Raw genomic sequence first — 71,256 nt, 5'->3', positions numbered from 1 at the left:
AGTAGGCCCTTGTTTGTTACCTGACGATAATATTTTACGGTGTTTGAATACGTTTCACGAACCCTTTCCACGTATTCTTCATCTTTTAAAAGAGTGTTATTAAATTTCCAGAGTCCGGGTCCCCTTAGGGTTTCACAGGACCAAAGTAAAGATATGTAAATTGCATTGTGGTCGGGTGCAATTGATGGATATATTTCTGTTTTCTTCACACTCTTTGTTAGGTTTTTAGCCAAAAGAAAGAAGTCTATCCTAGATTTCATTCCTATTGCTTTTGATTCATACGTGAATTTACGTAATTTTGGGTGGCGTACTCTCTGGATGTCTATTAGATCAAACATATCCATTGTAGTTATTAGCAAATTCCTAAAGTTTGTTGATGCCCATGCCGTGCCTCCACTTTTATCTTTTTTCGACAACGTACAATTCCAATCCCCTCCAACAATTAATGTGGTCAGTTCTGTTTTGTCGATTATGCAGTGGTTCAGCTCCTGCAAAAACTCAAGTTGATTTGTTTGGTTGTTTGGCGCGTAGATGTTACAAAGAGATATTTTTTGCGAGCCAAGTGTAATCGTAATTAGCACTATTCTCCCTGAATTGTTGCTATAACAATAATCCACCTGACATAAAATAGTAGGGTTGATTAGAATACAGACACCTTTGCTGTGGTTGGTGCCATGAGAGAAAAATATATCACCTCCCCATTCATTTTTCCAGATAATTTCATCTTTCAGGTCAGGGTAAGTTTCTTGAAGAAAGTAAATATTTGCTTTAAAATCTTTCAAGAACGAAAAAATACTCCTTCTCTTAATCTGATCCCGTATCCCTCGAACGTTCAACGATAAAATATCTAATTTTACAGACGTCTGCATAGTAAATAAGTAACGTACAAAAAATAATAAAGCAAACACTTAATAACACACAAGCGAATTTGAAAGAAAAAAAGAAAAGCAAACAAAGGAAACAAACCAACAACAAAACAAACGAGTGAGTGAGTGTTCCTTCGCCAGATCCGTTTCCCTACCCGAATTAAATGATAATAGTTAACGAAATTGCAAGTCTGGTCCTTATGTCGTTTAATTTGTAATATACCTTATTATGGAAAATTAACGATACATGTAATTAACGCGAATTTCAAAAATTCGCGTTAATTTCATGTACGTTAATTAACGTTGTAGTTAATTAAAGTCATGCTATTTAACAGCATTATTATTTTAAGACTTCTTCATTTCCGGCAAAGTTATGTTTCCACATCCATCTACGTCTCCGTCAAAACTACAGGAATAACAGAGGCAGTGAAAAGCGCCAGGACGGGATGTATCTCATCCTGGACCCATTCATTGAATATAAATCACTATTTGGTCTGTTTAAACATCTTTGTTGTGTATATGGCTTATCAGAATCAACCCTAAAGCTTTGTTGTTGGACGTTGTTTTTTGTCTTTTGAATAGCGGAGGTTGCTGTAAAAATTACTACGCATGAAATTCGCGTTAATTAACTGCATGCAAGCACACACCACACGAGAATTCGCGTTTATTAAATGCATATCAACATAAATTTTCGACAATTCGCGTTAATTTTATTACGCGTACATTTTATTCGCGTTGTTAAAATGCTTCGTTATATATTTCTATAATAAGGTAGTCGTACATGTACCTTTCTTGGTCCGTTCGGCGTAATTGATGATCGAATGTTTGCATTGTGGAGAATGTTATAAGTTTTCCAGAACTTCCTCTTCATAAATCCTTATGGGGGTGCCTTCCGGCGAGGTTTTTACGAAGATCTTTCCATCCATCGACCAGGCACTGATAATTAGTCCATCCTTGCGCTTTACGTTCGCTTTCCTAAGCAGTTCTTTTCTGAAGCCCGTGAGATTTTCATTTATGAAGATTCGTCCCGTTCCTGCTTCAACACGAGTAGCGGTTGACGCGTCCGGAAATAAATCATTGAACCTTAGGTTCTTCAATTTTGTTCTGGCTTTGTAAAGTCTGGTCTTTTGTTTTATGACTCTGAAATTTGACCAGAATGGTACCTGCACCCTTGCTCTTGATTGTGTGCGAGATGTTTATGTCCTCAGGTGTCATCGGAACATCAAGAACACTGGCAATTTTAAGTATCGCTTGTTCGGTCGAATTATATGCGCTCGCCGGAATACCGCAAACTTCAAGTGATTGTTTCCTCGTGTATTGTTCTAGATTGTCCTGAAGTTGATAGAGCTCAGCGATTTCCTCCTCTTGCCCATCTATTTTGTTCCTAGCGGCAAAAATCTCGTCTTCTAGGGCGGTGTTTTGGGTTTTGGTTTTTATTCAAGACATTTAGCCGACCGACGTTACTAAAAATCTTCAAATTCGGGTCGGGAACAGCTCCCCTTCAAAAGTCGAGCCAACGCACGCCGTCTGCACGCATGACTCCCCCGTCATCCGTTTTGGTAAAAAAAAATCCCTCTTCGAAGCCTGAGAGCACACGCTAACAATGACCCATTTACGCAACTCCCACGAATAAAGAAAACATTCAAAGAGGCAAATAAAATGAGATTGTGACTTTACTAAAAGCAGGTATGAGATACATGCAGTTTCGCTTGCCATATGACGTGATTAAGTAAACGTTTCAGCTCACTGAAAGACAGAAGTTTCATACTGCACGTTTTTGTTTCGCGTCACGTCATCTCTTATAACCGGAATTTTACGGTACTGTAAAATATTAGATTGTTGTGGCGTCCAAATTTTAAACAAGCGTCGCAGTTTTTGTAATAAAGTTAATTATTAACCGGGCAGATATCAGGGTAAGGAAGGTAAAGCCCATACTTGACGGAAGGCAGGAGCCATTGAAACAAATATACTTGTCGATAATTTTTCTAAGCGAACTTTAACTTGATTTTTTATAACCATACACGATACACCACTTTTTACACTGTTTACAATTTTTGTTTTTTTTCAATATCCAACAAATAAAACAAAAAAACCTTTTGTTTCAACAGTCAAGATGGAACAAAAATAACAACAGGTGACGTCAGCAACAAAGATTCTCACACAGTGGAAAGTTTCAGAAGCCGTTGAATGATCAAGAGGAAATAGTAAAAATGCTGTTTACTCCACTAGCTATTAGTGATTACAGTGCGGCTACTGTAACCGGGCACCCTGACAAAGTTAACCAATCACAAAGCAGAACTGAAACAAAAGATTTCTACATTTTTAGCTTCAGCCAATGAAATGTCGAGTACTGAACAGAAATTTCAACTTCTTCGTTCGCCACGAAAACAGATCGATACAAACTTTGGCCGTATGGCGGCTCTGAATTTTCAATTAATTTCAATTGCATTCGTTTTGAACTTGAGTGGTTGTGACAGCAACATTTGGAAGGTAAATATTAGCGATGTTTATGTAAATCAAAGGCTCTTCGAGCAACCTCATGGTAATTCGATGAATGAAGTGCCGACCTCCGCGGCATTTTTTCTAAATAAGTGTCCAATAAAGTAAAGCAATCTCACTTTGCTTTATTTTTCCACGTGAGTTGCGTCATTGATGGCTCGTGCTCGCAGGGGTCGTAGCGCTATTCAGTTTTCACAACCAAAATATTTACCGGTTAGTGTATTACCTTTGATCCTTTTAAGCATTAAGTAAATTTGTTTTGTGAATATGTTTACTTTTCTGTCAGCACGTATAGCGTTATTTTTGAGCAGCGGAAAAAAATTTGAGAGAAAAGATACGCCCGAACACTTCGTGTATCTGCTCGACTCAAAAAGATGAATCAAAGTCTCTTCGAGATACCGACTTTTTTGCATGAAGTATGAGTCGAAGGTTTATCCTGTGCATTGTTCTTCGAACTTATCATTACAGTTGCTTTGTAGTTTAGTTCAACAATTTCCTATCTTCGCGGAGGAAATGCAGCCATATAATTTTGTCAAAAATGGCTTTCCGCGCCGGGTATTTATACACATATTCCTCAACATTACACAAATAAACAGTGCAAATTTGACCGAGATATGACAAAATTTTATACTTTAAAATTGCAAGGACCTTTCGAGGCAGTCGATTACGGCAGCGAAATTAGCAAATGAAACAACAAAATATGCGTTCGACGCTTTGTTTTTGCGACGAAAAAGCACGAAAAAAAATACGGATATTTCCGACTACTGTCGGAGAAAACATTGCGCATATAATTGCGGCGTAAACAAATCGAAACACTCAAGCTGCGTTTTGTCTAGGCTCTGCGAGGGTCGGATATCAAGACAGCTTCTTCGTGGGCTTAAGAAGGATTAAACAAAAGCCATATATACAGTGAATGCTTTCGAATTATATTTGAAGATGAAATACGAAAGAATTTTGCTGTCTTTGACTGAAATTCCACTCGAACTGCGTCGATACGATCGCATGTTGTAAAGCCGATTTATGCAACATTGCTGTCAACGAGAGGTCACGCCCCTAACGACCTAGGCTGATGACGAAATAGAATGGCGCTTGTAGCGACCAAATTTGGCCTAATTTTTAACCGCTCCTAAGCTAAAAGAAGCCCCCATCTCTTGCATTTGTTTTAACTTCAAAAATATCTTTGAAAAGAGCGAGTTTTTTTGGTATGGTTTATTTTTGACGTTTGTAATTTTTTAAACGATGTAAGTGCTAGTGATTATTTATTCGTGTTTTAGCGTTAGTTACGCTATCCATTGTTTGTGCGACGCTTTTTATAGATCGCCTTTCAGACACACGTGCGTTGAGATAAGAAAGCTGACATGTCACTTTTAAAATTGTTATATAACGTTTGTAAATGTGACAAGTCACGTTTTTTCCACGAGATCGCAAGTGATCACCCACAGCTGAAAGTAATCCCTTGAGAAATTAAAACAGTCCCTTGAGAAATTAAAAAAATCCCTTTGAGAGTTTACAAGAATGTGAAATTTTCCCTAACATAACAGTTATTCTCCTACTTTCGCTTGTAAACAAGCAATACGTCGAAAAAACGGATGACGTGACACGAGGTGACGTGACGCGAAACAAAAACGTGCCGTGGATGTTGTGTTGACTAAAACACGTCACAAGGCGAGCGTAATAATTTTTTATAACAGTTTAAGCGTAACTATATGTAGTTCATAGCGCGAATTCCGTATTTTATCACAAAAATATTTAAGTGTAACCTTTGATCCTTTTTAGCATTAAGTAAATTTGTTTTGTGAATATGTTTACTTTTCTGCCAGCACGTATAGCGTTATTTTTAGCAGCGAATAAAATTTGAGAGAGAGATGCGCGTTTCTCCACGACTCAAAAAGATCAAGAACGGATGACGTGACACGAAGATGATGTGACGCGAAACAAAAACGTGCATGAATGTTGTGTTCACTAAAACGCGTCTTTGAATGTTTTCTTACGTAAATGGGTCATTGATAGCCTATGCTCTGAGGCTTCGTTGAGCGAATTCTATTCTCTTTTATCACCAGAGGATAAGTGTAAGTGATCCTCTTTCGATTTGTTTTGTGAAATTCAATTTAGTTCCCTGAAAGAGAGAGACCCTGGAACGAGGTTGAAGAATAATTTGTTTCTGATTGACATGTGCTGAATGCTTTTAAAGGACCTTTCTGTCAGCACGTTTCTCGTTTAATGATGAATTAATTGCGGTTTGATATCAGAATCCAGTGAGTGAGTGAGTGAGTGAGTGAGTGAGTGAGTGAGTGAGTGAGTGAGTGAGTGTTCGAGTGAGAAAATGTGGCCCATAACATAACCTCATCACCATTCGGTAAAAACGGGGAAAGAAACGACCGTATTCGAGACCGTATCGTCTGTGTCAATGGTGCGTGGCGGAGTTCGCTCGTGACAATTTCAAAGCGACGGTCATAGGTTAGGCAGAGTGCGTGGCGTATTTGTAAACAACGAAGCACATTACCAGACGGTGATAAATTTAGTTTTCTGCGATGTCCGATCGTTGAGTTCCACCGAAAGCGTATCGGCCGTATACATCCGAAAGTTTCGGCAATTCAGCTAGCTTGAATAAACACGCAAAAACATAAGCTTCACGAGTGAACAAATTGAAATTTTATTTTTATTTACTCAAACGACAAAAAAATGTTGGCATCGCCACTTTCACTGGTACGTTATACAGCGCAGAATGTCTTCCTTCGCTAGCATCACGTGTATTTATTTTCCAAATGGTACAGCTACCAAAACTCCAGTTGATGCCGTAGAGAAAACTTGAAATTGTCACGAGCAAACTCCGCCACGCACCATTGACACAGACGATACGGTCGTTTCTTTCCCCGTTTTTACACAGTTTCGAACTTCACTTACATAAACATCGCTAATATTTACCTTCCAAATGTTGCTGTCACAACCACTCAAGTTCAAAACGGATGCAATTGAAATTAATTGAAAATTCAGAGCCGCCATACGGCCAAAGTTTGTATCGATCTGTTTTCGTGGCGAACGAAGAAGTTGAAATTTCTTTGTTCTGTACTCGACATTTCATTGGCTGAAGCTAACTTTGTCTGGGTGACCCCGGTTACAGTAGCCGCACTGTAACGGTGCGCTGCCGGTTCATAATCTGGCTGGCATTTTTTTTGAAGTTTTTTTAACCGGGTGGGGCCTGGGCCCGGTTCATAATCTGGGTCAGATTTTTTTGGTCGGTAAATCGTTCCAGACGCACGCGGCCTAGCCTTGGTCACGGTCACGCAAATCTTGATGTTTCGGCTGGCGACCGCTCATATTACGAACACTCTGCTCTCCATTCAGTGTGAAATGTATGTTTGCGTTATTCGAGCGTTTGACTCTTAGCGGGCACTGAATGTTTACAATGCAAAGCCGAAAAATGTTTTGACTTGTCCAAGCTATTTATAAATAAAAACATTACCCACAGCGCCCAAGCGACTCCCTACTCACGCAAGTTTTGATGTTTTCTGGCGATCACTCGCCTGTAGCTATAAATAATCATTCACTAACTTTAAAAATATTTACGAATACTCTCTGCGCTCTGTTTTGTGTGAAATATTTATTTTTATCGACTATTTTGCTTGTATTTTGCTTGTTACAAGCAAAATGGAAAGATATATTGTGGGCAAGCTTGTCACTCTCTTACCGAATTCCGCACATAGTTGTTAACTCTCAAGGGACTGTTTTAATTTCTCAAGGGAATATTTTAATTTCTCAAGGGATTACTTTCCGCTGTGGGTGATCAAAGCGTCACTCAATAGTAGTGCGTCAACACTTGCGATCTCGTAGAAAAAACGTGACTTGTCAAATTTACAAACGTTATATAACAGTTTTAAAACGTGACTAGCCCAAATCTTACATGACATAACCAATTGAGAATGTGAGTGGTTCAGCGCACGGAGGCAACGAAGTTTAAAACGATTAAGAACGCAAATTTGTACTGGTACAAGTCTTCAACACACTAAAGTGGCGCTAATATTTAACCTAAGGCATTTAATTTCGTGACAATTGATTGCGTGACTAGCGCTAAACACGAGTAAATAATCAAAATGTCTGGGACTCGGGGACAATTGCACGTCTTCGTGAATTTTCTGTCGTGCGTAATTCTCTTATCCTGTCAGGCAATGCATTGGGTCATTTCTCAACATATTTTGCGCCCCGTACAGCGGGCTCATAAAAGCCATATCTTTACCAAAAATTAATGAAAATACGCTAAAAATGTCTAACTATAATCGTAAGAATTATATTTGGCTTATTTAACTTCAAACAGTCTTTTTTAGTTCGTTTAAAATGTTTAATTATAAAAATCGGGCGAAAAGCGGCAAGGGACGCCTGACGGATTTTGTTGGTGTGAGCAAGGAACGCCTGACTGTTTTTGCACGTACAAACAGGCTGTTTTGCGGTGGAATATATGGCTCGCACGAGGTTTTCTATTAACTGGGTTTTGTGCCAGCTTGAAAATACAAATGAAAAGCTTGTTTCTCCAGTAAATGATAAACGAAAAGATCGCGGATCTGGATACAAAAGTTTGGCCGAAAATCTCCCAAAGTTTAAAGAAGCTGGTCAATGGCCGATTCAAGTGCCTTTTTCTCTTCTCGACGATGTAATAGGAATTGAAGAAACCCTGAGAATTAACAATGCTTCTTGGCACAAGACATGTTTTAATAAATTTTTTATTTTTTTTTTTATTAAAGAAAATTAGACTTTACAATATTAATTATTAAAAACGGAGACGAACAAAAAACAAATACAATATCGATAATACAAAGAAAAATTACACAATTTCACTACATATAAGTACAAGTACAAAGTTGGTTTACAACAGAATGTTTTAAATACAATTTTTAGCAGAAACAAGGGAAAAAAAGGAAGAAAGTAGGAAAAAGTGGAAACATTTTGAGGCGGTAGAGCGCATAATGTTGTCCATTTTGATCTAAATTTAGACAAAGTGTTGTTTTTAAAAGCGATTCTGCTTTCACAAAGGATCTCTCGTCTAAATTCACTCAATATAATCCACCCGTGCGCAATAGTACAAAACAAAAAAAACCATAAACACCACTTAATTGCTATTGTGTGCTCACTGGAGGCCGCACGGTTTATTACTGACTGCAGACGTACAAGGAGTCAAATATCTTGAAAATAACGAAAAAACCTGATTGACCTAAAGAACCTAGAAAAACAAACTAGGAAAGTACCAACGAGCATCCATAGGATGAAAAAACCTCACCGCGCTCGTAGCGGTAACGCAGAGGAAAAACCCCAGCCCTATGGATAGTACTCTCCGACCTGCTGGGCTTGGTCTTATTAAATACCTAATAATTTCGAAACTGAGATCAAAGATTCAAAATTATCTTTAACGGATCCATCTTTAGCATTTTCACTTTGCTAACGACCGTGTCTCTTAAAGAGTCTATCAACAATCCCTGCATTAGCGGCAGTAGTGGCTCCTCCGGCCCTAATACTGTGAAGACTTATGCAGGAAACGTCAGTGATGTCCTTGAAAGCGTCCTTAATGATTTCCCTGGCTCTAGTGTAGCTTAAGGACCTTAAGCCTTGGTGCCGAACTTTCGAAGTGGACCGAGGAGACGAGAGGGCTCTGAACAAGGGTAAATCCTCACAAAGATCAATTTTTGCGGCAGCGATGTATTTTTCTAAGGCCTTCACAGGACAAGTTTCCCGGTCTGATCTCACGATTGCAATCCAAGCCCCATCACGGAATTCATCTGTCTTGGACGATTCTAGAAATATGGACACAAAAGTAGGAACGAACTTTAAGTCACAAGCTCTTATGGCGCAAAGCTCACTGAAACGAAAAAATTCAGCATAACCTATAAGACTTGGAGCTACTGCTCTCAGATCCCACAAAGAAGGACACTTATCTGAAATCTTGGAATTAACAAGCGCCTTTATCATTTCCGGAGCGATGGGTTGCTTCTTTGTTTTCGGTTTCCCCAGGATCCTTTGGGAAGCGCTGACCAAAGAAGCAACCATGGGATGTACTGAGACGTCCGGCAAACCGGCCAACTGTAAACTGCATTGAGAACTGGCGAAGGAGAATTCGCATCGAGGATAAGGCATTGAAGGTAGACCGCAGCAAGGAAAGAGTTGGCTGGCATGTGGATAAAACAATTGGACGAAGCCCAATGTTTCCATCGTTTGAAACCGGCCAAGTAACTGCTGATAGTACCATCTGCTTTAGACGCCAGAACGGTTTCCTGGACGCGGCTAGCCAACGGCTGCAGGTGATCAGGAATTGAGAAATATAATTCACGCCACATCTTCGACTTGAACACATCTAAAATGATAAAAGAACTAACAACCAACCAAAAAATGAAACTAATAAATGATCAAACACCACGCAAAAAGTAACCAGAATAAAAACAGACTACGTTACAAAAGAACAAAAAACATAAACAGGCAAAATAACCCAACTTTCTGGGCGCAAAAAATAGCCAAAAAATTTCATGCACAGATGGTCCAAAACTCATCAGACGCAGATATGACTTACGTCCCGGACGGACACAGAAGGTCCTATACCTCTGACCTCTTGGGCGCTAGAGGCCTCTTACCTTCAGGAAACATGATCATGGAACTTCTTAGGCCCACCCTGTCGGGCACAGAAGGCCCCAATCTCCTCGGGGCAGAAAAAAAAAAGACCGCTCATTTTTCTAAACATTTGAACAAAGATAGTCCCAAAATCTACGGGCGCACAAAAAACCCCTAAAATATTTGGGCAAAGATGGTCCCATTCTACACGGGCCCGCAAAAAGGCCCTTGAAAGATTTTGGCACAGATGGTCCCATAATCCTCGGGCGCACAAAAAAGCCCCTGCAATATTTGGGCACAGATGGTCTCATTCTTCTCGGGCGCAAAAAAGGCCCCTAACATATTCAGGCACAGATGGTCCCATAATCCTCAGGCGCACAAAAAGGCCCTAAAAAATTTGGCAACAGATGGTCCCATTCTTCTCGGGCGCAAAAATGCCCCGAAAATAAATAAATAAATAATTGGTCACAGACGAACATAACCTCCTAAAAACAAAAACAAAAACAAACAAAAAAAACAAAGGCACATCGTCCTAATATCATAAATTATCGCATCTGAAAAAGGAAAGAAACAATTCTAGTCATAAGAAGATAAAAATAAAATTCAGTCGCCTCCAGAGAAGAACACCAAGATGAAGAAATTAGCATACAACTACTCCTTTAATACTCTTCCAAATCCCTAGATTGTTCATACCGACGAGAGAATATTTTTTCGCTAATTTTTCAAAAACGCGGAAAAATTCGACTCTCGTCTAAATTCACTCAATATAATCCACCCGTGCGCAATAGTACAAAACAAAACAAAACCATAAACACCACTTAATTGCTATTGTGTGCTCACTGGAGGACGCACGGCCCACGAGTACAAAGAAAGAAATGGAAGGCAAAAAACCTGCCAAAAAACAAAATACTAAATGGAAAAGAACCTAGCAGGCAAATTGAATTCTCAAAGCAAGCATTCTGAAATTCAAATTCTCATTACCAAACATACAATACATCTGCCAGGAATCAAGGCTTCTTTAGCAGTTGGTAGGTCCTTCCAGTCAAAAACAAAATCAGAAAAATTATCCCCACCGGCACTAATCATCGGCCAGAATGGAGCAGAATGCCACAAAGGAACAATAAGTGTCCCAGACGCTTGCAATTGGCAGTTACGCATATGAAGCAACACTCGCGGAATAAGGCAAATAGAGGGACACGCATAATTGTTCTCCCCCGCCGAGATCATTACAAATGGATTAATACCTTCTGAACCCGTATTCCAAAACCTAGAATAAAATCTAGAAAGCTTAGCATTTTAATAATTAGCAAAACGATCGATAGAATGCGGGCCCCAAACTAAGTCAATGTTTTGAAATGTATTCCACGAAAAAACACCAGTCATCGGAATCATAAATGCGGCTGAGAAAATCAGCTTTGTCATTCTGAGATCTTGGGATCTATTCCATCTCGATCGAGATACCGCGAGAACAGCAAATGTTAAAAATAGACAAAGCTTCGGACTGCAAGTGACCTTTGCTGCTGCCAGATGAAATGATCCTAGGAACGTTCTGATTGTCCGTGAACCATTTTACAGTCAAGCTCGACAACTGGTCCGAAACTAAATCCTGACCGCATTGAACGAAATAGCCACCAAAACCAGTGACACTGCATCAGAATAAACAACGCCAACAGCAATGGACTTAGGTGACATACGCTTCCATTAATAAAGTCGATATTGTTTTGCCAAAATAAAAGTTCATAGCAAATCTCAGGGGACACGTACAAAAGTTGATCCCAGGAGGTTCTTTGCTCAATGGCGGCATAACAATTTCTGGTCAACAATCTCGTAATCTTACCAACAGCACACGACATCGATAGAACTTTCCCTGTTAAGCTGTTATAGAAGCAAGACCTCTGGCTGAAATATTACAACTTTGAAGGCAAACATCAATGGAAGATTTCAGTTTGTGTATTCGCTCTTCAGGAATAAGAATCAAACCCGTTTCAAATTTTAGCACCGACTGACCCAGAAAAACTAACTTCTGAACGGGCTCCCAATTCGATTTATCATCATTGGGTGTAAAACCAGCCGAAGAAAGATCGTTGCGGACTTGAACACTGATGTTTTTGGCACTTTGAAAAGACAAATTTCAACAAAGGTGTCCCGACGAAGGGCTGATAATCTGTTTTCAATCGAATATGGCAAAGGAGATTCCTTGAAAATAATCTAGAACAAAGTCAGGCTAGAGGCCTTGACTGAATCACGCCAAAATGAAAAGTTAGCATGCAACTTTCCCTGTGAAAAGCTGGATCTTCGACGCCCTGTTCAAATTCTGACTGCTCCAATAAATCAAGATTTTGCTCCTGAAGACGAAGGTTTATGCATCAATACCAACGTTTACCGCATCGATAACACAAATGAGTTAAAGGAGTATCGACCTTGGGGACGAAAATAACTAGAAGCTGAAGGAAAAGAGCCAGACGAACCGCCAAATCAGGGAGCGCTAAAAGTTGAAGGCGCAGTAGAGGAAACTTTTGGGCTGATTTATCTCTTCTTTTCTTGCAATGATTTAATCCTAACACCAGGTCTTTTTTCCCTTTTTTAATCTCTGAGGCGTCGGCCTCGTCGTCAGCCAAATCATCCGTCGTTGACATGTTCTTGGACTGTCGCCCAACCGAATTCAGATTTATCCGCCAATTTAATTATCTTCTGTCTATTATTAATCAAAGAAATACCTCTATTCAGCTCTTCCTTGATATTAGGAATATTTCCACATTCAAGGGCTTTCAAGGCTGGATTGCTTGTCTTGACAACTTTCTCTTTCTTCTTAAGTTGCAGATCCGACGCAATCTGGGCCGCTAAATCTGACTGAGCCTGAAGCAAATTGCTCTGAAGACCTTGAATTTGAGTGTTAACTGCCGTTAATATCGCATTTCTCTGTGCATCTAAAATGGCACTTAGTTCCGGCGAAATAGAGGCACTAGCTCCTTCTTGTTCTCCCATACGATCAACGATGACTAAAGCTAACTAACAACACGAATAAAATTCAGTCGCCTCCAGAGAAGAACACCAAGATGAAGAAATTAGCATACAACTACTCCTTTAATACTCTTCCAAATCCCTAGATTGTTCATACCGACGAGAGAATATTTGTCTTTGAGAACGAGATAAAAAATTTTAAAGCTAGGGGGCTGTTATCTAACCAAGCTTGGAAGATGTGATATTTTCCGATGATTAGAAGATACCGTGAGAATTAACAATGCTTCTTGGCACAAGACATGTTTTAATAAATGCAGTAGTGCGAAGCTGACCAGAGCTTAGAAAAGAAAGCATGCTGAGGCCAGCAAGGAATCTGACGAGGAGACTTCGGAACAACCAAGTCCGGTCAAAACTAGACGTACATCCTTTGGCCACGGGGAAACATCCAATCCTTTGACAAAAGATGGCACAAGGCGATGTTTCTTTTGTAATGAATTGGGTAAGGAACACATGATAATTAATTTTAGATATCTACACATAACAGAAAAGCGACAACTTGGATGGGTGAAATGTCTGGAAAAATTTATAATTACAGAAGATTTGTAAATTGTTATTTATTGCAATAAGTCAATATTCGTTTCTTTTCATTTTGCATGATATCACAGAAAAAACAATTGAAAACATTTACGAAAGCTGCGTTGATTTTCAGATAAAATCAATGATAGTCCTGGTGTAAATAAGACATGTGACTTGATTCAATTTATATCTCTATTAAACTTAAAACTGAATAAGAGTGAGATCAAAAAAAAAGCAAGACTGATAAAATCAAGTGAATTCACAATTTTGATAATTTCAAATTTTTATGTCGTAACAGGTACGAATCTTCGTAGAGCAGCGACGTTTGCTATTGATAGCAAGGTCAGAGCAGCAGTCACACTGCTTAACCTAAGCTGTTGTCAAAGTTGGCAGATGGTGATATGCATGCACAGGATGCATACTACCATGCACCATGTCTCACAGCTCTTTACAATCGAGTTAGAAACAGTTCCTCAAAAGAGGAAGAAAACAATGGAAACACATCTCAAAGTTCTTTGGAAGCTATTGCTTTAGCTGAACTTGTTATGTATTTAGAGGAAGCTCCGAGACCAATGGTTTTTCTGTTATCAGATTTGGCAAAAACGTACTCGCGTTTACTTGAACAGCTCGGGGCAAATGTTCCTAGCCGTGTAAACAGCACGAGGTTGAAGGATCGCCAAACCAAGCTTGGCGCATATAGGAAGGAAAGGAGGTAAAGCTAGCATTTACAACCGACATTGGTGCGGCTTTACAGTTTGCCCAAATTCATGACTACGACACTGAGGCCACGTATCTTGCCAAAGCCGCAATGCTTGTTAGGAAAGAGCTTTTTGCAAAAAAGCAATCCTTTAATGGTACATTCGATACCGACTGTCAGCGCTCTGCAGTACCTGACTTACTCCTTGTGAAAAGGGGCCGAGCGTCAGAACAAAAATGAGCAAGATACAGTGATGGGCACCAATACAGGTGTAGCGCTTTCACAGCTGCTGATCTTCAACGCTGTGAAACGTCACAGGGTCCCGCAGTCTGATGGCACAGCAGTCAGGCATGATCCGAATAGAGAGCCTCCAATACCAGTCTATCTGGGACTGGTGGTCCACGCAGAAACTAGGAAGAAAACTTTAGTAGATAAGTTCTACAGATTAGGAATGTCTATTTCGTACGACCGAGTGATGCAAATTTCAGCTGATCTAGGAAATAGTGTCTGTGCGCAGTTTGATGACGGCGTAGTTTCCCCTTCAAAGTTAAAAGTCACTGTTTACTACTGGAAGTGTTGACAACATAGACCACAACCCGAGTTCACGTACAGCAAAGGACTCATTTCACGGAACCGCAATTTCCCTTACCGAGCACCCTACTAATGACTTCGGTGGCATTGACAGAAATCGAGTTCTTATAAATCCTGACCTTCCAAAAAGGAAAACAGTGTGTAATCTACCCGAAGCCTACACTGCTATTCAACCTTACGGGGAACGAGAATCAAAGAAAGATTATTTTGTTCCAGCAGGATGTAATACTAACAAGCCACAGTCAGATGTCGTCGCTGAAAATATGAAAAGCGAGTACCAGTGGCTCACCAAGGTCGAGGAACTGATGGAAAAGGAAAAGCTAGAGGAGAGAGAATATCGGTCCTGGTCTGCTCACTTTGCTTCTTTGCAAACCGCACCTCCCTCACCTATTGCCATTACATCGCTTTTACCCCTCTTTGAAGACAACGCATACAGTAAAGCAATGATCCAACATTCTATGAAACTAGTAAAGGAGGCAATCGCATACCTTAATCCGGGACAGACACCAGTCATTGGAATGGACCAACCCCTTTTCGCTCTCGCAAAACAGATCCAGTGGGAGAGGGCAGAAACGTATGAGGAGAGCAGCTATGTAGTGATGATCGGTGGGCTTCACATTGAGAAGGCCTCACTAAAGATGGTCGGATATTAGTTAACTAACAGTGGGTGGGATAGCGCATTGGTCCAGGCAGACGTCACATCCCGTGGAAGGGCAGTTGCTATACTAAAGGCGGTGCACTGATAACCAGATCTCGCTATGTACATCAAGTGAGTGCATGCGCACTTTACATTTTACAGCGACGGGCTTACATGGCTAGTATCGAGACCATCAGGGAACCAGACGATTTTAATACCTGGATGCAGAAGCAGTGTGAGGCACATCCCCATGTCCTTTTCTGGTCAACAGCACTTGAATTGGAACTGTTAGTTCTAGGGTTTGTCAGGTCTATTAGAGAAGGCAACTTTTCCATGTACGTAGAGATTTTTGTAAAGCTTGTTCCTTGGATGTTTGCTCTCGATCAAATACATTATGCAAGATGGCTTCCCATCCACATCAGAGATTTGGTCAACTTGAAGGAGAGGCACCCATCAGTATTCGCCGAGTTCGAACAAGGGAAGTTCGTTGTTCAGAAATCTCAGCACCTATTCTCCAAAATTGCTCTAGACCACAACCATGACCAGGAGAACGAGATGATTAAAGGGGATGGTGGAGCAGTAGGATAAACAGAAAGTCCTGCAGGCCTTCGACGCTGGATGGTAGCAGGACCAGAAATAGCAAGAGCAGTGAATGAATTCGAAAGTGCATATGAAGTACAGAAACGTGCTAACACGTGTCACCACGAACAGGTATCATCTGTTCAGAAAGCCTTTGCCAAAGACGTTCAAAACCTGATTGAAGTAATTGACGAGATGGGAAACCCTTTCAGAGAAGATAGTACTGATCTCATAGTACTAGACACTAAAGAAATTGTTCCTAAATCTGTCGTGGAAGCTGTTTCAGCCGCCAGGAGAAGGGACAGTCAATGTATGACACGTATGTCGAGAAGCGACTTACTAAGCGGTCCAAAAGCAATCACTGACACAATACAACTTTGCAACTTACCTTTGTTTGGCACACAAGAGAAAAAGGCCATCAAGTAAGACCAGTAATGTACTTGCCAATCTCAAGAGCGACTGTCGACTCTTTTCTAGACTGTATATTGCTTGCCAAGCAAGAGAGGGAAATCTCGAAGAATTCTTCAAGCACGAAAACAGTCCACCTGCACTTTCTTGTAATGGCAAGATGCGAACAGGACAAAAATCGGAGCTTATCGCATGCGTGGAAGTTAACACAACGTTGGAACGTCCTGCGGTTGATGTTGTAGTTCTAGATGGTGCGGCTATTGTAAATATGCTGTCGCCTGGTAAGTGCAAGACCTTCAAGGAGTATGCAGACACTGTTTTTATCTCCTATGTCATCAGTTATCGTGCACAGAATGTAAAGAGAATCGACTTGGTGTGGGATCGCTACCTGAAGAACAGTCTCAAGCAAGGCACTCGAGAGGCCAGAGGCACAGGAGATCGCCGACGTGTGTGCGACAATGCGGCGATTCCTTTAAACTGGAAGTCGTTTTTGAGGCTCGATGACAACAAGAAGGACTTATTCTAGTATCTCGCAGCAAGCGTTCAATCTCTCGAAGCAAGTGATGTAGTGGTATTAAGCACGGCGGATGTGGATGTAATCAGTTCCACCACGATAGACAAGACGGGCCTGGCACCTTGTAATCACGAGGAAGCAGATACCCGTATCTTCATTCATATAAAGCATGCCTCTGAGAATGGTATGAAGAAGATTCTTGTACGAACCGTTGATACAGACGTGGTTGAATTGGCGATCGCACTTGCGCGCAAGTTGGAATTAGACGAGCTGTGGGTTGTCTTTGGCGTCGGCAAGCACTTACGCTACCTGCCAATCCACAAGATAGCCAGTTCTCTTACCGAACAGCAATGCAAGGGGCTACCGTTCTTTCATGCCCTTACCGGATGTATTTTTTTTTTGGAAAGGGTATGAAGACCGCATTTCAGGCATGGAAGTGCTATCCCGAGGCGACCGAAGTTTTTTGCACTTTATCATCGCCACAGTCAATGCTTTCCGAGGAGCAATCTAAGGTGCTGAAACGGTTCGTGGTTATAATGTATAGCCGAACAGCCCCCCACCAGGATGTCAACACGTCACGACAGCCCATGTTTTCTCAAGGCACCAGAAGCATAGAGAGTATTCCGCCAACCCAAGCGGCCCTGGCGCAACATGTTAGAAGAGCAGCATTTCAAGCTGGTCATGTCTGGGGTCGTTCACTTGATTCCATCCAGGAACTTCCAAGCACATCTGATTGGGGCTGGTTTCGATTCTCAGACGGATGGGTGCCGAACTGGACATCCCTCCCTGAAGCCTCAAAAGCATGCAGCGAGCTGATCAGATGCGGCTGCAAGCAGGCATGCTGGGGGCTTTGTAAATATACAAGGGCAAACCTACCTTGCACAGCACTGTGTAAATATAATGGCAGTTGCTACCAAGAGTAAACAAAACTTTGAGAGAAACATACTTTTCCCTTCAAAAACCGAATAGAACAGTAGCTAAGACTGAGGTGTTAAAAAATGTTACCTATAAATATCATAGGACAATATAGCGTAAATGGCTCGTTTATTTTTCAATGAAGAGGAAAAATTTTTAAGGCTTAAAAATTTAAGTGAGACAGTGTGACGGTGTGGTTTTTTAAAAGATTGTGGACACTTTTAGGCGAATGCGCCGTAAGCGAGATTGCGATAAAAAATATTACCTGCAAAAAGTAACAGAATAGTATAGCTTAATGCCTCTATATTTATTCTGTTTTATCACGGGTTGGGTACCCTGTGGTTTTATAAATTCGACTTTGCAGCCTCAAAATACGTGAAATTGCACGGAGCTACATGCTAGATTATGAGGAAAGGTTTTAAAATGAAAAAAACTACAGGAAAACATAGCTTAGATGGCTTTTTATAAAGATTTCATCTCTGTTAGAATTGGGTGTCCTGTGGTGCCTTATAGGAAACATATGGGAACTTATTAACCGCAAATAACTAGTGAACAAGTTAAGTTCATAAGTGGATCCTTATCGCTTATTATTTCCTACCTAAAAAGGATTAAATATGCAAAATTTGGTACTTATATCACCTATTTCAACAATTTTACGCTTATCTTCCGGACTAATAGACCATAGCAAAATAGTCATAGTCTCATAGAGACCTTTGATTATTAATGTTATTCAAGCGTTCGTCTCGGAGCAAGTACTGAATATTCACGTTGCGATTTGACATGTCCAAACTATTTATAAATGAAAAATGTATTGTTTTTTGTGTGTTATGCAAGTGTTTTGAGTTTATTTTTGAAATCAAAACGAAAATTGCAAACACAGCAAAACTGTTTCAAGGCACGGAAAACACGTCATCACGAAAAGCGGAATTACCTCTCGAATCTCGCCGGCAGTTAGGTATGCTCTAGTCACGCGACTTGTCAAATGCCACTGAAAGCTGTGTTTTTTTATTTTTAAGCTTCTTTCAATTTAACCGAAATCGAATTATGCCATTCATTGGTTTGAGTGTATTTTATTTGAGATTCGAAACAAGATAAATATTTGCTAGCCTGCGAAAGCAGACGTATTTGTCGTTTCTCTCCGCCGAAAAATAGCGTCTGTCTGAGCGTCTGCGAACCCGAGCCAGTTAACGATTTCCGTGACGTAGCTTCTTTTGTTCGCTCTTTGCCCAATCAGATAACCCGATAAAATGAAACTCGTATGCACACCGGGCGGCTCCCTCGCGCCTTGAATGCAACACGAAAGACACAAACTTCGGTCACCAAAGGCCAAAGGTTTGTCACGGCGGTGAAAGTTACAATCTTTGCAGAATAACATTTTCAGATTCAAAGAAAAAGGTTAATTTATTTGGTAAAAGTGTTTTAGGTATACCTTCGTTTACGTGGACTTTGAAAAGCTGTAGTCGTATCGCGTCCAACAAACTGAAGTGCTGCAGTCAACTTCTGCACGATTAGAGAACGCCTTGCAATATTTGGACGCAATTGGGCAAGCAATTCGAAGAGTTTTTGTCGGTGATGCCCACTTTCTGTCAAAGGATTTGCAAAAAAATTAGCAGCACGCCGAAGGTAACAATCTTCCAGTTCACCTTTCGAGAAATTACACAATAAAGATCAATAAAGTTGTGACTAGCGTTGCAAGCTCTGGAATTTGTTCAAGTTCGATCCCTTTGTAAGTTCTAAACCCTTGGGCGTTTCTTGGCTGTTCTAAATTGTAAGGCGTTTGATCGGCACCATTGAGTCCCAAAAGTTTGTCTCAAAGGAATAAAAACTGAAACATTCGCCGATTTCTGACAGCTCAAATTATTATTTCAAATACATGTATCTACAGCGTTGCGAAGAGGAATCTGCCCGGCTGAAGATCATTGAGGTGGTCTTGCGAGGTGTCCGGTTCGCCGTTGCGTTCTTCCATTGCACCGGCCGCTTCGTCCGTCTCTTCTAGCGAATCATCTCCACAGCTCTTCTCCAAGAGTGACAGCGAGAGCATCCTTCTGTCCGGCTTTAAGGACGCCATTGCCGATTTTTGGCTCTTGTTCGTTATCACTGTTGTCCGAGCTTTCTTCTTGGTCGCTAGATGGACGCGCCTTCGTCGCCGCCCACGCAACACACTCCATGAAGTGTCTCCTAAGCCACTCTGTCGCTTTCTTTCTCGGGTTAGGCACACTCCTGAAGGTATAGTTCTTTAACCTACGATCCATGGCGGGCTGGTCCTCGGACTTAAATTCAAGCTTCGTCTGGGCTGTCAACAGCATTGGACAACGGTTAATGAAGGTCTTTGCCGTTTGGTACTTGATGTCGCTCGCCGTAAATCCGCCCTGGGTAAGGATTTTCCCTAGCCTCGTCAATAAAAATCACTTCTGTAAAGCGATTAATCATGGCCTTATTGAAGACTCGCTGTTTAGTGATAATCACTATGTTGCTGTGATGTACCAGCCCTAAAATCGGTTGAAATAAACTCGTTTTACCGCTGTTCGCAGCACCGATCAGACATGGTACTTTGTCTTTGTGTCGTTTCTGGTTGTGATGTAAAAGCCTGATGAAATCCTCGCAAAACTCCTCAACTTCGGCTTCCGTTAAGATTTCTTTGAAATATTTTGGATCAGGAACTTTGGTTGGATCGAGAAGAAGAAACATCGCTCCTTGATTGACCAGCACTGGCCTTCGTTCGCCTCAATCAAATTATAGTCCACGCAAAGGGGTCGAATGACTTCGCAATGTGGGTTGGCTAGGATTTCGACGACTTTCTTCATGTCCTTTAGTAGTCTGGCTATATATGAAAGACTGATTTGCCGCCAAGCTATTTACAAACGCCTCCACTTCGCACTTATACCAATAGGTGTACCTTGCCTTGTCGCACTTCTTGTATACCTTTCCAGCATAGAGAGCGTACCCGAGCTTTTTTATGGCGATGCCAATGTCATTCACAAGCACTGTGAGTTTATCAGATAATCTTGCCTGTTCAACGACGGTTTTGTTTCCTGTCAGAATATCCGAGCCGTCTACTTGGAAACCGAAGTGCTCGATGACCAACTTTGCAGACTTTGCATCTTGGAGTTTTCCCAAAGCGAACGAAAGACTGGAATGGAACGAGGGATCGACTAGACAAATTCTGACAACGTTCTCGATACTACATTCGTCAACATCTATTGAATCAGCCTCACCCAAGACACTTTCAAATTCATCTCGAAAGCAGTATTTGTCAGGGACGGCGGAGCATTTTTCCAGGTGGGGGGGGGGGGGCTGACTAGTGACTTAAAGTGGGGGGGGGGGGGCTTAAGAGACTCTTCTCTTAGTAAGTCTTTATTTTTTCGGAAAAAGTGGGGGGATAAAGCCCCCCCCCAGCCCCCCGGCTCCGCCGTCCCTGTTTGTAAGACGAATTCACCAACTCCACCATGAAGGTGTTGTTGTGGTCTTTAAGGGCTTTGAACAGCTCTTTCATTGCGCCACTTTCTTTCCCCTCGTGACAAGCGACCTAAAATTCAGAACAGTTGCCAGTTAATTGAAGTCTAGTCTAAGGCGGTGAGCAACTTTGACCTAGTCCTAACAAGTGATCCGTCGTTCCGAGTACTGTCAAGTTTTAAGGGAGCCCGACGTAGCGTAAATTCAAGGCAAAACTAATTTTGATGACTGGAATGGTCCTTTGAATTGTCACATTTTCACTGCTTGATTCACTGCCTTCTTATAAGCTAGTTACTACTTATTATTATCCGGCTACCTGATTTATAAATACGTCGACGTTGTACTCCAAGAGAACACGATGGATACCAAGGGAACTGCGTGGAGCACCATTGACTGTTGTCGACACAATCCAGTAGCTCACAGCTGAGCAAAGCTTGTGGTTTATAATTGATGCGTGACTCTCGGCCCATTGTTGGCTCGTCGAACTCGTTAACTGACTTAATTCTGGATATTCGTCCTCATCATCGCTATCTTCATTCTCGTCATGATCATTTATAAATTTCTTCTTATCTCGCTGTTTTTTCAACTTTTGCGTACTACTGGCAATAAAAAAGAACGCTACATTCTTCATGCCTGCGAAATAGACAAAGCATAAGATTATTACTGCATGATCTGCTTCTGGTTTTTACACCCAAGAGACGCTGAACAAGTTTGAAATCGCAATATCAGAAACTTACCTCGTAGTGCGCTATCACAGGCATCTCTAGTTCGGCACACGCTATTCCAGCGTTCTGAAAACCACTGGGCTTAAATAGCACAACGCCGCGCTCTTTATTGTTCGACTGTTTAGTTGTCTCGCAGGGAAACGTGCTCTCGAGCACTGCATCTTGGACTGATTTATGCCTTAAAACATGTTATGCTTTTATAGAGAGCTGACTTGCTAATTCCCTGGGAATAATTATAGCCAAAAAAATGAACTCAGTAGGGACCAGATTACTTGAGAGAATTTAATGTCGCTATTATTTCCACTGATCATCGCCTAACCTGGTAATTTACAGCTATTTGTACACTAAAAATCAAGTCGATGACGAACCTTAAATGACCAATAGTATCACTCTATCAGTTCCCAAATGTTTTCTCGACTGTTTTTCTAGACGAATTTTTTTCGCCACAGTAGTTCCATGAATTCAATATCGCGATTATTCGCATTGATCAGCAGATCAGTACTTAACCTGGTAATTAACAGCTATTTTTACACTAAAAATCAAGCCGATGACGAAGCCATAGCGACATTTTTTAATAGGCAAGTGTCACTTTATCAATTCCAAAATGCTTTCCAGAGAGTTTCTTGATAAATTTTTTCGCCACAGCAGTTCCATGAATTTAATGTCGCGATTATGATTTACACTGATCAGCCAGTCGTTGGCTAACCTGACAATCGACAGCCATTTCGCACCAGTTGACTTGATAACGAAGTCGCAATAAGAATGAAAAATGTTTGAGTCAAAGATCATCTACTACGGTGCATATATTCCAGATGTATCACAACATTTTCACGACTTATGTTAAAAATACAACATGCATAAAACTATAAAAACAATTTTCATTTTCGCATTGAAGGAGAAAAGATAGTTACAAAACTGCTTTGCACCACTGAAAGTTTTCTTCTCTTTAAAACTGTAAATATTGTAGTTAATTAATTTATCTTAAAAAATAAATAAAAATAAAACAATATTTTTATTTTTTTATTTTTAATATTGATATATTTAACTATTGTACGTACAGTTTTAAGGAGAATAATTAAATTGAATCTAAACATTTCCCTCGAAATCCGCCGTTTCCGCCATTATAGGGAAACTCTTCCAGTCATAGCTTTGTAGCACTGCCAGTTTCAATGTGGTAGTTCCACAGTGGTCATTTTTTCTTAAACACGGCGCATATCACTGATTTGATGGTAACAAGACAGTTCTGATTATGGGAAACGACCACCTTCTCCTTCTCCCTTCTTCTTCTTCTCCTTCTTCTTCTTAAAAATGTGGACTTTCGCTAAATCGAATCATTACTGTACACATTGATCGGTAGTAGAAAAAGTACGAAACAATAATAATTGCTAACAGACACCTGAAACAAGCCGCCAGTGGCACAGTTATCTGTGTTCAAGGATTTATTCCAACTAAACTTATATCTGGCTTTCTAAGCTCCAACGACCCTTGGGCCGTTCGCAAAGCCTCTTAAGTGGGGCCGTTTAACAAAGCCCTCTTAAGTGAATGCGTTTTCGTTGAAACGTTTTCGTTCATCGTACTCACTGACATCGTTTTCGTTTATTCATTTTTCTTCTATTTCGCTTTAGACCTTTAACTTCCTAGTGGTGTAGAAGCCATCAGAACCATCATGTTGTGATGTCGTGTAACTTAACGAAACAGATATTTTAATTCCCATTCAGGTACTGTTCCGCATGCACTGATCATTGTGTGCCAAATATTCGACGTTAACTGCTTGTCCAGCTCAAATGCATGGCACCCTCAAGCTCGCATTTTAGCCAACTGATCCATTTTAGCCAAAATCATTTGGAATTGTTTCAACTTGATTTCTCTTGTACGGGTGAAGTATATAAATTCTCTTCATAGGGGGGTGGAGGACTGTGCTCTGCATTTCCTGTCATAAAAAAAAACTCAACTTAATTTCTTACAGTAAGAAATACCAAGCAAATATGAAAGAACAAGGTAATTTTTGAAACATGCCTGACTACCTATAATACAAAAATATATTTTGAATATAATACGAGTTGAACTGTAACTCACATCTATGTTGTCATTGTCTTAGTTGTCGGATCTCTCGCACCCTCATCAGGACATCATGCTGGCAACAATCAATAAAATACCTCATTTATGTGCTTAAGGACATGGGATCGCGGAAAATGTTCTTTCAAGGTGACAGGGTAGGGGAAGCCTATAACTCCGTATAAAACCCACATTAAGATCAAGTTAATGATGCACGACCGAAGTGAATTTAGTGGATGACAAGGGAGGATCCACAAGGCACACAGACTACTACACAGACATGGAAGCGTTTTGGAATCCATTCATTACAGACGAAACTTTAGAAACCCAAATCGGTAAATTTGAGAGAAGCGGGGGGGGGGGGGGGGGGATTGAAAAGATAAAAAAAAAAAACACAAAACAATCAAAAGACTGTGACCAGTCGGACGACTGCCTTCCTTGCCAGGATCATTGGAGGAAGACGCAACATTTTGGCACTATAACGAGAAGTTCTAATCTTTTTTAATTGATTTTCGTCTTGCTTTTCATCCTTGTCGTGGCGCCCGCGGCAATCAGAACTAGCGGATAAAAAAGCATGCGCATTTGTCAGAAAGCAAATTGAAGGAAAACAGCATCCCACCTCAGAAATGATGTCTGCGCTCAAAAATACCTCCCAAAAAATAAACGAGCCACCCTCAACAGCATCCACCCTACGGGCCTAACCAACAAAGGCTTAACCTTCAGAAGAATGGCGAGAGAATTTACACACGCAGATGAAAAAATCAACGACATTTCTCACCACCCAGTGGAGGTTTATCAGAGAAAATGGTGCAAGACTCCCCACATTAGTTCTTTTACTAGTAGCGGGGACAAGAATATTGTAAACCATATTTATCAAAAACACAAAAAAATAAAGTTCAAGTTCAAGTTAATCTTGACTCTTCACAGAGGGAGTTGGCATTACTATGGAACTTTAGACGGGAGTATTGGATACTCCCTCTCCAGCAGCTAGCGAAGAATGGAATCAACAATCAACCACTGTTATTGGTGTAAAAAAATTCCATGCCACAAGATTCCATTATCCACTAGCTGGAGACGTACCGGTGGATCATACGAGAGGTCATATCCTTTTCAAGCAGCAGGTGTGGATTACGCGGGTCAAGAGGATTTCTAAGAAGAAGGAAGGCAAGGTATACATACCACTGCTTGCGTGAATTTTGACAAGAGCAGTTTATTTATAGTAACTAACTGACCAGACCACTGAGGGTTTCACCAAGTATTTGAAATAGTTCATTGCGAGACGGGGGTGACCTACGAAGACATATTCTATTATGGAGTTTTGTAGCAGCATCCAAGTGGTTCAAGGGATGAGACGACACAAGACTATCTCGCTCATCATAACATCCTTGACAGTTTCAACCATGGTGAGGTAGTTAGTTTGAATGCTTAGTTGGAGTTGATAAAACAAGATTTCTGCACAGCCATCAGATAGGCCAGCCTTACTTTTGATAAGCTTGAAGAAGTGGTTCTTGATGTGGAAGCGGCCGTCAATAATTGTCCATTATCCTAAGTATACCGCCGACCGATTAGCTCAGTTGGTAGAGCGCCGGACTGCCGTGCGGGAGGTCTCGGGTTCGACTCCCAGACCGGACCAACACTCAGGGTCTTAAAATAATTGAGGAGAACGTGCTGCCTTTGTAATTACATCTGCAAATGGTTAGGCGTTCTAGTCTTCTCGGATAAGGACGATAAACCGTAGGCCCCGTCTCCTGCATCTTCAGTGTTACAATCAGCAGGGGACGTTAAAGAACCCACACACTCATCGTAAAGAGTAGGGCATGGAGTTTCCGGTGTTGTGGTCTGTTCTATTCTATGGGTTGGGTGGTGGGTGAGATCATACACATGGACGGATAGCGGCTGCCAAAGGTCCGGTCTCATCCAATAAAATTCTAACTGTGAAGCGCATTGAGCTTTGTAAATGCGCTTCATAAGCACCTATATCATTCATTCATGTGGAAGATGATGTTGAGCTTCATGTGGTTACTGTATGGTCAGTCTAATCTTCTCCCAGAGAAATAAGGATGTAAATTCAGTGGAGGATGTGAACCTACATAAGAGAACGAAATATATATGTCGTCTGTGGGCCCGGGGGACCACAGAACACATAAAGAGTCTGACGGAAAGAAACAACCTTAACCGGAGTGAGGAGTGCAACCGTAGAAAGTGAAATTGATCCAACATCTATATATGTGCAATACAGCTGTCATGCGACATGCAAGACATACAGTTGAGTCATCGAGTACAGCTCAATCCTCAAGCCAGAGAGCTCACTCCAGGAAAAGTGGCACTAGCTGCTGCACAGCAGATCAGAGAAATCCCTGACCGTCCCAATGAGTAGTGGGTTTATGAACTGTTAGAACTGTTAATCTTGTTATTTGCATGAGCCTTACTGTTCATGATTGCTTGAAATGGTGGAGGTGCGTGATTATATTTACTCCACTTGTGTGCATCAAACGGGGGAGAGTGTCCGATTGGAAATTGAAGTGTACGTGACATTTGCATCTTTCAGTGACGTCAGTTCAAAACCGGTTTACACTGGTTAAACCCACGAGGGAGAGAGGAATGTGAGTTGCAGCAAAACGTTGAGTGAGAATAAATCTGTCAGAAAAAACCTGAGAAAATGGTTGTGACAGTAAAAGGAAAGTTATATATGGTGATCCAAGAATTATGTGGCAATTAGTTGTACTGAATTCTCCCTTCCCATACTCAAGTCTGTATATCTACATATATTATACTTAATAATTATTCCATAAGCGTGCATTGCATATGAGATGGTAGATAGCCAACATGGCGCATAGCGCTGAGTTGGCTATAAGCATCTTATATCCAACAAGCACGAGTGGAATAATTGTTTTATTAAAAAACGCCCAAAGAGTTGTAATATTTGAGCTCCCCAGCTCTTTTTGTTGACATGTATCAGATACCATTTTTCTGGTCAATGGTATATGAGCTCATATACCATTGTCTGTTAACCAATCAAAACTCAGGAATTGCAATATACCATTGCTAGTTTCTAATAAGTAGATCCTATACATTGTATAAAACTAGAAAATTATATTGGACCAAAAATAGGGGGCTAATTGCATTTTTGATGGAAGCACTGTAAAGTCAGAGATAGTCACATTTCAGGAAAGTTCTTACCATGTACACTAGGATCATGTAGGGGGGCTCCAGGGCTGTACAGATTGGGGTAAATATGAGGCAGTGGTCCGTTATAAGGTCCCTGCTGAGGATTCAAAACAGCATGTGGAGGTGCTGTTGGCTCTACTGGTTGAGAAACCTGAAATGTTCAAAACCTCAAACGGTTATTTCCTAGTACTAGATAATAATAATAATAATAATAATATGATGATGATGATTGTATTTAAGACATACATAATGCTTAGCTTTTCAATAAAATTGATGTCAAATTTACACCAGTTATTACTGTGATTGAGGTTTGGTATGATGTACATTACATTGTTGCAATGAAATCAATCATGACAAGGATATACAGACAACTCTGAAATCAGTGAAACTTAACTTTGCACTATCCAGACTTGATCACAAAAAGCCAACACTTTAAATCAGTAAAAAAAGTTAAACTATGTTTAAACATACTTAGCAGCAGGTCTAACTTACTACTGTTCGTTAATCCATAGATGACCTTTATCTGGACATGGCTTATTTCCGAATGAATTGCAACCCACTCTCTGATTTGTATCAATGGTGGCACATTCAACAATCAATAAGTCTTATAAATTTTACAAGATGAACAAGCTTATTCTACCCTTAGGCTCTACTCTTGCACCACAAACTCATCAATTTTATCATGAAAGAAGCAAGAGAAATACAAAATTTAAACATTAAAAAAAGTTCCAGGCTTGTTAATTTTTTTAACATTTTATTTTAAATTGTAGCTTTTGTTTGAGGCACAGGGCTCAAAATAACGGCCGGTCAACGGACAGTCCGGCCAAGCGTTCACGTCACACTTTCAAAAAACAAGTTTAATACTTGCAGTCACATGTGTCGGGAGGTCGCTCCGGTGGCGGTTGCTTAAAAAAAGGAAAATCACGTCTGTAAGAAGAACGAAAACCGCACAGTCTCAGGTGGGCCGCGCCCATGGACAACACCTGATCGCGCATCTACGGTGGTACACGGCGGCCCGCCGGAAGGTGCATGGTGACGGAACGGCCTGAGCATTGTGGGAACGAAAGAAATGGAAAAGCGATAAAAAGCTTAGCATACGCTTTGGGCTTTTTTGGCAGAATAGGCTTCAAAGTAAATACTCAATATTTTGACCTGTCAAAAGGACATGACGAGCAAAATATTTGGCGGTCAAAACCGCCAGTATTCAAAAATTATTTTGCCCTGGAGGCAGGCCAAACATTTTTCATAAATCTAATTGTTTTAGTAGAATTCTCACTAAAGCACCTCCAATTGAATAATTTCATATCATTTTTGCATAAATAATCTGCACACATTAGAACTGAGCTTGCACAAACTTGTATACTTATGGCTGATATATTTTTATGAGAAGCTCAACCAATAAGATTGTCACATTTATTTAATTTTTTGCATCAGCATACTAGAATTCTACTGTGTGTGTGTACTGTCAGACACATGTAATACCTGCTGATGCTGCTCATCTACAGTGTACTGATCTGTATAACTTGGCATTAAAGCTCTCATCCAAGACACCATCTCTTCCTGTTGAGAAAAGCCTGCATTGCTCAACTGCACTTTTAAAGACACAATGAATAGTACACTGGCAAAAAATTGAGAATTGGGTTTATTTTAAATAGTTCTCACAAAATTTCCCCCGCCACAATGATAAGGAGCAACTCAACAGATTAGAACATTTTACACAGGCAGAACAAAACTGACAGTGGCAGATCTAGTGTAGTGGAATTATGGGATACAAACATGGTCAGGGGACACGAGAGCACATGGAGCGAGCGTGTCGAGAGTCGAGCAAACCAAGATCTTCATTTATAGTTGTGTCTTGTCAGCTTTTCTTTGTTTACAGTTATATAAAGTTGTGTTAGCTCATTCTGCTGTGGTCACTCTTTTTCCCCCTGCAAATACGTCTACAAGTGGTGGAAAATCCAAATGCCGTCGAACTCATCATGCCAGCAACAATAGAATAACTACAAGGCATCGTGGCTGGACTTGTCAGTGTTGAAAAGGATTTGACTACAAATGTTACTCAAATCACTCAAACAGTCGGTAACATGGCCAAAGCTGTTTCAGCACCCGTTCATCGCATTAATACACAAGGCTTCGCATGCATTCCATGCAGTTTCCTTCATTTCGTCGAGATAGTGTGATACAAGATGACATCTCTGAATTCCTTGAGCGATTCAATCAGCAGACATTGCATCTTTCTGCTGGAACACCCTTCTTGCTTCTGGAACAACAGTGTGCTGGCGACTGGCCAAGATCTGTGTTGTCAATAGCTAAAACTACAGAGGGCTACGCAGAAAAAGCAGTAGAAGACCAACTTAACATTTGTACGAAAGATTACATGCAGAATTTGGCAAATCGAAAGAAGACAAGTGCCACCGATTAGCAGCTGAGTTGAGCACCATTCAACAAGAGCGTGGTGAGTCAGTGGAACAGTTTGCGTTCAAATACAAGAAACTACTGCATCAATTGGAGAAACTTGGCGAAAAGATTGCGAAAGATTGTCCTACCTTTGTTATTTCACAGTTTATTTCTAAAGTCAAGTCTAGTATTGCTCAGCAGCTTGTTGTTAAAACATCAGAATTTAAGGCAGTCGAAAGCCGCTAGTCGTGTTGATTACCTAATCATTTCAAACTCCACACACTGCCTCAACGATCAACATCTACTCCATTATTTAGATTGCCTGCTGTTACCATCCCTGCACATTCAGCAAAGCCAGAAACTCAGTTATGTCAGCATAATATTCTGTGGACCTCCGTTACATCTGCAGGTGAACGACTGCCCTTGCCATTGGATAGTTGCTGTTCTGTATCTCTTGTGAGTAAAGTACAAGCTGATCTTGTTGCATCCAAACGACCTGACCTCAAGTATTGTGCCCTTAAAGAACCCATTTCTGTTAACTCTGCGAAATCAAAGTCTAATCTTAAAGCAGTTGCCACTATGCAAATGTCCATCACATGGGAAAATAAAACAGAAACTGTCTTTACTATGCTCGTAGTTCCAGGTCTCGTCTCGCCAATGCTCTTTGGAGAGAACCACCTTCATGCGACTCAAGCATTGGTTGATCATTATGCTCCGTCCATCACCTTTCACCATCCAAGTATGCAGTTTGGGGTCCACTGCTCTCTCGACAGTCCACTTCAAGGCTTCGCAAACATCTCTGTACCCAATAGCTCCTCATCATGTGAAAGTCGATCAACAGCACAGAAGCCACATGTCAGTATTACATGCCTTCTTACTGGAACACCACCACTGGGTGTTCACAAGCATTCACAGTCCCTTCACCATGGTCTTAATTTTGTTACAGTCTGTGTCACCCTTTTGGCAGCTTTAATGGTATACCAAGTAATGCGTCAACTGCTTTGGATTGAGGTTAAAGACATTCAACCAGGTGTTAAGGTTCTCAGTGCATGGTCCCTTTGATGTCAGCCAAATCTCAAGTCATGTGATACCTGAAACAGCACGCCCTAGCAGTGATCCGTGCTGCAATGCTCAGCTCATAGACCTTGCTGAAACACCAGATTGAATTCTAACAGAAGAAACTCTTGACATGCACATCACATACTGCTCAACACTGGCAGTAGAATCTAAGTTGAAGAAGACAAGTATCCCTGAGAATATCCTTCTAGGAGATGTTAGAGACATGACAAAGGATGCTGATGCTGTTCTTGAAGAAGCAGCTGACACTACTGCAAAACAACTTGCAAATAGATGGCTTACTTGGGCAAATACTCAGCAGCCACCTGCTTCGTGCAACCTCCACTGAACATTAACATTGAAAACTGAACATAAACATTGTGACTTAGACTTTTGTGCTCCAAAGCAATGGCAACTTTCAGTCCAAGTGAAAGAAATGGAAGATTCTGGTCTCAAATCATCCATATTGTCTCCTTTCTGTGATGCCCTACCAGAATTTGACTGTTTCCTCCAGCAGAAGCAGCTGACCTGTGACCCGTACTCATCTGCCTACAGTGATGCTATATTCCATGCCTTAGATTTAGATGGCACAGAGTATTCTAATGTTGATGAAGATATCATGAAGAGATTTAAGAAACTTATCAGTCAGTATCCTACTGCATTTGTCCTCCCTGGTAGTCCACTTGGAGCTGTTAAGGGGTTCCGGCACAGAATTGACACAGCTGATGCCCCCTTCCATCTATCGTCACCCATACAAGAAAAGCCCAGAGGAACTGAAATTGAGCAAATGCTTAAGCTCAAGATAATACAGCCAAGTCATGCACAATGGGGTTCCCCTTGCATCCTGGTCTGCAAAGCCCCAGAAATGGGTAAACTGCAACCTCCAAGATTTGTGGTGGACTTTCATCCGCAGTTTGTTGTACGAGATCTGCTCGCCTGGCGGCTCGCGAATCTACAACACTTTGACAATGTTATGACGCAATTTATCATCAATAACAGGACAGACGCATAAAAAACTGATGTCAATTTGTTAACTGTTTGCTGTTTTCCAACTAAAAATATTCATAATAATTGTTTTGTCCAGGGTAGTATATTACCTGAGTGTCTTTTTCTCAAGTTGTCATGTTAAGGGGGTCCTTCTTAACTACAGATCTAGAGCAGTTGCTTAGGAATTGCTAAAGGTGGTTTTTGGTGGCAAGCCATTTTGGAGCATTTGGTAATTTCTGTTGGAGAAGACCACTTCTCCACTTATTTTCACTTTATCCAAGTCACCATTTCGCTTATCATTTATCGACAAGGTAACTATACTGAAATAAGGAAACATACAAGATAACCTCTCATAGGAAATGCTCAGCTGACAAAAAACATTAAATGGGGCTTCTGTCAGCTGTAGCACTTAGTAGTTGTATAGTAGTTAAATCAATTTTAACATCCATAAGTACTGTAAAGAAAACCTGCGGTAAACAAACTGTGAGGTTTCTTTACTGCACAATCATTTAATGCAACTCCTTGCATGAAAATTACTATGCCATATGTTTATGTATTTGATAAAAGTTAAAATGTTGTCATTTACTGATTCATAATTTATTTATTGCCAAACATACTGTAACAAAAGAACGAAACTTGGGAACAGACTGTGCAACTTACTGCTGATGTGGCTTGTAAGTACCAGACAACCCCTGACTTTGTATGAACCTCAAAAACATTTTGTCTATCTGGGAATGATGTAGATAACTTAACAGCATTAATATCTCCTCTGGTGACTGTATTTACAGGGGTTGGGGCCTGTGGAATAAATAAAAGGGCTTTATAAATGAAAGGGTTAACAATTTTCTTTAAGCTTAATTCAGAGTTCTCCCTGGTTTTCTGAGTTCTTTAAAGCTAAAGGGAGTTACAGGAGGTTAGCAGCACTCTTTTAATTCCATGTTAACTGGCTCTTAAATTATACAAGCACAAGAATTTTGAAAAAAATTTCATTTTTACAATAATAATGGAGTATGTTTTGATAGAATGAGATATTCAACATTTATTACATTCCTAATTAACTACACTGTAAAGTTAATTAAATCTTTGAAAGGTAAATATTTATTGTTGTCTCAGGTGGATGCTGGGTTCAGGGGTAGAGTTTAAATGTCAGTGTAAAATATTCTTCACCTTCATTTATGGTAATTATTTGAATTGAGTCCCTGGTACTGATTTAGATTGTATATATACCAATTTTTACAGCTTCGACAAGGAAAAGTGATTAATAGATGATATAGAAGCCTTATTATAATTTAATATCTAAATATGACTTAGGATATAGTACTCACATCTTTGGACTCAAAGTAATGTAGGTACATTCTTTCCAGCTTAAAGTACCTTGTTCCCCAGCCAGACCATAAATTCTTGTATTTTCTAAGCTCTCCTTCTTTCTGCATGGTTGAAACAATAAACATGTTACAAAGAGCACAACTGTAATATTCATCTATGGAACTGTTTTACTGCTAGAAAACTTGTCAATCTTGTTCAATGGGAGGAAAATCCACTGACAAGACAAACCTGCCTTTGGTTGGAAATATTTTTTTGCAAAAGTAACCCCAACAAAGGTATAGTGTGACTGTAGAAGCATGGGAGAAAGACTTCCAGCCGCCTTCTTTTAACGTTTTCCAGAAACACTGGCATAGGCTTTACTCATCAACTTCCATTCATGAATCGATGTTCGGTGTACATTCAGTGGTTGTCAGGCATAGGTATTATGGCATGTTTTGAAATACCCACTTTTTAAGCTAGGTTTAAAGAGATCAATATGGAGGGCTATTTAGCGAGTTTCAATGGGTAGTCATTCATGTTCGAAAAAAGGAAAAGAAATTGGTAGTGGGTCTTTTGGTGTAGCGTTTAAAGCTTACAAGTTTAAATGTCATTGAGACGTGGAAGACAAGCCGATATTTAGCCTAGTCCCAACGAGTCCGGATAATCAAGGTTTGACTGTATAGAGCACTCAATCATTTTTGCAACACAGGAAGCCATTTTGACTTTGACTGACTTTGCCAGTCACCTCTGAGTTAACCAATCAGAGCATGCACAATCAAATTCAGTATATAAAGGCATGCACCATTTACCTACTAGAAGATGGTTTTCCATGTTCTATAAGAAAATAATGCACGCTTGAGGTCTATAAAAGCTGCTAGTGGATGCCCGAGCCGTCAGGCGAGGGCATTCAGCTGCTTTTCTAGACCTCAAAAGTGCATTATTTTCTTATAGGACATAGGAAAACATCTTCTTGTGGGTTTAGAATATAGCATTAAAAAGAGCACAGAACTTACAAGACTTGCGGCCGCTCGCGGTATTTTACAAACGCACGCAACATTGGTAAAAGTGAAAGTTTAGTTTATTCTTTTCTTTGGCGGCTTCTTTATAAATAAACCAAGATACCATTTCATTCATATTTCCTATTTATATAGTCCTTTCTCCAACTACCAAAAATTCTTACAAAGCCGACAAATCTAGTTGAAATATTTACGCATTCAATTTGGTTAAGCCTACTTCAATTTCTTTCAAATGAAAAATTTTCATGCGTTCGTTTCGCAGCAAGTTTTTCAAATCGCCTCTTATTTTGATTTAAAAAAAACAAAAGTGGATATTCTGTCTTCAGATTGTGGCTTAAAAAGGTTTCTTACCTCAAAGCGTTTCTAGAGTCCGGCTTGTTTTGCTAAATAATTTCCAATCAATTTCGGGCAGTTCACGGCAAAATAGTGGCGTATACAACTCCAAAGAAAAACAAAAATTTCAAAATTCTTTCTTCATCTGTCGCTTCCTTTGGCACTGTCTTACTTCCATTTAAGCAGGTAAAACGTTTCTGATAAAAACTCGCTGCTTTAAAGCATCATTTAAACAACAAAACAAGAGAATAGATGCGAAGTCGACGAAGTCGTTCAGCGAAATTCGACAAACAATTCGCACATCCGGGGTACCGGGCTTCTATAGTTTTCAGCTATGTTCTATTAAAAATAATGCCCGCTAGAATTCCATCGCGCGTATACAGCGGCTATATTCTAAAATCCAATAGAGCATGCTGATAGCTTGCATGAGCAAATCGCTAAACCAGAAAATTGCCACTGGCAATGCTATAAAACAATTACCGGTAGTTTACGCTTTTAGCTGTGCACTAGTACAATCAAAATACTCAGCATGTGCCACCTAGCTAGTATTTGAGGACAGTTGTGATTAAGGTGAACAGACAACAGTATTTGTTTCAAACTTTCAAATTTGATTTGAATATTGCAATTATATCCAACCGAAGCCCAAGTGTGACCTCCTTTGAAATATGGACCATTGCCAAATGTTGAACTAGACAATTCTTTGAGTGATGGCACAGGTACCCCAAGCTCCATTTACTTAGTCTTTTCTTTATCTACTCATTTTGTGAGTGTTGTAATTTGAGCGTTATAATGACGGCCATTGCGTAACAGGGAAATTATAAGGAATTGTATAGGAAATAATGATTCCTATTTTAATTTAATAATGTTAACACATTTTTAATGAAAAAAAAAACATACCTGAAGTGCTCTGTCTGTTGTTATAACCACATAGGCAAAATGACAACAGACAGAGGACTTCAGGTATTTTTATTAAAAACATGTTAACATTTTTAATTAAAGTAGGAAATATCATTATTTCCCATACAAATCCTAATAATTTCCCTGTTACGGAACAGCCGCCATCACGCTCAAATTACAACACTCACACAATGCTGAGCAAAGGTCACATGGTCTATATCTCCCATAGAGCTTGGGGTACCCGTGGTGACAGAGCACATATTTGAACTATGTATTTGGATATTTTCTGGTAGTCATCCTCCTTTTGAATTTCCATGGCACACTTCTTCAACTTGATGGCGTAAACAGATTCTTGTATGATTGTGTGTTCGAGCACAGACTTCTTCAAAAAATGGCAATTGGTAAGTTAAGGCTGGTTTACATGCTATGTTTTCTTGGCCCGATTTGGCCCAGATTTGACAGGAAAATGAGTGCACAGTTAAAACTTGGCCCGATTTTTAAAAAATGGTTGAAGTGCCACAGATTTAAGAAATCGGGCCGATTTTGAGAAAAGAATTAGGCCGACCAATCATAGCGTGAAAACCAGCCTTACCAAAATAATAATAATAATAATAATAATAATAATACTAATAATAACGGCTTTATTGGAAGAGCTTCCACAGAGTGGCTCTTCGTCTTCCAAATAAACTAAATTTACAAAGAGTTATTAAAATATATAAAAGATTATTATTTACAATATTTACAATAAAAAATAAAAACTATGAAATCTGAAACTTCTCATAAAATTACACGAATACTATAAAAATGGATCACTAAAAAGTCATTCGATTTGTAAAAAGAAAAAAAAGAAAACTGAGGGAAAAAATCTGAGATGATTTCCTTCCTGCAATCTGAACATGCCAGTTCCAGTATGTTTTCACCCTTTTCAAGAAGAGCTAGCTTCTGTTAATCAACAAATAATTTGGATAAAAAATATGCTGAACATTCTGGTCCCCAGAGGCCGTGATCCTTCTCGTCAGCACTGGCCATGGACAGCTGACCAGAAGGATCACAGCCTCAGGGGATGAGGATGTACGCTGAAATGACTGAAGAAATGACAACATAGTGAATGATGTCAAACTTTGCACGCGAACTCTTTAAAAATAAATGATATTTTGAATGAGGTCACTCTCAGGCTATGGTAGCCTGAATTTCAGACATCCCTCTGTGCTCGCCTGCTTGCCAGAAGGGACGTCTGAACACATTTGGGCCTAATGCCGTCTGGTGACGTCACTACACTTTGGTTTTAATTCATGCGGAAAAGTTTCTGTTGAGGCCATGAAATTGTGAAAGAAAAATCGCTTCAATAAAGGATTACAGGGTATAAAATTGTTCTAATAGTAAACTATTGAAAACTTGAGACAAATGAATGAGATTTTAATCGACTGCAGGCTATATTCATTTAGGGAACCGATTTAATCTGAACTGATTTGCTTTATCTAGCGATCAATTTATTATGATATGTTACGCAGCGGACAAATACAACACACTCGTGAGTACTTAAATGAATCAATTTAGACGGTTACAGAGGCATCAAGAAACGGAATTCAATACAAAAATATCCATATCCTACTTGACTGTGGGCACTGAGTTCAGAAATCACTGGCTCGTCGAGGCTGCAGGACATAAGCGTCGAGCGGCTTTGTTGACAAAACAAGAATACTATAAATTTGGCAAAACACTGCATGTCGAAGCGAAGAATGCCGCCAACTTAAAACCCACCGATTTCCATTACTATTCTTCATCCGTAGGTAAACTAATAAAGTACATAAACTCAAGGTAAATGACTAATAAATTCATTTCTGGGAAGGTGAACTCTTTCAAACTCTTTCCAAACGTTTTCAAATTACAATCCTCGTGCTGTAAAATTCAGTCATATTTTCACATAATTATGCAAATAATTTTTAAATCAACCAATCAAAATCACTACCCGGTTTTCGGGTAGTGACGTCACCGGACGGCATTAGGCCCAAATGTGTTCAGACGTCCCTTCTGCATCTGGAAAGCAGGCGAGCACAGAGGGGTGTCTGAAATTCAGGCTAGGGCTATGGTCGGATGATTACAATATTCAAATTAAATTTGAAAGTTTGAAATGAATAATGCAGTCCGTTCACCGTTTATCAAAACTATTCTCGAATACGAGGCAGCACGCGCTGAGCTCAAGAAGCAAGAACTGCTCTCGGCTATCGCCTTGAGCAACTCTTCCGCTTCTTTTGTGCTCTCCAAACTTCCCGCGTGCATCTATAACTCCATATATGTAGCACGCTAGAGCTGAACCAATTGTTAAATATTTAGAAAGTAAGACTTAGGATGTAAGTTGCTCTTTCTAGGTAAGTGACTTATAAGCATGTAAGTTTATCAGATCGAGTCGTCTACATCTGTAGTTCAACTTCATTTTCAATGGGATGCAAATGATCCCAAATTTCTTAACATCAACATCGACACTAGCTCAAACATACCGTTGGCTTTGAAGTATTCATGCTTTATAATCAACTTTTGGCGATATAATTCTGTTATTCCTTCACATATTAAACAAGGCTGACATGTATCACGCGGCCTAGAGGTTGATTGCGGCCACTTTTTACGCTCGACATGACGGGAGTGATGAACTCGTTCCCAGTGCAAGACAACGCACAGTGTCACAGCGTCGGTGTCACAGCAGTTGTCACGGTTGCACGTTCTTTCGGCAGTAGAACCCCAGCGGGGGTACTCCCAAAAATAAGTCTTCCGACATTATCCAAAAAAATCCCTGGACCAAAAATAACCCCGTAAAAAAATCTCTTATCAAATTACCCCTAAATTGCCAGGAGGGGCAATAATGTTCGAGTTTCCCAGGGGGGTACTTGGGATTTAATTTTAAGTGACGGGGATGTTCGAATGAGGGCAAAAATCCAGACCCCAAAAAATCCCTAGGGCTCACAACATAACCCCCCAAAAGATCCCTAGATCAAAACTTGACCCTTATTTGAATAAAGTCACCCCCCAAAAAATACTTGCCAAATTTTCCAACCCAAAAAAATCCCGGAATCGAAAGTTTCAAACCCCAAAAACTCCTTCGATCATCCCCGTCATTTACAAGCCGGAGTACCCCCCTGGGAGTGGAACGAGGGGCGGTGGCGGATCTATTATAAACTGGATCTATTTTTCTAAAACCAAACAAAAAGACAAACAAGTGTTCCTGTCGCACTAGGCGACAAAATTTGGGTTGCTCAAGCGAATAACGGGACAATTTTTGCTTCACAAAATTTTAAATCGGATGCACGGCCCTGACTAAAAACGTGACAACATTTTTGCTCACTGGTAACCACAGGTGCCCCAAGCTTTATGGGAGAAATCGACCGTGTAACCTTCAGCACTGTGTGAGTGTTGTAATTTGAGTGTCATGGCGACCGTTGCGTTACGCCGAAACAAGAAGCTACTGAGTAGCTTGAAACCGGTGGTTAATGTTTAACCATTATTTTGGATAACAACTGAAAGCCTGCTTTTAGACGAACCCAGTAGCATTTAATTCCTTTATTGTTGTTCAACAAGAAGTGCGTTATGCTGAAGCATGACATGCGATATAGGATACTCAGCCGTCAGTATTAAAGGTCAAAGGCACTTTGATCACTTTTGAAGACTTTGAATTTGAAGGTGGAGATATCAGAGTTGTTTACGTTGCTCTTTCATTTATATCTCATACTGGTTATTTCTAACTTAGCAGCAATTCTAATTTGCACTGTGGTCTAAGCGATGATTTATTGTTGAGTTAAACTGACGTAATTTCAATCCCTCAAGTGGCAAGTAATTTTAAACATTTCCTCCGTCCCATTCCCCTTCCCCCATTGACGCAATTTCAAGTGGGTGATGAAAATGAGCAGTTTTAAGCCAATCAACATTCGTGACCTTCAATGCCCTACCGACAAAAAAAAACTACAAACAAGAAGCTACTTAGTAGCTCGAAACCGGGTGGTTAATGTTTAACCACTCTTTTAGCTAACAAGAAAGCCTAAGGCTTTTAGACGTATACCCAGTAGCGTTTTATTTCCTTTTGCTGCTGTTCAACAAGAAGTGTGTTATGTTTAAGCGTGACATGCGATATACGATACTCGGCCGTCAGTATTAAAGGTCAAAGGCACTTTAACTGCTTTTGAAGACTTTAAAGGTAGACATATCAGAGTTGTTTTCGTTTTGCTTTTAAAACGCATAATATAAAACTTGACTCTTTCAATTATATGTCGTACTGGTCATTACTGAGCAGCAATTCTATTTTGCTCTGTGGTCTAAACGATGATTTATTGTTGAGTTAAACACATGGAAAACGCGTATAACGCACGTAATTTTAATCCCTCAAGTGGCAAGTAATTTAAAACATTTCCTCCGTCCCATTCTCCTTCCTCCATTGAGACAATTTCAAGTGGGTGATGAAAGATGACCTGTTTTAGGCCAATCAACATGCGTGACCTTCAATGCCCTACCGACAAAAAAAAACGCCAAAAAAAAAAAAAAAAAAAAAAAACGCCGGGTAGATTATGAACCGGGGGGCACCAGACTCCACCCGGTTAAAAAACGCCGGGTAGTTGCCGGTTAGATTATGAACCGGGGGCACCAGACCCCCACCCGGTTAATTATAAGGATTTGTATGGGAAAAACGATTCCTACTTCAGTCCAATAAATGGCACGCAATGCATGCAGAAGCGTTGACGTTTCACAAGGGGTGTTTACATAATTTTGATGAACTTTGTCAATAACTTATCGTAAATAAAAGTAGCTGACACCTTATGCATGGAAAAGATTGTTAGCCAACTGCAGCTTACATTTTTCAAACATAAGAAGCAATTTTAGTGATTGTATAAATATAGTTAGGATCTGATTGAATTTAAATAAATACAGTACTTATAAATTCTCAGGCAAAGGATGCAATTAATACATTTTCTTTGTAGATTTGCTTCAGATTTGCTTAATTGAACAACAGTTATATTTAATTTTTTTAGATTACCTATGTTGTTTCAACAGAGATTGCGTTATATTATAGTGTGTCATCTGACGAAAGACATACGATATGCGCGAGCAAGCTTTTAAAGAAAGGTCAAATGGTCTCTTGCTCTCAGCGGCCCTTTATATTATAAGAATTAGAAATTTCTGTCTACTAAATCTAATAGATCCCATCATTTTCACTTAATTTCTTTCGCTTATACATTGTAGTGTTTAATTCTAACTGCACGGGAGTATTTTGCTTTTGTGTTCTACACGGCGATTTCTTGTTAAGTTAAACTTGATTTCTGTTCGATTGCCTTAACAGAGTAAAAGAGCCCATCGTGCGATGGCAATGAGTCACGCGGTCTATTTTTCCCGTAGAGCTTGGGGATACTGTGAGGAAACGTCGATAAAATTGTTTGCTTTTCATGTCCGTGCAAAACCGCGTTCAAATAATGAAATCTCCATGTACATGTAAATATTTTACCAAGCGTGACTGAAAATTGCGTAAAAAGGTTGCATTTCCAAGGAACATTCTAGTAATACTTGCAGTTGACCTCACGTTAAATGTCTCGAACTTTGACAACCAGTTCGGTCTGCCGCATAGGTCTGCGGTCGTCTTTAAAACACCAATTATGACGTCACAAACTCGTTCCATTCATTCCATTTCAGTGGGCAGTCATTCAAAAACGTTTTCGTGAAGCCTTCAGAAATCTTCGTATTTTTGCTGTAATTCCGGCTTTAAGGCTCGGAAAGCAAAAATGTCTTTTATCTTCACTCAACAATGGTTAGTTATAGTACGGTGTACGATGAGTATCATGCGTTAAAATCTTGAAAAAATACATAAAATCTTGAAAAGTTACATGAAATCTTGAAAAAATACATAAAATCTTGAAAAGTGACATGAAATCTTGAAAAACACGAAAAAAATCTTGAAAACAAAGTGAAGAATCTTGAAAAACGCGAAAAAATCTTGAAAAACGCGAAAAAATCTTGAAAACGCGAAAAAAATCTTGAAAAACGCGAAAAATCTTGAAAAACACGAAAAATGTTGAAAACGCGAAAAAATCTTGAAAACGCAAAAAAATCTTTAAAAACGCGAAAAAATCTTGAAAAACGCGAAAAATCTTGAAAAACGCGAGAAAACTTGAAAAACGCCAAACAATCTTGAAAATCTTGATATAAACGCTGGAAGCTTGAAAATTATCATGAAAAGGTCAAATGAGATCTTGATCTCACGTGACACGACGTGCTTGTTGAATACATGTCTGTTAGGCCAAACACGACTCCCGTTGGCCGCTTAAAGTTAACCTTCAGTCTGTTTAATTATGGATTTTACGTTCTCTAGATCTCTAGAGCTGTTTCAGTAAAAATATTAATGCCATTTTGTTTTCTTGTTCTGTGGCATGTTTAGTTAAAAGTCGTTTATCAGTCCTTTAAAAGAATATTGTTGTCTCACTGTCTGGAACGTGTATCGAATCAGTAGACCTCTCGAACATAGCCTGCAGAACAGGCGGTTTATTTTGCGGGTCGAGGCGCGAAGTGCTAGGTTTTTATTTAGCGGGTCACGCGAGGGCGAGCGCGAAGCGCGAATGAAAAATATAAACACCGCCTGTTCTGCAGGCTATCTCGAACAATGATTTTGTTTATCATAAGCGTGCGGTCAGCTCGCAGGATTGTGTCTTTTCAACGGATGCAAAGATTTAAGATCCGAGTCCTTTCAAGGGTAATGCAGTCTCAAAGCATTGTGAGTTATTTCAGTTTTTCAAGCTCCCCTTAGCTTGGGTGTTGAGATTTGTACAAAAACGGCAAATCGAATGATTTCAAATAATTGGACGAGACTTTAGGAGCAACTGATGAGTTCCACTGAAGAACCGAAACTCGAGTCTTGCTTAAGAATAAAAAAATTGCCAGAAGAGATCATCGTTACCGCATCCTGGAGACTTCAAATGCAGTAATCAAACTGTAATAGAATTTATTTGTTGGATGCAAGTAACGAGACAAAACGAATAAAAAAATGGAGGCAGTTAGTTGAGTTCCAAAACGCAAATCTCAACCAATACTTTTACCGAAACAGCTCAAAGGGAGTAGTATTTGGCCTAACAGACATGTATTCAACATGCAAGCACGTCGTCTCACGTGAGATCAATATCTCATTTGACCTTTATTAATCTTCAAGCTTTTTCGCGTTTTCAAGATTTTTTTCGCGTTTTTCAAGATTTTTTTCGCGTTTTTCAAGATTTTTTTGCGTTTTTCAAGATTTTTTTACCGTTTTTCAAGATTTTTCGTGTTTTTCAAGATTTTTTTCGCGTTTTCAAGATTTTTTCGCGTTTTCAAGATTTTTTTCGCGTTTTCAAGATTTTTTCGCGTTTTTCAAGATTTTTCACTTTGTTTTCAAGATTTGTTCGTGTTTTTCAAGATTTCATGTATTTTTTCAAGATTTCATGTAACTTTTCAAGATTTTATGTATTTTTTTGAAGATTTCATGTAACTTTTCAAGATTTTAACGCATGATACTCATCGTACACCGTATTATAGTGTTTGGTTGGTTGAAATGGCATTTTGAAATTTATGTTCATTTGACCTTTAAATAAATTTAAAAAAAACCTTGAGCAGTTTAGAGGAGAGCAGATTTCTGATCTTGTGGAAAATAAAAAGGAATCTCTCCCTAGAGAACCCTGATCAAGAATATAATTCCAGCTTCCATGCTTCAAATATTTTATTTATTATTTCTCCTGCACATTGGAAATTATGTGATATAAAAATTATTTAGAATACAATAAGAATCAAAGATCTCTTCGAGATATCGCCTTTTTTGCATGAAGTTACACCCATGTCCAATACACCCAAACTGGATCGATTCGTCAAAAGTACTTGTCGATTCGACACGCGTCGCATGGCGTCGATCCGCATTACCGGAAGTCAAGGGGGACCACAAAATGAAAATATGAACCTTCCTCGTTCTTAAAACGTGCCATCGAACTGGATCGATTCGTCAAGAGTACTTGTCGATTCGACACGAGTCGCACGGCGTCGATCTGTCATTTAGAAAACTAACAGCATTCTGGCCAACAGGGTGGGTTGAAGATGTTGTCGATTCCACTCGATTCGTGTCGATTCGTCGGCCTTGATGTCGACCGGAAATACCGGAAGTCGATTTGCGCGACACTTAGAAACTAACATCATCTTAGCCAACAGGGTGGGCTGAAAATGTTGACGATTCGACTCGATTCGTTCGATTCGTGTCGATTCGACTGCCTGGATGTCGATTCGTCGTACCGGATGTCGTTCTGCACAACACTTAAAAAATAACATGCACATTGCACATGCACATTGCACAGCGTGGCTTGAAAATTTCGTCGATTCGACTCGATTCGAGACGATTCGTCGATCCGAAATACCGGAAGTCGATTTGCGCGACACTTAAAAACAAACATCATCTTGGCTAACAAGGTGGGGTGAAAATTTCGTTGATTCGATCGATTCAAGACAATTCGTCGGCCATGATGTCGACCCGACATACCGGAAGTCTCGCGGAAATCGACATCCCGTATGACCAATCGACATCCAGGTAGTCTAATCGACTCGAACAGATCGAATCGAGTCGAATCGTCAACATTTTCAACCCTCCCTGTTGGGAAAGATGCTGTTTTTTATTTGTCAGTTGCGACGGCTGGGTGCTTTGCGACTTAAATACTTTGGCTTGGTTAAAAATGGTAAACTTTGACGTTTGCCTTTAATCGAAATAATTGTTTCCTTTCGAGTTAGAAAGATTTTTTACTTGGCTTAATGCAGGGTTCTTGATAAAGGTTACGCACGACAGAGTAACCTTTTGTCTCGTCACGCAATCTTAACCCCACATTGAGAAGTAAATTTCCGTTTGGATATTACCAAAATCCGCTTCTCCTCTCGTTATTCTTTACCTTACGGCTACACATACTATTTCTAATGACTACATTTCCAGTAAAACAGTTGCTGTTTATTTTTCTAATGGCGATGCATTATTTTCTGAACGGAAGCAAAACCGTTTAGCGTTTACTGCTCCTCCGGAAGTAATTTCACAGCAGGCTACAAAAACACTTGTAAATATCACTTAACACATTTAATGATGTTGCAATTGTAAATTGTGCAACTCAGCAGAAATAATCAATTGTCACGAAATGAGTTCCCTTTGGTTAACTATTCTGTTCTTAATCATTTTAGGTTAAATATTAGCGCCCCTTCAGTGTGTGAGACGCTTGTACCAGTACAACGCTTTAGACTGTGAAAGACTTAAACGTTTCCTTCATGGGCTGAACCACTCATATTCTCGATTAGTTGTGTCATATCTCATTTGAGATACTCACGCATAAAAATAATTGTTATATAACGTTTATACATGTGACAAGTCACGTTTTTAACACGAGATCGCAAGTGTTGGCGTAATACTAATGAGAGACCCTTTCATCACCCACAGCGGAATATGTGACAAGTCACGTCTTTAACACGAGATCGCGAGTGTTGACGCAATACTAATAAAAGACCCGGCCTTTCATCACCCACAGTGGAAAGAAATCCCTTGAGAAATTAATACAGTCCCTTGAGAAATTAAAAAAGTCCCATGAGAGTTAACAAGAATGTGGAATTTTGCCCAACATAACTGCTATTCTCCTACTTTCGCTTGTAAATAAGCAAAAAAAGTCGAAAAAGAAGACATTGCTGATTTGCAGATCATGTATTTCTCACATTTTGTTAGGGAGCGATTTTAGAATGCCGGGCCACTTACACACATCTGAACGCTATGGTTTAGCCGATCTTAAATTGACCAAAGCAAATCAAGCCCAAATAAATGGTATTTATGCATCGTTTAGTGAATGTATTACTTTTAAAAAATTACTCTTGTCTTGGGCAAATTATGAGGAAAATATATCATAGATCATATAAAGAAATGTTCCTTTTTATTAAATCAATTATTCGCTTTATAAAATAATTGACCCATTGACCCATTGCGGGAGGATAAACGTTGTCAGGGCCCAGTTGTTCAAAGCACGATTAAGCTAATCCAGGATTAGCGTGAAATTTAATTTCAATTTTATATAATATCGTTGAGGTTTTCTGTTAATATTTTTTGTCCCACAGTTTTGACATGGACCAATCTCAAACTTAACAAAATATTAGCTTTGGGAAACCCTTTAAAACAAGAGAAATTAAAATCTTGATCATCTTTTAATCCTCGGTTAGCGTTAATCGTCTTTCGAACAACCCGGCCCAGGTTATCCGAAGAGTTTCCCCCATGATACGGAATGCAAATACAACTTATTTCTTTGGTTTAACTTAAGAGAAGTAGCGCGTGGGTTCTCATTGGTTGAAACGAGATTCTCGGTTGTCCTAATATATTAGGACAATCTGGACTGGTACAACATGTACACAGTTCAGTGCAAATTAAACTTTATATCTCGTCAGAAACTCTAACTTGATAATAAATTCTTATGATATGAGTGGGGAATGGCTGTCAAATACGTGATCTGTCCGTTAATCAATGGGCATCCGAACCGGACAATTCGAGTTATCGTGGTAAATTTGACCCAAATTTTGATCAAGGGAAACGGCATTTAGTTCCAGTTAGTAGGGTTTTTGAGTTATCCGAGTTCGAGAGTGGAGTCAAATCCAAGGGAAATCAGTGGAAGTTAGTTCGAGTTAGCGGTGTGTTCGAGTTATCCGAGCTCGAGTAACCACAGGGCACAGAGGAGTCAAGTTTGTCCGCAATTCAAAATCTCTACCGTGCAAAACGACCTTCAAAAGCTTTTCAAAGCGATCATGTGAGCCGTACGTGATACAACGCCGTCATGCGATACTTGTTTACAGATTGTCTGGTCTTGTGATATATCGTATTCATACCCTCATGCGACATCCGCAGACATCAATGTTTGTGGGCGTTACCAGAGAGACTAGCAGTAAGAAAAAGAGCAAGGGACGAAAGCGATTTGAGGCGAAATTCCGATCCCTCGTTACTCGCTAAAAATCAAACGAAACGATCTCATTTTTATCATGTGGTTTAATACTAGGATTGTCTCCCCATACGCTGTAAGAAAATCTTCAAACAAGTCGTTTAAGCTGTATTTCGGGGGACGAGTTTTAGGCAGTTAAAAATTCGTTTTCGTACAATGTGGACCGGAGGATACTGGTGGCGGAAATGCGTCACGCTTACAATGGAATGACTCCCAGCAGAATTCCATTTTTCAGCGGGAAGTTCCCAGTTGTCAAGGATTGATAAAATATTACAATGAGAGGTTCAGCAAGTAAGTCACGACATTTCCTAAATAGTCTCGCCGAAATATTATCTAGTCCGGTTCCCTTTAATTTTCAAACTGATGTCCGTCCTTTTTCGTGTTGTCAAAACAATTTGGTTGACAAATGATACATCTCAATATTCAGATTCCCCCCCCCCCGGATTCAGACATGGTCAGTGCTTGTGTTGTGACTGCTTTTCTTCTTTGACTTGGCTACGTATTGTCATTCAACCTTGGATATTATTAAACTATGCGATTTTCCAAAAATTAAAAATAACAGTAAAAGTGAGTCCGCTATGCGAACATGTGTGGACTTTCATCTGAATAAAAGTTGACATTATGAATTAATCAATGAGTTACTGTAGCAGTCAACAACTTCAAGTTTCGAATCGAGTAAGTTGGAAGAACAAAGTGTACTATTACTTGTCTTATGTACTACTCTTCAAGAAACACACGTTACCATTGCCGCTTGGGATGTCACACAATGTGAATGAGCGTGGTGTGATCACGTCGTTCACGACAAATGCCTTTTTTCATGCAAATAAAAACCTAGAATCCTACAAGAACAGCAGTTATTAGACCAAAAGCCTTTCCTTACCGCTAGCAAGATAGGATACTATTTTCATTTAAAAAAAAGAAATGTTGCGTGGAGCACGTGAACTGTCTCGCATCGCTTGTTTACACAACCCTTACTTTTTGTGTAAAGCTTGTGTAAACAAACAACTCATCGAAAAACTTATTTTCTTTCAATGAGTTATTTTTTTAACCTTCGTAGTAGCTTGCGTAGAAAGGCGGAGAAATATATTTTTCTGTTCACGAAATATTCACTTGGAGTCGGTGTTTTGAGAGGCGGCGAAGGACGTTATTTGAACTGACAATTAAATTATTTTGTTGCACGGTTTGGATATATGCATATTCTACGGTTCGATGTTATTTTTATTCTTTTCACGACAATTTTTAGTTCAGTTCTAAATTCGACATCGGTCTTTTGTTAAATATACCTGATTGAAGAAACGTTGACCCGTAAAAAGCTCAAACTATGAACGATAAGACCGAATGGGATTAAGGGTAGACAGCATTGGTAAGCTTAGTAGTATTCCATTTATTTATAATCAAGGTAATATTTTCAATTTTTCTATAAAAGCATGATTTATGCAACCTGTCGTATGGTTATGTTCATTCTGTCACAGAAGACGATTACTTTTTCCGATTTCCCAGTAAACATTTGGGTCGCATCGTTTATCGTTTAGGCTTTTCACGGGTCAACGTTTCTTCAATCAGGTGTATACTACTTGAGAGAAATGGAGCAGGTGAATTATATCCCGGAGTCCAAGACAAGTAAAACAACATGATCAGCGAACTTGTTTTGATACAACTCGTTGTGCATTCATTGTGTGTGGCAAAGCTGAAAGAAATAAAAAAACCAGACATTTGTTTCGTTTTAATATGCGAATCAAAAATGCTCAAGCCGCACAGAAAAACAAACACTGCGGAAAGTGAGTCAAAAGTGTGAAAAAAAAAAGAAACGTGGCCAACGACCGCAGTTGTTCAGCTCATTAGATATGCAGATTTCAGCCGTCGCGATTGTTATTTCACTTTTCATCTACGCCACCGCTGCCTTTGAACAGTTTGAAGTTGTTCCTTGATGTATATTTTCCAGCCACCACACGCTCTTCGAAAGATGTGTCAAAAAAGGCTTCTAGATTTAAGAATAAAGTGCGACTTACTCGATACTGATCGAATTTCTGGGTTTACTGCCTTGGCTGCCCATCTCACCGAAACTTCGGATTCTCCGATCACTGTCGAAAACTTCCGAAAGCACTAGCCTGAGTTATCACGGAAAGTGACCCCCCAATCGGAAAAAACTGCATCACAACAATGTGTAGACTTTAAAGTCCACACAAAAATGAGGGCTATCCTAAGAGGGGGGGGGGGGGGGGAACCTTAATTTAACTTGAAACCATTATTTCTCGCATCATGAAATTTTTTTGGTTGATCAATAATCGTTTCGTTTGTAGCTGCTTTAAATAGCTCGAACAAGTGGACAAGACAAGTTAAAACTGGGATCACGGCGTTATTACTGCTCAGAATTCTAAGAGGATTCAGTGTTCAAATATTCTAGGGGAGCATGCCCCCCAGACCCCCCCCCCCATAAAAGGCACACGGCTTTTGCTTCATTCCAAAGTTCACCCTTAACGCCGATTTCAACTAGAGAGCTCTTGTGTCGCGTTCACCAGTAGCATAAATCATACAAAATAAACAGAAGACGAGAAAGAGAAATACAAATGAACTCCAAAAAATGGTTTCCACAACACCAAGGAGCAACTTACGATGCGAGCGTCATAATTTTTTGAACTCTGATTTGGGGAGGGTCACATTTTATTGGCTCTAATTTGGGGAAGGGTCACAATCTTCCAGTCCACTTCTGGTAAATAATGACCGGTCCCTTAGACTGGAGACAGCCATGAAGGTCTTCAAGCAAAGGTGACCAGCTAAAGTAGAATGCGCGTAATTTTGAAATCAGTGCTCGACACTAACTTTTTTGGATACTAGGCAATTGGCTAGTAGGTACAAATAATCACTAGCCCACAAGGACAAGTCACTAGCCCCCCCCCCCTTTAAAAAAACAAAAAAAAAACCAGCCAAGTTTGAAAACCTTCAAGGCGGTTTTCTTGTAGGTAAAGTGTTACAAAAGCTTGAAATCATGCCCCGGGAATCATGCTCGCGCGGTCGCTCGCGCGAAAACCCCAAGATGGCCGACTAATTATGGCTCTCTCCCAGGTCCCTTTTGGGTATGGAAGCGAGGACAGAGGGTCTTTTCCAAGATGGCGTCAGGTTTGCGAGTTGATCGTACGATATATACTAGTTAAGCAACGCTTTCGAGTGGTATACTACGGAATATCCCACGAGTCACTTGTATTTTCTCGGTATACACACGAGCCTTTAGGCGAGTGTGTATACCTAGAAAATACAAGTGACAAGTGGGATATTCCATAGTATACCACGAGAAAGTGTTGTGTAACTATTTTATACCATGCCATAGAAAATACGCTTACTAAATTTCGTCGAGAATAAGATCGCAGTGCACGTTGGGAAGGTTGGGTTGAATACCGTCGAATATACAACGGCTTTCCTGTATTCTGATTGGCTGTATTTTCTATGGCATGGTATAAAAATCCGTATGCGATGTGGGTCGCAAGCGCTCTGGTTTAAATTACTCAAGCTATGGAAACTAGATCCTGATGAAGGTTTCTGGGAGAAAAACTTCCCAAGTTATAGAGTTGTAGTTGATTTATTTTTTCACAAATTTACTAGTCTATGGGCTCGTAGGAACTTTTACTAGCCAAGCATTAAATTTTACTAGTCCTGGGCTAGTGTACTAGCGTTAGTGTCGAGCACTGGAAATCCCTAACAAACAAATCGGAACAAGCCACACGCACCAAGGAACCCTACAAACTACATCTTCTCATGGGACGTTTTAGCCACTGTTCACTCTTGGATGAAACGTAGAATCACAGAAGCATTTTACATCGCACGCTTTAATTAACAAATAAGTTTAGTTCGATCAACTCACGTTGGTATTACGTAATTTTTATGCCAGCCTAAGGAGTTTGTTTGCAGAAAGGTCCAGAACTGAAACTCTAATGATGATCACAGTGATTGAAAACGAACAATGTACATAGTTTTTAAGCTTTTTTACCGGACATTTTTATATTTTTACCCGGTGAAATGTCCAACTTACTTTTTGTTTTACTTTTTAAATGATCTATCAGGGTAAGGAAGCCAAATATACACCACCACTACAATTCTGAAATAAAAATACAGGACACAACATTGAATAATACATTTATTTCACATCTGAACATCATCAAAATATTACATATAACATGTTATAATATATAACTTACATTTTTTCTCTCTAAATATAATTTATATTATCAGTATGTTCTTGAAATCCTCCATTTAAGTCCCCAACGGGCTTTCCTCCTATTTATTACTTTTTGTGTGGTCAAGAAAACTTATAGCACAATTTAAGTAATTATGATTTTAAATTGGTGCAAACATCAGTAACTCTCACTTTTGAGTGAGAAACAGTGTTGACATCATGCAGGGATTATGGTCATACACAAAAAATATAACTGAAATACACAAAATAGCACACTGTAACAGGTCAAGGAACTAGAATAGGGGACTTAATAGAGGATTGACAATATCCCCATAAATAAATTATACGCCTTATGGCAAATAAATACTCTGTGTAATAATCACGCAATCATTAAAAATACAAGCACCGATAAAAAGGATTAATAATAATAATAATAATAATAATAATAATAATAATAAATAGTATATTGTATTTAGTTTTAATAAATAATTGGATTTTTTTAAATTAAATTAATTGCAATGCTCAGGATCAACATTTCATTTGGGTATAAATTTCATTTGGGTATAAATAAAGGTTAAGATCGTTTCACGGAAAATTCTGAAAATTTGAGCTTTAAATTAACATAAAGTTACCACACGAAGAAGAAAAAACTCTTAGCATGGTAACATTTTGAATACTGTTAAGAAGAACTTTAGCTCTTGAGAGAAAATTGAATTTGAAGTTTATCCTTATTTTAAATAAAGCCCATGTTTCACGTCAATTTAAAACAAAATAACGCATTTTGAGCATTTTAACGGGTTGGACATCTCTCAAGAATGCTTCAATATTTAACCGCGGGGTCACTTAGGGAAAAGAATAAAAGTTTGAAGTTTCAAACAGTATTCAAGGATGTTTCCGTGCTATGAGAAGATTTTCATTCATTAATCCCTACACTTATTGACTGACCTTTAAAAGGAAAGCTATATATATTACTTTTTGTTATTTTCCCAATAAAGTTGTTTCCAATAAAAAGCGTTTGTGTTTTCCAAGTCAAAGTCAAAACTGAAGAACAAACAATAGAAACAGAACACCTCTCTTAAAAGATAAAAAACTGATTGGAAACTAATTTATTATCCAGGATTAGCTTAATGCTGCTTAAACAACTGAGCCCAGATATTTGTGATCATAACAGTGTTGAAGATTATTCAACACCATGCTCATGTGCAATGAACTTACATCAAGGAAAAATTACAAGAAGAAACTTAATCATGTATGTATATCAATTGATATACAACATGTAGTAATCACTAAGCATACACATATTTTAGTTTTTTTTGTTAGTTCCACTATTGTATTTGTTTTTAAGCTGCATTTATTCACTGTTGTAGCATTTATATAACATGCACAGACAGTTCTTTTCCTTTTTAACTGATGATGGACAAGGTTTCATCCAAAAACGAAGTGGGTTTATTTAATCACACAAATGCAGTGGCATAATTTTTAGTTCAATTTGATTGAGTTTTTTTCTTCCAATACAAGAAATAAATATTCCAACACACATAATGATCCAATATTCAGTTAAACAGTTCTTTGTGAGTGTTTTGAATAACACATTTAAAGGACTGAGGAGACATTGGGGTTTGCAGTGTTGGCCATTTTTTTTCATGTAGTATTTCAGTCATTTTAATCCTGAACTACAGTATTGCAGTACTCTTTAATTTTGTGGGATGCGTTTTCAAAGCAAGCTATGGTTGATGATTGCCATTATAAAAACTTATTGTTGACGTTTTTACTAAGTTTCTTGTTGTTTTGAAACAACCTGAAGCTGCCTAATCTTCTGTGACACCAGCTGAGTTATTCTGCAACGTAACAGTAAATGATTGTAGCTTGTTCTAGTAATGTTAATCTACAATCTGAACGTTAAACAACCAGTTAAGAAACTGTTAAAACTGTTTTCACTGTTCAGTGCTACTTGTTTTGCCACTTTTTTTCCCGAGTGACAAGGAAACTGCCAGTTGTGCATGCTAACTGATACTGCAGTATTTTATGGATTCTTCTGTCGTGGTATTGTTGTTTTTGCCAAATTTCGTCTTGCAGTATTGCAGTGTTCAGACCCCCCAATATTCCCCTCATTAAATAAATTAATGATTAGATTCAAGACCTTTGCTTTTACAATTGTCAAACATTTGTTCACATTTTCTTATAAGACATGGTACTTGGTGGATTAAGGTTTTCTCTGTGTTAAACTCTGAGTGCATACAGAATCTAAACTGTAGTATAAATATAAATATTTTAATATTTTTCTTTCCCCAAATAATTTATATTTCTTTTCTTAATTCCTTACTGATATTTCTTTTCATTTCCAATTTGTATACAAAAATTGTCCAGAACAAGAAGCACAAAATACGAGAGCTACCAAATTTAATAACTTCAAGAGGTTTTAAATGGTCGATGGCTTGCTTGCTATATTACTGAATTAAGATTTATGGATCTAATACTGTAACAACAGACGCTTAACAAAATAATGTTAAATAATAAATAACAATAAATAGTGTGCTCCTACTTACATTGGAAGGGTAAGGATACTATATACCGGTAAATACATATATTTTACTTTCTTAATTCTCTAACGAGTGGAGACAATATACTTCCTCATTTTAAAAGTATGAAGCTGTTGAAAATTATTTTCTTTTTCTTCTTCTTTCGATGAGAACATTCTGGAAGTGATATTTATATGTCTATAATTAGATTTTGCAAAAGTTCCAAGAAGAAGACCACACATTTTGTAAAAGTTGTTGATGATCATGACACAGTAACTAAGAAAACAAAACAGGTCAATGGACCTATAATTAACCCATGGCCTCAAGCACTGAAGTGTAACATGCCATTTGTAAAGTAAAGAGCAATTAGACAAATATAATTAGCAATAAATGAGCAAACTACACAGTCAATTATAAATAAGTTTTTGGAAGCTCTTTCAAGGAAGTTGATATCTTTGGTGGGCAGTATTGCATATAGATGATAAAGGAAATTATTTTAATTTTATTTTTTTGATGGGATTTAGGATTTTCCAAAGACTGAAAAATGGCTGTGTCTACAATCTGTATCTCTGACTGTATCTATGTTTTGAATGTGCCAACTTTGCAACATCAACTAGTGATGTGCTTTGGTATTAGCATAACAGTTTTAAAATAAAGCTTTCAGAACAGATCATTGTAAACATATTTTCTATGCTTATTAATGCAAGAAATAGCAAATTGAAGCCCACAGCATTGAGGTTATATTTATCCATTCTCCTTTTAGTTTGATAGTCTCGAAAAAAGCAGCAAAGTTAGACAACTAAAGAACTTGTATGTTCAGCTTCACCTGTTTTGCACCACCCCACCCCCCACCACATGTTTGTGTGGTGACCAAGGGCCACCTGGTCCTAAGACTTTTTTCCTGAGAATCAAGCCCTGACTGGAAATCTGCATTATTTATTCCCCTATTCATTGGCCATTTTGGCCATATAATCGGGAGGACATGCAAGCCAAGCCCACAGATTCAAAGGTGAGTGCCTACACCATTTTGCCACAAGTGGGTCATCATGAAGACATCATTTCTTGGATCTCTTCAGTTCACACAGTCACCAGAAACAAGTGAAGGCCATCCAATAAAATGTTTCATTTCCTGTTGTCTAAGCACGTTTTTTTTTTAAAGTAAAATTAAAAGAAAAAAATTCATGTTTCTTACTAAAGTTATCATTCTCTTTATTGTAATTAATATCTTAAAGTGACATTGACATCTAGGTCAACCATGTCAATGTCTTGAATGAAAAACCTTTTGAAATCACATGGAGTTGTTGTGCTGATCCATGATGCTTCTCCTCAAGTACCTTTTTTTCTTCTTTTTGCCTGAATGACTGACTGGCTGCCCCCCTTTCATGAGTGAGAGGGTGATGGAAACAAAACATTTAATTGGGTAGGCCAAAGATATGAATAAAGAAAATCACTGCAGGTTGTACTGTGCAAATGAACACAACAGTTTTGGCACCACATTGCCCAACAAAGTTGGGCAAATGTTGTGTGACATTGGGCAATGCTTTGTTAACCTTATACTGCAAGAGAATCTGGTATCAACATTCCACGGTTACCAAGCATTTAGTGCACAAGTACAAGTCCAAAAATGTGGCACGAGCCATGCAAACAAATGCAACTATTGCAGCATGCTTCACTGACCACAAAACAAAATGTTGGGTCAAAAATTTGACTGATTTCAAACATGCCCCAACATCATGCAATATTGCATAGTTATAAAAAACATGGTGTACAAACAATGGCAACATGTTGCACCCCACAATGTTGGGCAATGTTGTGCCAACATGTTGCGTTCATTTGCATGGGGCTTTACTATTGAAATTTCTGTTACCAACTATTGAATTTATTATGATAGCTCTGTCAAAACATCTCTTGAAAACTTCAAATTGGTTTCTTTAGTTTGAAGTTTATAGGAGGAAAAAGGAGAAGCCACGCGCGGCCCACAAGGAAGGAGTGACAGAAAAGACTGTGTTTGATCCGACTCCGTTCTTGTGCGTCCTCCCAGTCAGCTCCAGTTCCCCGATCAGCTTCTGCTCTGGGAGAGTGCTGGCAATGACATGTAAACAACTCAGTTCAGCACCTCACTGTAAATGGCCTAACTGATCCAAGGGAGACATCTTGGCTCTTTGAAAAAACAAAGCACAACAAGAACATTATTAAAAGTTTAAACCTAGTGGTAAAAGTTAGTTCAATTGCTTTCGATTCCTGGCAATAACCCACAGAAAGAGGGAAAACTTGGGCAAGTAGCCAGCCAGGAGAGTCGCATAAATATCTAGGGCAGTCAAACACATGCTTATTATCATGCATCTTGACATGATTCAGTTGCCACTAAGCTAAATGATGATCTTTTTGTTTCTTGGCAAATTTAACAGGCAAACAAAATCCATGGATTTCAGGGCTCAAAATAACAGCTGGTCAACGGACAATGTCCGGACTGATTGGGGACTTGACCAGTCAAACGTTCGCCTACCCGGACATGTTGTCCGGTGACAAGTCAATAATATAATAATATTAAAATAAACTGTCTACTTTCTTTCACCTCGCTGTATTGCGGAATTCAAACTTCCAACCAAAAAATGTTTATTACAGTCTCAAATTTAAAATATTTCCTCATGTACTGAAACAAACAATTTACTTAGTTCCAAAACCAAGAATATAAAAGTACAATTAAAAAAAACTATGATTAAAACATTCTTTTGACTTCTTTTCATTACCTATTCAGGGCTAAAAATTGCGACCAATACGATCGCATTTGCAACTAAATTTTCTTCCTTGGCGACTACAAAACTTTCTTTGCAAAACATAGAGGCGCAATCAGCAAAAAATAGATTCCAAACGGCAATCTTACTTCAACAGTCAACAGCATTGTTACTTGCAGTAAAATAACTTACTAAGGGAATGTTATTTCTTTAAGGTGGGGGTGTTGTATTTTTACCACATATATTTATAATTATTGGAAAATTATATGTTGCAATTTTGTTTGAGCAGAAACGAGGTATAATTCATGTTGTGTTGCTTCTGCTGCAACGAAAGCTAAAGTAATGCTTGTCAGCGAGTGTTCAGTGTTTTCAATGTCAGTGTAGAAAAACTTGTCAGCCTTTCAAGCCGTGTTAGCGTTCCGTGTAAAAGAATTCGGCAGCCGTTCGAGCCGTGTGACCGTTCCGTGCAGAAAAATTTGTGAGCCGTGCTAGAGTTTCGTGCAAAATATTCGGCAGCCGTTCGAACAGCTCAAGCTCATTTCTTTCAAAAATGTTGTCAGTCGTTTAAGAGGCCGATAGCTCTTTTGCTCATTTTCTGGTGGTCACGGTAGTAAGTATCATTATGCACTGTTTACAAACACTTCGTGAATAATCGCGATCCTCTTTCTGCTCCTGGGCTTATAATCCGAGCTTTCATGACATACGTTTTATTCAAACGAGTTACTTAATACTAGAAAAATGTTTCGATGTTTGACAGTATGCAAATGTTGATTGGCCACTGTTAATTTGAGGTCGAAGATATTACCTTTTACACTGTCGACTCATTCCTGCGAACAAGCTCTCTTGTTGGAAAGACTATTAAGTCCTCAACTTCATTCAACCTTTTTATTTTTTCCAAGGAAAAACGTTTGATAGGCTTCAAAAGCCAGCAAAAGCTCCATGCGTCGTGAACCTCAATGCGGCATATAAAGTTTTGTGGTTTCACAATGTCTCGGGTTTCAAGTTACATACGAAATATTTCCATGCATCAAGCGATGGTTTGAGTCAACTGGAGGGCCTGTTTTTAAAGGCAGAGTATTTTACTAACTCAATAAACTCAATACATGTTGTAAAACTCAAGATTTTCTTGTTTTGAAATCATGCCGGGACGCTTGATTAAAATGCAAATCAATGCGGCCGACAAATTGTCGCACCTGTACTGAATTTGCAGACTGTCATGTTACTGTGAAAATGCGTTGTGTGCACTTTGTGAAGAGTCATGGTACTTTTTCTACTTCTTTACCAGTGTTTTATTTAAGGCTTAAGTTTTATTTAACAAGTGTCCCAAAATGTATAATTTTTTTTAATTTTTTGTATGCGAACATCAAGCGCTCTTGATTTGAGGTCAAAAGATATCTCCCGTGGAAATTACCACTGTCCCGAGACTGTCACACTGAATCTTTCTTATGAATGAGAGTAATCATTTTCCCTACCTTCTGGGGAAAACTTTCGATTCACAACAGGCTTGAAAATCAAAACGTTTATGCCTGATGCGACGCGTGGCGGATGGAGGAACTTTCGCTTTGACGTTGAAGGAAAAAATATGAAAACGCACGCACTCATTCAGTGTGTTACGCATTTGTTTGTTTGTATTAATATATTCAATCAACTGTTTTTGATTGCTGTCATTTGAGGCCGTTCGAAATAAAGTGTATTCCTTTATAGCGATGCTGTTTGTAGCGAGTCTTCAATTTTATTTGTTTGAAAGCTAGCTTTCCAAAATTTTTCCAGCTGTTCGACTTCATCCGTGCGAAGAAAATTTTTTACATCCGTGTAAAGAAAATTTACATCCGTGGAGCCGTTCGACTTCATCCGTGCAAAGAAAATTTACATCTGTGTAGCCATTCACAACATTCGTGTAGAACGGCTCATCGACCTGTTTCTCATCCGTTCGCTTGCCGCGCGTTCAGCTGACACACTATTCTCTAAGGAACGTTTTCTCGTGAGAGGTCCATGACTACTTTCAACTGAGCTCAATTCTGACTTACATGTATGTGTTTTGCTTTCCCGTCGTTTGTTTTTTTACTGTTTTACTTGGTCACATTGAGCGTCTCATGGACTTAGACATCACGTTACTGCAGGGCAATCATTACTCCCAATTGTTGAGCAACACACTTTCTGTGTTGTCATGTGGACATCTGACCAACCTTTGTTTGCATATTAGTTGCATGTCCAGTGTCTTTTTTCCATGATATAAATACACTGTACAGTAGATAATATATTTACGAATATAAATCATATGTATGTGAATATGAGTAAAATATACCCCAGCTAGGAGTTAAAAAAAATCTTACCATTTCCTACGACAAATTAAGTGACTGTAGTTGATCTTCAAATTCACTCTTTCTTGACAACTTCTTTAGTTGATCACAGTCCAAGCTTGCACCTTTATGGTACTTCTCTTCTAAACCATTTATCTCAGCCAATTTCTTTTTAATTTTACGAACCTGCTTTTCAACTTCACTCTTTTTTATGTCACTTTGGGAGTCATGGTAAATCACCAGTCCTTTACCTCTTGAATCCCCAATCAGTTGTTTGTCTGGGGCTTCATTGCTACCCACAAACTGCTGCTGCTTGTCAACATCACCAACGCTGTTCTCCTTGAAATACAAACTGTTTTTGTTGAGCTTTGAAGATAGTAGTGGTTGTTCTTTATCGCAACCATTTTTGATACACAAAGTGTGTGAAGTTGCTATTTCATCATGATTTTTTGTACCATTTAATTTGTTTAGATAACAACTACTTTCACCCAAACTAATCTCTGAGTGGTTTAAACCATTAAGGAATGCTTCAGCATTGTTTTCATGGTTAAGAGAGTTGTAGCTTTTGTGGTTATTGTTACGAGAATTGTAGTGATTTCGGCGTCTATAATAAGATCGATAATAGCTAGGCCTGGCTGCTGGATATCCAGTGTACTCATAGCCTAGTCCTTGACCTGGTGATTGAAGATATCCTGGACCAGGAGTTTGGTTTTGGAAGCCATATGAGCTTGTGTAGGGAACTGGACATGATGCTACTGGTGGAATCACATTAAATGTGTTGGAGAAGGAAACAAAAGTTGGTTGTATTCCGGTGGTTTGGTATCCATTATTGGTTTGAAACAGAGTAGGAAGTACACTGTACCCTTGTGGCCACTGTTGCATGGCGAATGGCTGACTTGGCGACTGACATTTGGCTTCGTACACCTGCCCATTTTTGGGTTGACCAATCAACTTAAGAAAATCTTCTCTAAGATCTTTGCTTGGTATGTATTTTGTGTAGTCAAATCGCTCCTCTTCACAGAACCTTTCATCTTTTCCTGTGGAGCTGTTAGTGTCAGAAGAAGTTGTGTCACTTTCCGATTGTTCTAATTGCTTTTCAATTGATTTATTGTGGTTGGGTGACTTTAATTCGACTATTGGTAAAACTAAATCGTTTTCTCTCACATCGGGACAGTCTTCACCTAATCTGTTCTGCGGTTGTTGGTTTTCGCCATTTGGTGCGTTAAAAGCGATCTTACCAGTGTCATCTGCCTCTCCAATGAAATTTCGTATGCCGCCTACTAGATCAAGCCCACTCTTGCATCCGGTCGCATTCGCTTCACACGACGAAAAATTGAAAGTAGTTCCTGATGAAAAACTTTTTATTAATTTGTCTTTCGTGTTTCCACCATCTATATCGATGTCGCCGCTAATGTCTTGTTGTATTTTAGGTTCTCCTGGATTGTAAGGACAAACTGATCGGTGATAGTCCATTTCTGGGGCAAAAATCTCATGTTTGCCGTTGAACGGACATATGGCCTTTTCACTGATCGGAAAGTTTTCTCTGCACTTGATCAAATGATGTCCCATTCGAGCGGCTGTTACCCTGTGAGAGGAATCATACGGGCAGATAATCAATTGGTCAAGGTCTTCTACGTCTTGATCGCTTTCGGACATGATCTTTCGTCGGTTAATGTCCCCAGAAAGGCAAACCCGATCAAACAGTCAGCTGTTCCCTAACAAAATCATTCAGCCTGGTGACTTGGTAATTTTTTATTTGTTAGATCGGCGCATGCGAATTAGCACCCTGCCCACCATTCGACATTCTCGTTTCCAGAGCCTCCGTTTCTTTTGGTCACGATCGATCCCGAAGATCCCGAGAGGGACGTAAAGCCTGGACGTAAAGCGGGACGAGGGTGACCGCTGACACTGTAGAGGACTTTGGCGCGAGGAGGAAAAACTATTTTTAAATTTTCATTTTTCTGTTTGTTGTCTTAGTCTAACCGGATCATGGGAGTGATAAAGTAACAAGCAAGGTACGTATTTTTGTTCATGACAACACAAAGGTCATTGCAAACTTATCCACTAAGTTATATATCACGCTCGCACTCGACTCTTCGTTCAGCAAAAGTTCACACTGAAAGTTTTTCTATTGAAAAAAAAAAAAAAAGGGGGAAAAAAAAAAAAAAAAAAAAAAAAAAAAAAAAAAAAAAAAAAAAAAAAAAAAAAATTAAACCCTTATAAATATAATTAAATAAAATCCTTCCCTTTTATTATACCAAAAAAAAAACCCCCTCGGGGGGGCCCCCCCCGAAAACAAAAAAGAGAAACCCCCCCCGGGACTGAAAGTTTCATCTCTTTTTGTTCATTTCAAATAAGCTTACGTCTGACAGCGATAAGTCAATGATCTGTGAAGCAGAAATATGTTCTGCAAAGGATAAAATGTTTTTCTGTAAAGGCCGATTTCAGAGATTCCAACCCGGCCTCAGAGATGAAACGAGTGCTCCATTCGGAGAGTGTAGTGTTTGAAATACATGTAGCAACCAAGATTGACACCTCTATAATCTCATCATCATCACTTTGTTTACCCTCGGATTTGAAGAGTAGCTTATGCAGCTAATATCTCTGAACATTTAGCACAGTAAGCACAGTAGAAGGAGCAAAGACCTGACCACAACACCGGGAACTCCATGCCCTACTCTTTGCGATGAGTGTGCGAGTTCTTTTACGTCCCCTGCTGACCATAACACTGAAGATACAGGAGACGGGGCCTACGGTTTATCGTCCTTATCTGAGAAGACTAGAATATCTAACCATTTGCAAAGCCGAAGCGGTTACCGTTTAGACCATAAAAAAATGCAACACAACATTGTCCCCCTTGGACACGACGATAAGCATCACGTTTTTACTTATTGCATTGCATTATTGTTGATGACAATAAAATTTACATCATTATTTATTTCGCAATGTAGTGATTTCAGGTTAATTTTCGTTATAATCACAATATGCGAATTTATCCCTCTTCCGGCCATTTGGCCAAAGGAAAACAATGTCACCGACAAGAAATTAAATGAAAATCGAAAAGATGGGCAATACAATAACTATTTCTGTGCAGTTGAATAACGATAGATCACAAACCTCTCAAAGTAGACTTGGAAATTTTCAACCCTTAAATCCTTCGAACTGACAATACCAAACCTATATAACCGTTCATTAATTCACAGTGAAGCCACAGTTTTCACGTTAAAAACAGAAAACCACAGTAGATGTTGTAAATGTTTTGCTTTTTTCAAAGATGGAATCAGCAGTGAAAGTATAAATTTTTTCACTGCGAAGAATTTCACACGGCACAGTCGGCAATCGTGCTCTTATTATAATGTCTCACGGTCTGAAAAGTTTCTTCTTAGGAAATATTCCACTCTCAAACAAAATTTCCATTCATGGAAGGAAATACTTCAGAAATGTTCAATTTGCGTGACGGATTGTCGGTGTCCAAAAAAGGTCATGTTAATTTAGATTAAATTACTTGTGGTATTAAAATTTAGAAACTTTCGCTTTCATGCATGACAAATCAAAGAAACTTTACTTGCCAACTCAAAGTTTTTGACATGTATTTGCTGCTTCTTTAGAGGCAAAAGACAAGAAATTCTTGCAATTTATACCTGGAAACGCGAGGATTTTAATCTTGCATATAATTACATACGATATTTTGAAAGTAGCCCGAGCATTTTGTGACACTCTAGCTGCAACGCATGCTTTTTGAAAGGCGATCTTTTGAAATGAATGGCACGCTTGTTCTACTTCAGTGAGCAGTAGTCCACACCTAGCGTTATCCCGGTAGCACTTCCACCTCACCCACAACCACCGCATAAGTGTAGTTCAAACACTACACTAAAAACGGGAGACTTTGGTCACGGCTACTAGCGCCGAAGGTGCGAGCCTCTAGACCCCTCTAGGGGTCCATGGGCATGCACCCCCGGAAATTTTTTAAAAAATATAGGCCCGGCTGAAATTTGCCATGTAATCAGGCCCAAAGATGCCATTTCCTGTATAATTTTTGAGATCATAGTCAATGGAAATTTACTGACTTAAGACATAGATCAAAGGCTCTTCGAGCAACCTCATGGTAATTCGATAAAGTGGAGTCGTTCGCTTTTTTTCATATAAGCGTTCAATAATGTAACAGTCTCACTTCATTGCCTTCAAATGCTTTTTTCATGTTAGTTGCGTCAACGGGTCACTGATGCTTTGTGCTCTCCGGCTTCGTAGCACAAATTCTATATTTACACTACCAAAATAAAGTGTAACCTTTGAATACGTTTTTACTGTCTTGGATGCGCTGAATTGCATTTTCAATTACTTTTCTGTCAGCACATAATTTATATAATATACGTACCGGAGAGCGACAAGCATTATTATTTTTTGAGCAGCCGATGAAATTTGAGAAAAAGATGCGCCTGAGCACTTTGTGTTTCTGCTCGCCTCAAAAAGATGAAAAACGGATGACATGACGCGAAACGAAAAACGTGCTATGCAACTCGAGTTTTTCCAGTGAGCTGAAAAGTTTATTAAATGACGTCACATGGCAAACCAAACTGCATGTATTTTGTACCTGCTATCAGTATTAAAGTTACAACGGGGGATCTTGAAGCCCAAAAAAAAAAAAAAAAAAAAAAAAAAAAAGGGGGCCCCCGCCACCAAAAAAACAAATTTTACCACAAAAAAGGAAGATGTGACACGAGAAGACGTGACGCGAAACAGAAACGTGCCGCGATACGAACTGAAACGTTTATTAAATCACGTCACATGGCAAGCGAAATTGCATGTATCTCATAACTGCTTTTGAACAGTTAGTAACAATCTCACTTTATATGCCTCTTTGAATGTTTTTTTTTTTTGCGTAATGGCTCATAATTTGATTGCTCGTGCTCTCAGGCTTTGTACCACTAGAATAAAGTGTAATAACCTTTGATCCTCTTTCGCATTTAGGAAAATTTCTTTTGTAAATACTGATCAACCTCGTTTCCTGGAAGAGAGAGATCTTGGGAATGATGTTGGAGAATAATGTATTCCTGATTGACATGTGCTGAATGCGTTTAAAGGACCTTTCTGTCAGCATGTTTACCGTTTAACGCATAAATTAATTGTGGTTTGATATCAGAATGGAGTGAGTGAGTGCAATTAAAGTCAAAAGTCATTTTAATACCCTCATTACCATTTGGTAAAAATTCAAGCAAAACCACAAAGAACGCAAACATCACACAAAATCGAGGCAATCCCATCATCATAATTCTAAACATGTTTCGGGTTTAATGTGAACACAGCTTAACTTTGCTAGAGAAAAGTTACAAAAAACCGGAGAACATTGAGCGAAAACGGGAAGCCGAAAACGTTGCCGAAAACAGGAGGTTTCCGTTTGGAATGGGAGGGTTGGAATCTCTGCGATTTACATGGTACGATTTTGCTGCATGCAACATACTTGTAACGTGCTTACATCAGTTCTATGACACGAATTGAGTCGTGTAAATCAAACCTACAACTTGCTTACGACTGCTGTAGGTTAACACGCCTACTCTCGCTACCCTAATTCTTTGGTTTCAATGTTCCCGGCGGGTCCAATCGATAAAAATCAACATTGGAAACCAATCGATATAATCAAAATAATCAATAAAAATTAATCAATTAAGGGCTAATATACCTGAAGGTTTTTTTTTTCACAGCTTTACACAAGATCAACCGATATCTCATTCTCCTTTCAAGGAATCCAAAAATGCTTTCATATTTATCTACGTTTAACGGTGTTTTGCAAATTTTTGGGGATGTTGGGAAGAGAAAGTTTTTTTTGCAAAGGTTAGTAAAATTCAGAGAAATAAGAAATACTGGAGGTTTATTGTGTTTTTGATATTAGAATCGAGTCCCTGACAACCTTGAGTGCTCTTGCGTGGGGTCAACTGTCTGGTGGTGTTTCAAATTTTTTTCTTTCTTCAATCTTTTCTTTAAACCTCTAAAATTTCATTCAAATTCAGGTATATTGCCCCCTTAATATTGATACTCACAAGTTAATTCCTCTTAATTGTATCGATTGTAATGGTTTTTACAATTATTATCAGTTAAAATAAATGGAACATTTATGAATTCTTACAACGTTTTGTAAGCCCCGGGTGTAAGCAGATACGTTATACATCCGTTCGCGGGGACTCATGTCAGTCTTGTCAAAGTCTTGTGATTCTTCAAATGACGATTAATTAATAAAAAGAGTCTGTAGTGAAGGGCTACCACAAGTGCCCATTTACAAAATAAAAATATTAACGATTAAACAAAATAAAGATAGCAAGCAAATGCAGGTCTGTTCAAAGAGGGCTATTTAGAGGGCATTGCACATGTATCACATGTTTCAAATGACCAAACTTTTCGAAGGGTTTTAAACACACTTTCAATCAAGTTTATCGTAATTTTAACACATTTAGAGGAAAATCAGAAATTGAACAACAGATCTCTAACCTTTTTATTTATTTATTCTTTTTTTTTTGGTAGAATGTTATGTCAGTAAACAAGAATAGAAGGTGTGTAAAAACAGGAAAATTGGAACCAATCAAAGCTGAGAACAGACAGAATAGGAACAAATTAATGCCAACTTATCACACAATTTGAGAGCTGATCGTTTGTTTGCAACTCATCGGAATGATGCTTGTATCTGCGGTTTACAAATTGTTGAGTTTAAAAGCTAAATCTCAGTAGATTTGCAAGTTCTGTTTACCACTGCTTTTGCTTAAGGCTGAAGACCTGACTTAATGTCACATATCATGTGTGGTACTTTGATATATGCCATATATTTATAGCTTTCTAAATTCCTTTCTACCGAATGGCAATGAGGTATTAAAAAATTACTCTTTACTTCCCTCACTCGCTCACTTACTCGCTCACTTACTCCATTCCGATATCCAACCGCAATAAATTCACGCATGAAACGGTAATCTTGCTGACAGAAAGGTCCTTTATTCAGTCATGTCAATCAGAAACAAATTATTCTCCAACCTCGTTTCCAGGGTCTCTCTCTTACAGAGAATGAAGTTGTTTATTCACATAAGAAGTTTCCTAAGTGCAAAAGAAGATCAAAAATCATCATCGTGACACTTTATTTTAGTGTTAAAAAAGAACAGAACTTGCCCTACAAAGCCTCAGAGCATTTAAAGGCAAATTAAGTGAGATTGTGACATTATGTCATCCCTTTTTCATCTTTTTGAGTCCAACAGAAACACAAAATGCTTGGATACATCTTTCTCTCAAAATTTCATCCGCTGCTCAAAAATAACGTTATACCTGCTTAACATAAGAGGATCAAAGGTTACACTTTTTTTGGTGGTGAAAAAAAAAAGAATTTTTTTTGTGCTATAAAGCCTGAGAGCACAAAGTTAACCATTAATGACGCAACTCCAATGGAAAAATTTTAATATCAAAGGCAAATGAATCAAGATTGTTACATTTATTGGATGCTTAGAAAAAGCGAAGGTCAGTACTTCATCCAATTACCATGATATCATATTGAGGTTGTTTGAAGAGCCAGTTTGATTTCATTTATTAACTGACCGACTGGAATATAACATAATAAGCAATTTAACTCTCCAAAATGTTTGTTTTATTGTAATGTCCTAGAATGTTTTTAAATTCCTTTGTTAAATTTCAGATTTTCTGTTATCAACAGTTTTCTTGCTTTCTTAAGTACAGCCCTGCAAAATTTCATAAAATTCTAATGACGGGGTTATAGTTAGAAATCATGCTTTTCTGGAAAGACAATAAAATGTGCGGTCGCAGCTTTTTGATCAACTGCATACGCGCAGCATTCAAATTTTGTTTGTCTTAAAGCCTTGAGAGCATGCGTGCAAACTGTGTTCAGCCACCTTAACAGGCTGAATGTTCATCAGTGCCAAGCCTGACAGTGTTTCAGTTTTCATAGTTGTCCATAAATATCCTTTGACAAGCTTTGATCAAAGTGCTGTTTGCTTAAGAATGTTTTCATTAATCAAGAACCTTGCTCATTGTCGGCTGGGGTGACTGGTATCGTGCAAGCAGTTCGTAGCAAACAGTTAATGTTAGGGAGCAGCTAAGGTTAAAACTTTTCTATTAATTTAAGTTCTTTGAAGTGAGTGGTTTCAATTTTATAGGGGGTTTGACCAAACCCCCCAAACTCCCATAGATCTGTCCCAGCAGCATTGGTGCTTTTTTATGTTATCTGTGATGTAACAGACAGCAGATAGACAAGAAGGCATTGTGCATGTGATTATAAGTTTAACTTAAGATCATGTTTTTTGGAGAATCTAGAATTTTGTACCAAATTTATAGTGAAATTCTTATCTCCACACTGTTGAGGAACTGCAGGGTTGGATCCACCTGGATACAATTATTTATTTATTGTCAGCAATAAATAGCAAAATTGTTCCCCAGGTTTCCATCCCTTGTTTGGCTTGGTGGATCTCAACATTCGTGTGACGTAAATGGTGATGCTGTTAAAATTAAACATTTTTGAGAGCACTTCACACTGTCCAAGGTTCTTTTTCTGATTTAAATTATTGTATATTTTATACCAAAAAGCCAAGGCTAAAACCGAGGTGGTCGTAAGATGGATGCCTCTATTTTTTCATTTTCAAAATGTAACTTTCACAATAGTTTGATTTTTTAATATTAAAAAAATATACCTGATTCAAGCTCTTTATTCACCACTTCTCTTGTTTAGGAACCTTAACAAAAACAATGACTCATTGTTATCTATCAGACAAAGTGGATCACAAACTGACAAGTTAACATATTTTTTCTGAAGCAATCAAAATCAAAATAAATATCAAGTCACATGATTGTACACATTTTATTATATTTAGGTCTACCAAATGTTTTTCATTCTTTATAAACTTACATGCATGGTGTTCTCTTAATATCTGACTTTTTTATTCAGTGTGTTCAAAATATAATTATCTTAAATTACATTTATTATATAAGTATTAAAAATTCGAGTTAATACATGTAAGTTGACACTGGCTAAAAATATTGTTTTGGACGTTTTGGCCACTACTGTTGCCTTCTTCAGCAAGATAAAAAATGCAAATGTTCAACGGCGTCATGTTAAAATATGTAACAACGTTTGCAATTCTTTCGGAAAAACCTTTTGCTTAAGGGAGGATAACAAAACCACGATGGTCGATATCATTTGTTTCTTGTTGTCTACTCAGTTGGCGCAGATTGTGAATAAAATTTGCAGGGTAGTTATTAGTGGCGAGGGCTTTCGCAACTCGCTTTCCCTATACTTCCCCCTCGGGGGAATAAACATTCCTCCCGGTGCCAAAACCCCAAAAAAAAAAATTTTAGCCAGTGTCAACTTATTAATTTAATTTTTAACATGCCTGGCTACACCCTGAACATTTTTAACATTTAAGTATTTCTTGTGTGAAAGAACATGACAGTTTTTACTAAGGAATTAAGTTACTTATCGCTGGGTGGTAAGAGGGAGTGGTCCTTATCACGAATTACAAGGCTATTTTCCTTCAAATCACGAATCACATACAAATTATTAATTTTAAGACAATTACACAAATTACTGAAGATATAGTTATACACTTTTAAAGATCTGTAAGAGCTGTAACTGATTGGTTACCGGTAATTTGTCTTTAGCAGTAGCAAGACATGTTCTCTCACATGGGCCCACAATGTGAGATAAGCTAAGTCCTACAATTGCATAACTGGAGCCAAGGGAATGCTCCATCCACATATAATCACAGTCTACAGCGTAGTTCATAAAAAATAATTCATGTAAAAAAAAAAAAAAAAAAAAAAAAATTTATTATAGTTATGCCGAATTTGGTTCACTTAATGTAAATTGGTTTGAAAGTACTGATTTTTTTTCAGTTTTGACAAATGTTTCAGCTTGAATCACTACTGTTCTCAAAATAACTGGAATCATGCCAGATCTGAGCTCTTTTTCACATGTTACATCCACGCTAATTTTTGCTCAAATCAGGCAACACACATACTCTTAATATACCACCCTGTCTCTTGGGTTTTGTTTTCTATAAGTGATGGTCAACTAAGCTATACATTGAGCTGTCTATGTTATTCAATCATGCATGTAGAAAGCTAAGCTTGATATTGTATCATCCATATCGAACTACAATACCAGAAACGCGCAGTTATTAAACATCCCTCTTTTTAGAACTGCAGCTGGACAAAGAACCTTTTACTATAGAATAGTATCAATCTGGAACGCCCTGCCGCAAAATCTAAAGTTATGCCAATCATTAGCGCAATTCAGGAACAATTTGAGGAAGACACTTTTAATGAACTGTAATTAGCTTAATTTAGTTTAACTTTAGGAATTTAACTTTTGAAATCAATTTTGAATATCTATTATTTACCTAATTATTTATTTATTTATTCATTTACTTACTTATTTTAATTTTTTCTTCATTTTTTTTATTTTTTATTTTTTTATGTAAATATTTTACTGAAAAGCCCTGTGGGGACGTGGAATAAATGTATGTATGTATGTATATGTATGTATTATATTCTAGTTATATGTGTGTGTACAATAAGGGGATATGTTTTAGAGGAGATATGCAGTGGCAGATCCACTTTGAAGTGCCGCAGGGCCCGGGGCCCCCCTTATTTTTTCGGAAATAGCGCATTTTCTTTGAAGTGCCAGAATTTTTTTCGCAGAATTCAATATTCATAGTCAAGCGGACCCCCTTAGCTGAAGGTCTGGATCCGCCACTGATATGTAAATTTGTTGGTTTCACTTTATTTCCAGCTTTTGTCAGCTCTGCTTACTTAAATTGACAAGATGGGAGCCCTTGTTGCTAAGAAAATGGTGAACTGGCAGTCTTTACAGGAGAGGTTGGATCTTTTTACCGTATATAAACTTGTACATCTCTATGAACAAAACATAGGACCACTACCAACATGTTCCTACGAGAAACAGTATTTAGCAGTTCATCAGTTCATTGAAAAGCAGGTACATAATTGAAATTCTCAGTTATTAAGTTAAGTTATGGTGCAAATAGATTGGCAGTTCAAATTTTTCCAAAATTGAGATACAGGTATAATAATGGACAAAAGAAAAAATACAAACCCCACCCACCCCCGACAGATGGCAAGATTTCGCACCCTCTTCCCGATCCCCCGCTAGGTCCTCCCCCCAGCGGCTCGGACCCCCCCAAAATTCAAACACTATAACACATGAAAAAATCATTTTAATAGCTTGGAGGCTCCAGTCAACCTGAAATCAGTGCTCGCTCCATGCCAAATCTTAAAACGTAAAAAAAAATCCACAAAATTGCGAGTATTCTTGAAAATAAATGGGCGCATGTTTATATAAGCTACAGGCGAGCAATCGCCAGTAAACATAAACTTTTGATGACCAAAGAGTCGCTTGGGCCCTGTTAGTAATATATGGTTTTATTTGTAAATAGCTTGTACATACTGTCAAAACAGTTTTCGGTTTCACAATGTAAACATTCAGTGCTCGCTAAGAGTCAAATGCTTGAATAACACAAACATACATTTCAAACTGAACATAGAGCAGAGTAAACATCAAAATGACCGTGACCAAGGAGTCGGCTGGGCTGTGTATCTGGAATGATTTACTGGAAAAAAAAGCGACGAAAGCCTGGTCAGGTTATGAACCAGGCCTACAATGGGCGTCAAAAGTCTTTGAGACAGTTGGATGAAATCGATACTAATTTAAAATTCCCGTTTTTTCACCTTTAATCTGCTGCCGCTTCTGAACCACTCCCCCTCCCCCCTTTTCAATGTTGTACTCAAACGAGGCAAGTCTTGCAGATAACAAATACAACATTGTTTCGGGGGGAGGGGGTTATATTGAAGGGGTGAGGGGTAAAATTTGTCCAAGGTACTCAAAAAGTGCCGACTGTCTCAACACTTTTGGCGCTCATTGTCTGAAGGTGAATTTTCGGTATATCTTGAAAATAAGAAACTACATAACATGGACACAAACATATATTATTCTTTAGAATCAGGTGATCACATTGGTACTGCGCTGCATTACGAAAGATTAATTAGCGCGTAAATATCGTGATTATTGTAATTTGGCGATGACGTCACAAATCGGCTAAACCTGCGCATAAACAAGGCCAAATCGTTTTTAAGGCTAGAATTTGTGTTGAAACACGTGCGTATGTCTGCTTTGCAAAGAAATTAATAGGATTAGGTGCCAAATAAATTATGCAACAACCTTAAATATCTCGGGGTTTTTGTATCGCATTTTAAAGCTGCTTAGAGCAAAGGAAAAAATCGAGCGTGCGTGACGAGGAAAGCTATCGGACGCCACCAAAAACTGTGTTCCCGGGAAAAGCGGTCCAGTCTTAGAAAAATCCCAAGATTAAGGAATGGGATGGGTCGATTTACTGTCTAGAAACTAATGCGGTAAGCAGGCGCCAGCGCAAGACACGTTTCCCCCCGCCATTTCGGGGGGAGGGGGTTATATTGAAGGGGTGAGGGGTAAAATGTGTCCAAGGTACTCAAAAAGTGCCGACTGTCTCAACACTTTTGTAGGCCCATTGTAGGCCCCGCCGGTTAATAAAAAATGTTGTCCAAAGGTGAAACTTAAACAGCTCAAACACTCCTGAATACTACTGGCTACTGACTACTAATACTATGAATATAATTAAAATTAGAGTGCCTCAATAATTAGACACAACCATGTTGAATCAACAGCTGTGAAAGATACATTCATCAAGTAGAAAGACAGCTACAGTAAAATTTTGCAAACAAGCACACTTAGATTGATGTAGATTGATAGACCCATCAAAGCAAACAATTTTCCGAAGAAATCAACTGAAAAATTATAAATGCCACAAAAAGCTAAAGCATTAGATATGTCTTCTGTGCACCAATGGTACAATACACCTTTTTTTCAGGTCAACCCACGCCTGCCCAGGATTTGGGTACGGTCGATTGTACTGACATTGACCATATGCTAAAAGACGCTCTTGAGATTGCCATTACTGGCAAATATTCATGGCAATGTTTCAATAAAAAATTGTTGTCAGTACTAATTGTGATCGGAGAAAATTGAAAGCCTTGTGAAAGAGTGGGAAGAATGAAAAATCTTAGGGGTAACTCAGGGGTATACCTAGCTGCTATGTATACACAGAAATCCATAAGGGTTGAAACATGTACCAACTCCCTATGATTTGCATTGTACAAAGCGTTTGCATATTCGTTTCCATTAAGTACCATATTTGTAAAATCAGGAGAAAAAAATTAACCAATCAAAATTGATTGGTTAATTTTTTTTTACTTGCCCGGTGTCCGCTATTATGTATACTGTATATACCATGCTTATTG

The 71,256-nt window shown here is 38.9% G+C and overlaps 4 protein-coding genes across 5 annotated transcripts in view; 1 reads left to right on the top strand and 3 right to left on the bottom strand.

The window, feature by feature from the left end:
- Positions 1-23,430: 23,430 nt before the first annotated feature.
- On the bottom strand, positions 23,431-37,876 carry LOC144634295 (uncharacterized). Of its 2 annotated transcripts, XR_013567180.1 has the most exons (7): positions 37,722-37,876; positions 32,998-33,099; positions 32,333-32,470; positions 28,715-28,792; positions 27,245-27,383; positions 23,535-23,939; positions 23,431-23,469 (listed from the first exon to the last, which is right to left on the bottom strand). XR_013567180.1 is itself a non-coding variant. In XM_078493213.1 (6 exons), exons 1-6 carry the CDS (start codon positions 37,740-37,742, stop codon positions 23,863-23,865), a joined length of 555 nt encoding a protein of 184 aa, XP_078349339.1. In that variant the 5' UTR covers positions 37,743-37,876; the 3' UTR covers positions 23,431-23,862. The 2 variants fall into 2 exon arrangements, 1 of the variants encoding a protein (XP_078349339.1); XM_078493213.1 differs by having other exon boundaries at positions 23,431-23,939.
- A 17,132-nt stretch (positions 37,877-55,008) lies between these two features.
- On the bottom strand, positions 55,009-59,669 carry LOC144637241 (uncharacterized). The gene is made up of 2 exons (XM_078496371.1): positions 57,961-59,669; positions 55,009-55,052 (listed from the first exon to the last, which is right to left on the bottom strand). Exon 1 carries the CDS (start codon positions 59,581-59,583, stop codon positions 57,967-57,969), a length of 1,617 nt encoding a protein of 538 aa, XP_078352497.1. The 5' UTR covers positions 59,584-59,669; the 3' UTR covers positions 55,009-55,052; positions 57,961-57,966.
- Positions 59,670-59,802: 133 nt separating this feature from the next.
- LOC144637251 (uncharacterized) overlaps positions 59,803-71,256 on the top strand; it is a 67,339-nt gene continuing 55,885 nt past the window's right edge. The window contains exons 1-2 of the mRNA XM_078496382.1: positions 59,803-59,942; positions 68,699-68,902. Coding sequence (XP_078352508.1) covers positions 68,732-68,902 — 171 coding nt within the window. The 5' untranslated portion in view covers positions 59,803-59,942; positions 68,699-68,731. The remainder of the gene's footprint in view (positions 59,943-68,698; positions 68,903-71,256) is intronic.
- Positions 60,672-71,256, bottom strand: part of LOC144637247 (uncharacterized) — a 25,661-nt gene continuing 15,076 nt past the window's right edge. Inside the window, exon 2 of the mRNA XM_078496378.1 lies at positions 60,672-60,706. Coding sequence (XP_078352504.1) covers positions 60,694-60,706 — 13 coding nt within the window. The 3' untranslated portion in view covers positions 60,672-60,693. The remainder of the gene's footprint in view (positions 60,707-71,256) is intronic.

The sequence above is a fragment of the Oculina patagonica genome, chromosome 13 (genome assembly GCF_052425735.1).
Source record: "Oculina patagonica isolate OP01 chromosome 13, crgOcupat, whole genome shotgun sequence".
In the NCBI taxonomy this organism is placed as follows: domain Eukaryota; kingdom Metazoa; phylum Cnidaria; class Anthozoa; order Scleractinia; family Oculinidae; genus Oculina; species Oculina patagonica.
Note: the sequence above shows the minus strand (reverse complement) of the source record. Positions and strands in the feature narration are given on the sequence as shown.

Coding starts and splice junctions, on each gene's coding strand:
- LOC144634295 (XM_078493213.1), bottom strand. CDS start 37,742: ATGAATACTTCAAAGCCAACG. Junction 32,471..32,997: donor ATTACTTTGAGTCCAAAGAT/GTGAGTACTATA, acceptor TTTATTCCACAG/GCCCCAACCCCTGTAAATAC. Junction 28,793..32,332: donor ACTTACAAGCCACATCAGCA/GTAAGTTGCACA, acceptor TTTTCTCAACAG/GAAGAGATGGTGTCTTGGAT.
- LOC144637241 (XM_078496371.1), bottom strand. CDS start 59,583: ATGTCCGAAAGCGATCAAGACGTAGAAGACCTTGACCAATTGATTATC.